Raw genomic sequence first — 63,916 nt, 5'->3', positions numbered from 1 at the left:
CAGACTGTTTAAATTTTGCTACTTTGAATCTTTCCATTATAAGCAGGTGAATAGAAAAAGGTATAATAGAAACACCCACCTACAATTTCAGTCTTTTTATGAATAAGACAAAAGTCTTAGCTCAGAATTTTATGAGAAAATTTGTGCCAGGTTTTGTTTTTCAGGAATATATAACGGATAGTGCCCTGATTTATAACGGATATCTGTAGGGAGCATGCAGGATTACCCTGTCATTTGGAAATGAGTGCATTAGTTCATCTACATTTTAGAATATAAGATGCATATCATTCATTAATTATCTCTAAGCACTTATCCATCTCAGGGTCGTGATGGGTCCGGAGCCTACCCGGAATCACTGGGCACAAGGCAGGATCACACCCTGGAGGGGGTGCCAGTCCTTCACAGGGCGACACACACTCACACATTCTCTCACACCTACGGCCCCTTTTGAGTCACCAATCCACCTACGAATGCAGGTCCATTTTTGGACCACGGGAGGAAACCAGAGCACCCAGAGGAAACCCACACAGACACAGGGAGAACACACCAAACTGCACACAGACAGTCACCCGGAGCAGGACTTGAATCCACAACCTCCAGGTACTGGAGCTGTGTGACTACAACACTACCTGCTGTGCCACCGCACTGCCCTTAAGAAGAATATTTTTTACTAAATAAACCCACATCATGATTATTGACAAAATAAAAACATTTATAGTTTCTAAAAAATAAAAACAGCAAAATGTTTATTCTGTAAAAATGACTGAAATATTTAAAAATGCCCCCTCTACCTTTATTAATGTTTTATTGCTCTCTCGTCCATCCCCTGAACCAATGACTCATCAGAATCTTAACACAGAAACTTAATCTGATGTTTAAATCAGAAAAGAATAATTGTAATTGATTTCATGAAGATATTTTATTAGTTAACTGATTTCATTGTTTATGGTCTGTTTTTGATGAGGGTCTATTTTTCCTGGATTTTTTTGTACTTTATCACTGAAACCAATGGTGCAGATTAGCTAATGCTAATATAATAGTTCTCAACAATGTGCTGTAAATGAGATCTGACTGGTAAAAGAATACAGAAATTGGATTTTGTTATGTTGCTCCCTTATAGTGTAACTAAGTAAACATTATTACTCAACACACAGAGCGAGGAGGACAACTTCTTGCTGGTTCACTCACTTTTTTATTTGAACTACTGCCACTCTGGTTACATTCAGAATCCTTAGATGCCCTAGTGGCAGTCTGCCCTCTGGTGGGTAAGTGTAAATAGGATCTCTAGGTTCATACATCACATATCTCCTCCCCACTAAGATTTGTTGTCAATAACAAAACATTTCTTAGGAAACAAACTCAAGACATTATGTCATGACTTATAATCACTTCAATGTTTCAAAACTCAGAACAATTTAACAACATTCTTCAACAACTTTTTTTTTTTTTTTTTTAAGTTCACTAATCCTCGTAACGTACTGGCGGATGTGTGATCCTCACCGGATATCTTCGTACAGTCTCTGTTGTCTCTGAACGTTCGGTGTGTGTCATTTCTGTGGACTGTGGTGTCGTGGGTGTTTTAGATGGTGCATGTGGTGTGTGTGGAAGTGTATCAGTATCCTCCTTCTGTTGAGGTGTATTTGGGTCAGGTGTGGTACCAGGTGTGATTGTCTGAGGAAGTGACAGCGGACAACTCACAGGAAGACTCACTGCCGTCTCTGATGGGTCTGACTGTGACCGAGTCAGCATCTGGTCCACATGACGCTTCCAGACCCCTTGTGTTCCCACATTTACCTTGTAGGACACTGGTCTGGTCTTCTCGATCACCACAGCTTGCGTCCACTTATCCTCCCCCCTCCTATAATCACGCACGAGCACTGACTCACCTACTTCAAACTGTCTCTGTTTAGAGTGTAGCTGGCGCTGTTGCTGTTGAGCCTCTTGTTACTGGTGCACTGTTCCAGCCACACTTGGTTTCAGGAAATTCAGTCGAGAATGCAGCTTGTGATGTTCTGATGAACAGTATTGCAGGGCTTTCCTTGCATGGGGGGTGTTGCGGTAGTTCAGGAGGAATGTATCTTGACGCTGGTGCACTGGTGTATTTCCTCTGGAAGATTTCAGCGCGTGCTTGAAAGTTTGCACAAATCACTCCACTAAGCCATTGGAGGCAGGGTGGTATGGTGCTGAGCAAATGTTTGACTCCATTGGCTTTCAGAAACATGCTGAATTCTTCAGAGCAGAACTGAGGGTCGTTGTTGCTTACAGGACCATGTGGAATGCCATAGTGACTAAAGAGTCCCCTAAGCACTTGGATGGTTTTGCTGGATGTGGTGCTATCCATGATGTGCACCTCGGGCCATTTGGAGTGTGCGTCCACTACGACCAGGTACATATGTAACCTTGACAGTCCATCAGCGTTGGCATGTAGGGCCCCTTTTCTGTACTCAATGGTGTAATTGTGAGCAAAGAGCAGGAGCATGGATGGTGTGCTTTTCACTGGACTGAAGATGGTTATAAGTAGGCGATGCTCAGTGAGTAGAGTGAATGTATTGCCATACAGGTACTGGTGAAACTTGCGTATTCCAAAGACTTGCGTATCGCTAACGCCTCCCCCTCAATCTGAGCATAGTTGTGTTCTGCTTTGCTGAGAGTGCTGGATGCACTGGCGATGGGTTTTCATCTCCATCCGGCATGACATGAGAGAGAACAGCTCCGACCCCATGGGGTGAAGTGTCGCAGGCAAGGAGGAGAGGCAACTCGGGGTTGTAGTGTGTGAGCTCCTCCTGTAATATCAGAAGTGCTTTAGCTTTCTGGAACGCTAATGCACAGGCTGACGTCCACTGCCATTTCTTTTCTTTGTTCAGCATTTCATTCAACGGCTTTAGCACAGTGGCCCGATCAGGGATGAAGCGTCTATAATAGTTAAGCATTCCTAGGAAAGTTCGAAGTTGACTTAAATCACCTGTTGCTATTGCTTCCACGATGGCATGTACATTCTCTGGTGACTTGTGGAGCCCAGCAGCGTTGATGATGTGGCCCAGGTATTCCACGGACTCCTGGAAGAAGAGACATTTCTCTTTCTTGATGTGCAGATCGTATTCCTCTAGCCTGCTGAGCACTGCATCCAGGGTTTCAGGTGTGTCTGCTCGTCAGGACCACTGACAAGTATGTCATCCAGGTAGCAGTGAGTGTGTGTCAGTCCGAGAAGCACCTGGTCCACTGCCTTCTGGAATAAGGCGGGGGATGACGCTACACCAAACGGCAAGCGGTTGAAGCAGAAGAGTCCTTTCTGTGTGGAGATGGTCAGCAACTTCTTGGAGCTCTCTTCTACTTCCATCTGTAGATATGCATTGGATAGATCCAGCTTACTGAAGCGCTGACCTCCAGCGAGAGAAGCGAACAAGTCCTCAATACGAGGAATTGGGTATTTGTCGATGCAGAGCGCTGGGTTGAGTGCAACTTTGAAGTCTCCGCAGAGTCACACGGTGCAATCCTTCTTGTTCACGGGCACCACTGGCGTAGCCCAGTCACTATGCACCACCGGTGAGATGACGCCAAGTTCAGTGAGGCGTGTCAGTTCAGCTTCCTCTCGCGGCCGAAGAGCATATGGCACATTGCGTGGGGGGCAGAATTTGGGTACACTGTTTGGTCTTAGAGTGAGCCTGGCTTTCACTCCAGTCATGGTGCCCAACTCATCGGAGAAAACAGCGAAATGTCTCTTTAACACTGTCTCTAAGCTGTCTGTCTGTCTATGCTCAATTGCATGTACCGTCTTTAAGTTTCTCCAATTCAGCTGAATGGCTCTCAGCCACTCCCTGCCAAACAATGATGGAGCATCCACCTTCACCACATACAGTGGCAAGACAGCGTGCTGCTTGTTCAGTTTCACTTACACTGTAATGACTCTTTCTGGTACCAAAGGCTCTCCTGTGTATGTCTTTAGCATGACATCAGTGGTTTGCAGAAGAATTTTGTGCAGCTTTCATTTGTACAGTTCCCAAGGAATCAATGACACTGCAGCCCCTGTATCCAATTACATCTCCATTTTCTTTCCGTTGACTGTTGGCACTACTGATATGCGTGAATATTTCCCTTTTTGAGACACTGCATACAGTCCAAAATCTCTGTCACTATCCGCTGTCGTTCCTTCAATTTCACTTTCATTCGCCTCGACGTGATGGATCTTTTCCTTTCTATCTTTCACACTGTGTTTGTGAGCATGGCTTTTCTGTTCAGGCTTTCTAACATTGTGTTTATGTTCTCTTTCGTGACTGCCCTTTGATCTACCCCTACACATTCGAAACGTATGGCCTGTCCTCCCGCACTGGTGACATTCGCGGTCTTTGTACCAGCAGTCATCATCACTGTGATTTCCCTTCCCACAGTGGCGGCATTTTTCACTTTGCGAAAACACTGCATTTACTTTCAGGGAATTACTTAACTGCTGTGCGTTGCATGCTGCTGTCTCTGCTGACACTGCATGTTCCACTGATTTCTTGAACATGAGGTTTTCCTCCGTCAGAAGACGTTTCTGCACAGCTTTGCATTTCAATCCGCAAACAAATCTGTCCCTCAGAGCGTCCTCTAGATAAGACCTGAACTCACAGTGTTCTGATAACTTCTAGAGCACTGCTACATACTTTGATACCGTTTCTCCTTCTCCCGATTTCGCTTGTGGAACCTGAACCTTTCAGCTATAACAAGCAGTTTCAGTGTGAAATGATCTTAAAACACAGTCACAACCTGTTCGTAAGTCTTTGTGCCAGGTGCCATGGGAGCTACTAAGCTACAAAGCAGTCCATATTTTTTAGGTCCAATCACACTGAACAGTACTGGAACTTTCTTAGCCTCGTGAATGTCATTAGCCACCACATAATGCTTAAAAAAGTTCAATATACGTTGCCCACTGCTCACCAGACTCATCGAAAACATCCATATGTCCATATATTCCAGCCATCATATGTCTTTCTGGGATTACTTACACTGTAGATGAACTCAAAGCACTCAATGCCCTTGTATCCGTTGTAGTGGAAATAGTTATGCACACGTTGCATAAGCACTACATAACGGGGTCAATGAAAATTAATTATTATTTTATTAATAATGAATGATTTAATTCATTTTGCTAAACTCCATGTTTGGGAGCCATTAAATAATATGTAGTGTCTTTACCTGTCTAATTTTAGCTTAGACAAGAAGGCCATCTTTACATATTATACAGCAGAATTAGCTAGAATTAGTTATTATTAATGAATTATGCTCATTGACCCGCCGTGGGTTCTTGACTCTGAAATTAAATCTGAACTAGAAGTTATAATTCCATACAAGAACAGTGCACACACAAACAAATAACCAAAGATTGGTTTTATCACACAACTGGTTTATTAATTGTAAAATAGAATAATCAATATTGATTACATATTCATATAATGAATGGGAATACAGCGATACATGAGGGAACAGGGAGATTAATATATGAGGGAATTTCTCTATTATAATTACCCTAAGTTCTAAGAAAGGCTATTGTTTATCCCAGAAAAGTACCAACCCAGAGCCATGAGAGACATGAGACCATGTGACATTACGTATCCGGAGATGGACAGGGAGCATGTCGCTGACGGTGCTTTCCGGCACGACTTCCTGGAGAATTGCAGATGTGGGCATTCCTTTTCTCCCGAAATTTTCAGATATGGCAACCCTCCGTCGGAGCTGGTGGCATTCTGAAGTTGTCTGGGGGATTCTTCATCATCGCTGATCTGCCGCCTTGTGAGAGACAGTCCAAGCAGGTCTCAGGTCAGGGCCTCATCTCAGAAGGTCATACTGAGGGTGCGCGTGGCCATCTTCTTTGTAGTGACTGGTCCAGAAGCTTTGTCAGAGGTCTCCTTCATGCTCTGGGTGTGGTGTTGAATACTTGCTGCAATAAATATAGCCCTGTTTACTATAGTTCTCTGTTAGGGACAAAATTAATATCGGACTTTTGTCTATTTGGACCACGTTTGAGGGGCCCAAGACTGTTTAGGAAAGCCATGAGAGTCTGACGCCTGCAGAGGAGCCTGCAGCGTCATTTCAAAAACCCGAGTCATTTTACTCTTTAGCCTTGAAAAAGGCTAAAAGAGAAAATGCCCAAAGTCTCTGGAGCCTTGAAGTGAAGAGTCGAGCAAAGAGGCAAGGGGGAAGAAGGGGAGAGCATTTGGCGCCACTGGCTTTTAACCAGAGTTTAGAAGACCCACCTTTAATACCGATTGGATAAGATTGGAGCCTCTCCTCCTCCTGATTAGCTGTTTCCTGTACCTTGGTAGTGACATCACATAGAATTTACAAAGACTTGAAGACCATGCCTTTTGAATGAATGTCCCAGGATTCTGAATCATATTTTGCAACATAAAAGATTATATGTTAACACAAAGTTATAACACAAAGGCTTATAGTTGATCAGCACATTAGCTAGCCACGCGGGTGTTCATTTCGGTCCAAAATTTGCACAAAGCTTGTTTAACTTTCACAGCCAATCGATGCAAAGTATTCTGAAACACATGACTCATCGCCAGTTTATGTTATGTTGCTCCCTTATAGTGTAAGTAAGTAATTTCTAAGTTATTACTCGATACACAGAGTGAGAAGGACAACTTCTTGTTGGTTCTCTCACTTTTTTATTTGAACCACTGCCACTCTGGTTACATTCAGAATCCCTAGATGCCCTAGTGGCAGTCTGCCCTCTAGTGGGTAAGTGTAAATAGGACATCTCTAGGTTCGTACATCACAGATTTGTTCTTGAGTGCAGTCGAAGTAAGCAAAGTCTTCCTCAAAAGAATATACGCAGATACTAGCAAAGTGGGAACTACTCCCTGTCAATACCATTTATTTCAGAGGAAGATATTATTCACACTCTACATGCTGCCACTGGGTAGACTAATCCGTAAGCATGGGATTCAATTCCACTGTTACGCTGATGACACACAACTGTATGTATCAGCCAAACCTAATGATGTTGCTTGTCTACGTAAAATAACAGAATGTCTAACTGAAATTAAAGACTGGATGATGCATCATGTTAAATTCTGATAAAACCGAGGTCTTGTTACTAGGCACAGATACTGAGAAACATTCCCTCAGAAACGCTGCTATTAATCTTGATAATTCAACAGAAAAACACAGCACCATCATTAAAAACTTAGGGATAGCCTTTGATTCGACTCTCACATTTGATACTCACACATCCAATACAGTCAAAACCGCCTTCTTCCACCTACACAATATTGCCAAAATTAAGGATAAAATATGCAGAGGAACTAGTGCATGCATTTATAACTTCACGTCTAGACTACTGTAATTTGCTCCTGGCAGGGAGCTCGTGCAAAGCGTTACACAAGCTTCAGTTCAAAATGCAGCAGCCAGAGTGCTTACTAGAGCTAGAAAATTCAACCATATCACCCCAGTTCACTCGTCCCTACACTGGCTACCTGTAAAATTTCGCATTGACTATAAAATACTGCTCTTCGCTTATAAATCTCTAAATGGTTTAGGCCCACAGTATCTTACTGAACTTGTCATACCTTATCGCCGGTCACGCACACTTCGTTTACAGGATGCCTATCTACTCTTAGTTACTCGCATTAAGAAAAACAATGCAGGAGGAAAAGCGTTTTCTCACAACGCTCCTCAACTCTGGAATAGCCTCCGGTTACTGTTCGGGGCTCAGACACACTCTCGATCTTTAAATCTAGATTAAAAACCTACCCTTTCAAACAAGCTTTTGGTTAATCACCCACTTTCAGGTTACTCCTTCTATATTGGTGTTCGAGCTGGTTTTCATATTATCATTGTTCTGTATTAACCCTGTCATACGATCATAGCTACAGCCCTTTTAGTTAGCTTTCTGGTAACTGACAACACGATGTCTGTTTCTGGGTTCTCTTGCCTGACCCGTGGAAGCTTTTTCACAGGACAGTTTTTCCCGTTCTTTACCATGAACCCACTAATCTCTGTATTTTTATTTGTTCCCTTTGTGTGGTTCCCTGTGTGCCCCTGTACAAGATCCTGTCCTTGTCTCATGTACACTATCATGCTTGGCCATGCTGTTTTATCTCAAATTAACTCTGCACCTACTTTTAACTCACACAGAATCACTGACCACCTCCTCCTTCCTCAGACTCATACATCACTATTATACTACATTCACATTACTATAACCCATTCATCTGTCATCACTTCACTTTTACTTCTGTTCTGTTCTCTGTGGTGTCTCCGGTGTCTCCGGTGTCCCTCTTCTGTTCAGTACTGTTCAGTTACTAGCGCTGGATTAACAGTAACCTTAAAATCTCCACACAAGTGAACTGAACCATCTCGTTTTAGGACTGGAACCACAGGGGTGGCCCAGTCGCTGTGGGAAACGTGTACAATCACACCTTGTTCCAGCAGACGGTCAATATCAGCATCGACCTTTGGCTTGAGAGCATATGGAACTCTTCTTGCTTTAAGAATCCTTGGCTGATGAACTGGATTTACTTGGAGTCTCTTCTTGATGTCCTTCATGCACCCCAGTTCATCTTTGAACACCGAGCTGTGTCGCTTTAGCACTGTTGTCAAGGTAGATTTTTCAGTTGATATTGATTGTACTTTTAACCAGTCCAACCGCAATTTCTCTAGCCACAACCTTCCTAAAAGTGCTGGATTGTCCCCCTTGACCACATAGAGCAACAGACTTGCTTCCTGTCCATTTAGCTCTACTTTAACTTGAGCTTTGCCAAGCAGTGGTACTGTCTCACCCGTGTAGGTCTTTAACTGGATATTGGAATGTTTCAGTTTTACATGGTGTAGCTTCTCTGTATAAAGTGTTTCTGATATTAGTGAGACAGCAGCTCCTGTATCCATTTCCATCCTTATGTGATGCCCTTCTATTAGAACTGTGGCACCATAGCCCCACTTTACTGTCAGTATCTTTATGGGCAGCGCATTCTTAGTGTCTCTTTCACTGCTATTTACAGGCGTCTCTCTTACACAGTGCACATTCTTCTTTTTGTAATGAAAATTTGCATGTTTCCCACTCTCAGTTTTATTCCGACGAGTTCCACTCTTGTGCTTAGAACTCATGAATGGCTTATTCAACATGGTCCTTTTTGTCACATTTATGGCAAATGAGCTCTTTTGCCCAGCATCCAGTAGGTAGATGGCCTGTTTTACCACACCAATAACACTGCTTTGTCATCGGCCTATCATGTCCAGCTGTCACTTATGCACTCTGGCTGAAACACCTAGCTGCTGTGCCTCTTTTGCCACCAATTCCATTGACAATGCTATTTCAATAGCTATCTTCAGCGTTAGGCCAGCTTCCATGAGCAACCGCTTCTGTATTGCCTCACTTCTCAACCTACACACTAACGTACACCAGCTCTCCTTCAACCAGTTCCGTCAAGAGACCCCAGACTACATTACCCATCATCCTTCAGTGTCTCTAAACCGCACTATGAATAGCCACAAAGTTCAAAACATTGCCCAATACACTACACACACCACACAAACACAACACACTCCGCTAACACCGCACTCTCCGCTAACACACCACACATTCCACAAACACCGCACACTAACAACACGGCACACAAAAATGCACTCTCCACCAACACACCACACAAAAACACTCTCTATCAATATGCCACACGAACACTGCACACTCCACAAATACACCACACACACAGACACACACACACACACACACAAGAAAGCTCAAGAAATAATTAAAAGGTTGCTTGTTGAGGCGAGTCATGCAAAAACTCACTAGAATGTGGTTCATGTCTCACCTCAGATCAGAACTGATTCTTTCATTGCTGAAATCTGGAGGACGAAACATTGAGTTGTTGCTCTTCAGAGACACACAGCTGGGCTCTGGAGATTCTGCTCTGAATGTCTGCTCTCTGGAAATGTGAAGTGGAGACATAAGGAAGAGTTAAAGCTACGCTAGGCACTGCACACTCCACAAACACACCGCACAGACACTGCACACACCACTAACACACCACAAACACACCGCACAGACACTGCACACTCCACTAACACACCACAAACACACCGCACACTCCACAAACACAACGCACAAACACTGCACACTCCACAAACACACCACACACTCCACAAACACAACGCACAAACACTGCACCCTCCACAAACACACCACACACTCCACAAACACACCACACACTCCACAAACACAACGCACAAACACTGCACACTCCACAAACACACCACACACTCCACAAACACAACGCACAAACACTGCACCCTCCACAAACACACCACATAGACACCGCACACTCCACAAACACACTGCACAAGCACCGCACACTCCACAAACACACCACACACTCCACAAACACACAACATAGACACCGCACACTCCACAAACACACTGCACAAGCACCGCACACTCCACAAACACACCACATAGACACAGCACACTCCACAAACACACCGCACACTCCACTTACACACTACAGACACCGCACACTCCACTAACACTGCACACTCCACTAACACACCACACAGACCCTGCACACTCCACTAACACACCACACAGACACTGCACACTCCACTAACACACCACACAGACACTGCACACTCCACTAACACACCACACAGACACTGCACACTCCACACAAACACTGCACACTCCACTAACACACCACACAAACAAAGCATACTTCAATAACACACCTCACAAACACATCACACTCCACTAAAACACCACACAAAAATAGCACACTCCACAAAAACACTGCACACACACAAAAGAAAAGCCACTCTGATTAAAAGGAGAAATATATCTGTGTTCTTAAATAATTATCAGTAAAAACTTGAAAATTATATCTGCTTTTTATCACTGATTTTGTCAATTAATTTTTGTAGCTTTATATAATCCATCCATCCATTATCTGTAACCGCTTATCCAATTTAGGGTCGCGGGGAGTCCAGAGCCTACCTGGAATCATCGGGCGCAAGGCGGGAATACACCCTGGAGGGGACGCCAGTCCTTCACAGGGCAACACAGACACACACACACATTCACTCACAGCTTTATATAATGAATAGTACAATTATCACTAGAACCCCCTTCAGCCGATCTGCTCCCAGATTTGGAATTCTTTACCACCGGACATAAGGAATATAAACTCACTTTTACAATTCAAGTCCACACTCAAAACCCACCTGTTTAAGACTGACTCAGTTGTGTTGTCTTATTCTAACTTGTTTTAATGTTGCTTACTCTTTTGTTTCTTTATTATTTATTCTACTGTCTACTTTTTTCTGTAAGGTGTCCTTGAGTGACAGATGAAATAAAATGCATTATTATTATCATTATTATTATTATTATTAAACTAAAGAAAACCTAAAAGGCTCGTTGTTACTAGTGATGGGACGTTCCACACGCTCTCGAAGCATTCCCCATTTGTTTGTTTTTTTTTGTATTAGGTTGAATGTGTGTTTTCAAAAGCTGGTGATATCATCAGTAAAAGAAGGAGCAGATTAAGCCACAGTGCAGCAGAACAAGTAATCTTACTGAATAAAAATACTCACGTCTACATCTGCTTAAGACAATGTGTGCTACTTATTTAAACTTAACATTCTTATTTATCCCTCGAATATTCCATAATTAAATGATGCATCGTACGACTGGGTCATAAAAGTGTTCTTGGCGGTTGTAACGCTCTCTTACAAAGTTAAACAAAGCTAGCTGGCTAGCCGACTAATTCTGCTTATATCCACCAAACACAGTCCATCAACACAACAGAAAAACGGGAAAACCTAAACACACCAATAAAATAAACCACTTTGAATCATGAAAATGGTTATAACCCTCATCCTGGTAGCTTTTTTTGTGCCTTATCCACAACAAGACGTGCCTGGGGCAAACTGAAGCAGCCTTCTCCGGTAAAATCCATCTTGTTCGAGTGGGCGGGAGAAAGCAAATGAATGAGAAAATGGCGTCCAATACAAATAACTGAGTTGCCAGAAAATGATTTTTGCTTTTTAGTATAAAGTATATTTAATGGAATATATTGAGTTCTGGTTAGTCAGGAAATTGTGTTGAAACAACACTTATATTATTTATGTTACCAAAACTCAATAAAACACCACATGAATATAAAAACTCTACAAAAATCATTCAATTACATTTTTTATCTTAAAGCAGTGCATATATTTAAGTATTGGCTAAAGGCCACCAGAATGACTTTTTAGAGTGTACGCAGACACACAGAAAGAGGTGCTGCAGTGAGGAATCTTAAAACCAGTGATCTGTTCTCTGATTTTACATAAGAGGGGTTCTATGGCAATACTGTAGAGAAACCCGGACAGAGAACAGCCTTGTCTGATGCCCCTATGTACTTTAAAAGGGATGCACACACCACCATTAACCTTTGGTACACTCTCAATATCACTGTACAACACCTTGATCATGGCCATGAAACCAGGGTTGAACCCAAGGCTCTCCATGACTTTCCACAGACACCAGTGTTCAACCCGGTCAAATGCCTTTTCCTGGTCCAGAAATGAAATAAGAACCCAGTCTTCAAATCCAAAAGTGCCCGAATTAGATGTACATTATCAAAGATAGACCTGCCAGGTACACAGTACGTTTGATCATGATAAATGACCCGCTCCATAACCTTTCCCAGCCTCACAGCTAATGCTTTTGAGAGCAATTTATAGTCAGTGCACAACAGAGAAATCGGCCGCCAGTTCTTGAGGTCAGCTAGGTCTCACTTCTTCTCTGTTCTGTGTGAAGGCTTCTCCAAACATCACACAGGTCAGTGGCCAGCACAATCTCAGTCAGCCGTCTGTGAGAGGCAGGACGTGGTTCTAGGTGGTTCCTGTCTAAACTGTCAGTAGTGCAGTTAAAATCACCCCCCAAAATTTAAAATTGGTGCTCTCTAGTACATCTTGAAGTGCATTTAAAAAGACCACCCTCTCAGGCCCCAGAGTCGGTGCATAAACACAAATAAAAATAAAAACATCATTATCAAAACATGCTCTCACTTTTAAAAGTCTCCCTTTTACAATTTCCTCAACATCATAAGAACAGGAATAAAACTCCTGCAAATAAAAGCCCCACCCCACCACTGAGAGAGGTGTTATGGCTTAAAATGCTGAGCTCATCCCACTCCTTAGTCCAGTCTGCTCCATTGCCCTCATCACTGTGTGTTTCCTGGAGAAGAACCACATTAAGTCTTTTCTGTTTAATTAATTCAAACACTTTGGCTCTTTTCACACAGTCCCTCGCACCATTCACATTCAGAGTCAAGATCTTAAACCCCTCCATTAAGATTATTTTAAAGATAAAAAGAAAACCTGCTCCATAAAAAAAAAAAACCCAATTAACAGTAAACTGAACCTCTGCATCAGACTTCACTGTTACTCTCCCTTTTTGATTTGGTCAGTAACTTTTTTAGACGAAACAGTTCCAGTTCAGTGAAGGCCCCGGCTTTTCTAAAGTGTGTCACATCGTGGAGAAACTGTGGGCCATCTGAGAAATGGTCAGTAACCTGCGCTTCAGTAAATAATTAATGTCATCAACAGAATAAACAGTGGGTAAAGCATCTTCCTGAGAACTGAGGGACCACCCTGAATCAGAGAGTCCGCCATCACTGTCTGAGTCCTCCACAAGTCTGACCTGTTTACTGGCTTTTCTCCCAACGCGCTCCTTCCTCCATTTAATAGGAGCTTTAAAAAACGGGTCTATTTCCATTTCCGCAGTCTCCACTGGCGCTGGAGCCCTTACCTTGTTCGGCAGAAAGTTATCACCGAGTCCCTTCTCAATGCGTCCGTCTCGTTCAAGGGGCTCACTCACGGCCTGCTCCCCCGCATTGCGCTACAGTACCGCGGTCACACCCTGAGCACTTCGCAAATACGCAGTAACACCGTCTACACTAGGATTTCCTGTGCGCGTCTACATCGCGGTTTACGGTAGAAGGTGTGAGAGCGAGAGGGGGGACTCGCAGAAAAGAGCAGATACTGAAAATTCATAAGAAATGGAATTTAAAACATAATTCCACATAATTCACTACAGTTAATATTAAAAACAGACCTGAGTGGCTAAAAGAACGGTTTAAAACCCTTAAAATTCCAGAAATGTCCATAAAATGGAGGGAATTCAGTTCTTAAAATTAAAAATCAAACTGTTACCAGAAAATCCCACTGTTGTATTGAGAAACATGTCCTCAGGTTCACAGAGTGTAATATTTATGTGTATTTACTGTAAGAATTAGGAGTAATAGGCTTGAAAAAACTCAGATATTAAATTCCATCAAATGGTTAAATCAAACTGTTACCAGACCACTCCACTGCAGCCTTGAAGAACATGTTCTCAGGTCCTCAGGGTATAATTTACATTCACTTTTACTGTCGGAATGTGGAGTAATATTATTTCAAATCCCATAAAAATGATGTTTAATTTACATATATGGCCAATTATGAGTGCTATTAAAGGGTTAAATCAAACTGTTACCAGACCACTCGACTGCAGCCTTGAAGAACATGTTCTAGAGCACCCAGATTATAATGTTCATACATTTTTACTGTAGGAATGTGGAGTAATAGCGTTACAAACGTCATAAAAATAACAACACAGTTCCATAAATTGAAGAATGCTGAAGGCCATGAAATGGTTAAATCAAACTGAATAGTAATATTTCAAATTTCCCAAAACATTATGGTTAAAGACAACTGTAGTGTTACGAGGGAGCTTTTTTCTCAGGTACAATGTTCATAGGGTTTCATTATGGTGTAGTTGTGGTGTTTGTGGGTAACAGCAGTTAATAATTAACTCCTGTTAGTGATTCACATTTCCTGAAAATGACAGTTATATTAGAACGTTAAACACTGTAAAAAAACGTTCAATTCAAAAGACACTAGAGATCATGACTGTAGTCTGGAGAACAGTGTTTAAAGTTTGAAAATGATTGTCTTTGGTTTTCACGCTATGATATTTGAGTCATAGAGCGGCACATTTATGAATAATTCTTTTTGAAAAAAACTAATCAATTTAAAGATATAAAAAAGAATAAATAAACATTAATCAGTTTTGTATTTTTATGTTTTAAATTCAGTAAAATGGTTAAATCAGTTTATTACCAGAAAAAATACTGTAGTTTTTAGACCATATCCTGAGATACAGGGGGTGGTTTTGGCTGGTGTCTTTACCACAGCAGTTTTGAACTCTTGTCTTCAGAATTCTTTTAAAAATCCATGTTTTGTGCGTCATTACAGGGTTAAATCAAACTGTGATTTGAAAACCCCACTGAAGTATTCTGGGATGTATCCTTATGTACCCAGGGTATAATTGTCACGTCAGTTCTGTAGGGGTTTGTAGCAGTAGGATATCAAACTGTCGTTTCTGATCAGTAAATAATCACATTTATTAACTCCATAAAACACTAATATCTAAGTTTACCAAATAAAATCAGCCCTATTCTTAACAAACACACACCAGGTAACTGTGGCAGTGACGCTTAGTTATTACACTGTTTAAATGTGGAAACTGGTACTGATTAATTCCTTAAACATGGGCCTTAAATGAAGACGTTAAATCAGATGTTCAAGAGAAATGTTTTAATTGAAAGTACTCATTAAATCCAAGCCAAGCGTTTCAAGTTAAACACCACCCCCACCACCCACCACCAACACCACACTCTGAAATGTAAAGAAGACTCTGAAATGTAGAAGAACAAACTAAATTAAGGACCGTTTGTTTGCCTTTTATCTTTCAAACACTAACCTATGCAGGTTTGTCAGTGCCACTCCTCTGCTGTGGGGTCCAGTGCACACTTAGGGACACTCACACAAGTGGGGGGTGATACCAGGAACTGCATTTGCTGCACTCCACCATCACTTCATTATTATGAGAAGTCCTGCAGACACAGTGAACATATACTTTTACTGCATCCCTCTCTGGCTGTCTTTGTGTTTTTTTGTAAGCACAGTCTGGGACCCTTTTCTCCAATATCCCTCTGTAGAGTCTTTGCCTTAGTGTTTGTTTTTCCTCAATAAGGCACTCCTCTGGTCTAACTCTGTCACACAACACCTTTACAAAGGCCAGGGCAAAAAGTCCACAACTGCTCCCTGACTGCTGAATCTGCACAGTAGTCTTTCTGATAATGAAACAAGGTGCTGACGCTCGAATCATCCGTGACAGCATTTGTTTAGTGTTGTTGTTTACTCCTGAATTTAAGCGGTCATATATGCACACCTCATTTGGCTGACAGAGAATGTTGCTTGTGTAGAGGGTTAGAAAATCGCCTCCATCTACAGTTAATTTAACACAGACAACCCCCTCCTCACATTTATTTTATTATTTTAATCATCAGAACCATTCTAAAAGCTTTTGAAGCCATTTTTATTTGTTTGATATGGTGTTACACCACTCAACCCCTAGATGGCGCTTCATCCCATTGAGTTGCATTGAGAACACACTAAAATTTAGACTCTGAGCATGCGCAGTTCAGAAATAAACTCGCACTGTCTTCGACTAAGCTCTTCACTGCTGTCGTGTTTCTTCACTGATTCACAGATTCACAGATCCATAGACTCTAAGGATACACAGTGCCGCTCGGTCTGTGTGTCCCTTGCTGCTGGCCCAGCCACCCCTAGACCTGGGGCCGGCAACACTCGCAGTAATCCAGTGGTTGTCATTAATATTCAGTACTTGCACAAATGGCTTCACTGGGGCACCAACAATACTGCCACGATGAAGGGCTGAGAACAACAGGCATGACTGAAAGCCATCAATATCATTATACTTCTGTGCCATGTAAAAGCAAGCTAACTCTCTCTCATCACTGCTTAGCCATGTCTGCGGGTCCAGATGCTAATCCACTGATCACGGTGAATAATTACTGGTCTCGACAATCTGGCTGCTGCTGGAATGACTTCTTGCGGTGAATGATTTCCCCAAACTGGCCCAAGGTTTTCTCTCCGTGCTCTTGTTTTCATTCCTTTACCTCTCTGTTACAAATAATATAAAACATATAAATGTTAACGCTGAGAACTGAAAGCTAAGTGCAGTATCAGTAATTTAAATGAAGCTGAATTAAGTCTGAAGTTGCAGTTTTATTTAAATATAGAGCACTACATAAATACGCTTTGGGTATCACTTTAAAATAAGACCACAGTTATAAAGGTTTACAAATGTTTTAAAAACCTGTGTAAAACACCTTATAATAATAATATAATAATTATATAATTCATAATCATTTGTGACCCACAGATAGAAAAAGCAGCAGTGACCTGTGTTTATTGCCTAATGCTGAAAATGTCTGAGCACTTATTGAAAATGTCGACATAAAGAATAAGCTAAGACCTGATGATGTGAATTTGGCTGATTGTGTTGTTATGTCGGGGTACACACCGCATTATAGTTAATGTATAAAAAGCGAGTTTGTTGGTGGTTTATTCATTAAACGTTTGCCATTTTTAAGAAATCTGTGCTGACGCTGATAGGTTTAATGTCGATTGATGGAGAAGACAATGTAAGGTCAGTATCCAGCAAGATCTGAGGTCTAACAGTGCAGATGGATGTGGGTTCACTATTTGGCAAAGAGGCCATTTCTATTTATGTTTTATAACATCATTAATTATTTTTAATATATTAACAACACAATAAATATCATAAATAAACAGATTGTTAAACGTTAATAAAAGTGTATAAGTGTAGTCCTATTCTAAAGTGGTACAGTGTTTTAATGTTTCGTGGCTAAGCCTTTATTACTCTTCTAGAATCACTGGAAGGTACTGAGCTACAGACTGAATAAAATAAACACCTTTAAAGGAACAGTTTCTTTTGTTTCATGAACTTGTTTGTGTCTCGGCTCACGCTCTGAAGTTAGAGGCTCATAAGATGTGGATGGCGTAGATGTCATTGATGTCATGGGATGACTCTGTGGATATTAATCATATAGAAATATGCATTAGTTCACATTCAGATATTTCCTTTGTGAAAACTTATTATAATTCTGAAGACAGACATTGTTTAAAAAACTAAAGAAGTGTCAGTTGTAGAATAATATATTATTAATGTGGTGATATGTGGTTATCTCACTGTCACTGATGCTGTTTCCTGAATGTCAGCTGTAGGCGAGGCACAAGTCAATGGGGATTTAGTGCTCTGTTTTAAACTGGAAAAGTCATGTCAGTAAATAAATAACTACACGTCAGTGCACAAGTCAATAGAGTTTTAACACAAATAGTAGAGTGTTTATTACATTTTGTCCAAATAATATGACCATGAAACTATGAGCTATAAAAAGGCTCCTGTGCTGTACTCGGCCGCTTATAAATGAGGTCCTCATCCCTTTCATCGTCCACTGGTTCTTCTGCTTTCAAATGTGTGCTGTTTGTTCTTGAAGACTTCTTTAAAACATTCAAAATAACTGTTTTTTGGTTCTCACTACATTTTTAACAATTACCTAATAATTTTTAATCATTATCTTGTATCATTTTTATCTAAAACATTGTACATTTAAAAAAAAACGAATAAATAAAACACTATCAGGTGTTAATTCATGAACTCACTGTTGGTTCTTATATTTTTCACTTTGTACAAAAATGTCTACTTCATCGGCGTGACACAGACTCCCCTCTGATTCCCTTCTCTTTGTTTCCACACCTCTTTCTGTATTTTCTGCTCCTAGATAATGACATTAATAGTAATTAAAATACAGATGTTTGGTTTCTCTGTGCTGCACGTGTTTATCTTTTTGCACTAAGTGTGGTGTTAATAATTAATACTTATACAATCATTCATAACGGTTTAAAGATAAAAATATACAATCACTGTTACATATGAATACTGTCTTATTGTAGACGTCCGGAAAGATGAAAAACAGATCTTTAAATAACTCTTAAATGACTGTCTGAGCAGAGTCTGATAAATCCTATTTAATAATTTAATATTTACATTCAATTAATATATATTTATCTTTTATATTATATCATGTGTTTGTGTGTATTTTTATTTCAAACCTTTTCACTTTTTTCCCTCGTGGTTCGTTCTGCATCACCACATTCCCTTAAAAGGGCAACATGGGCGTCCTGATCACTTCTCACAGAGTCATCACGTCTTGTTATTCGTTGTCTATTGAATCGTGTTTTGTTTGAGCTCCCACTGGCTCTTCTCCATGATTCCTTGGGTTCTGTCGTCTTTGGTGAAGTTCTGAAGATCAATGGCGTGTTTCACTGTAATATATCAGATTATTGCCAGCAGCACGACTAGTAAAATACAGACCATACTTTTAAACTGAGAAACACTTGAAGTATATTTCACCTGGAGGGTCTTCATTGAAATTCTGGAACATTTCTTTGAGAACTGCTGATAAACAGCCCCTCACCACGCCTCCCCAGGTCACCGAAAATAACACCATGTTCCTGAAATGTTCCTCGTTGTGAGATATACTTTTTCACAGATGTACATTCTGTGCATGAACTAAGACTGGAATCACCTGAATGAATCACCCACTCAGCGTCAAACCTGTCCACAGAGCTGCCTGGGGCGAGACGTAAGTGACTAAGGAAGAGGTGAATGTCCTAGAGCAGTAAACATTAGGGTCTCCTTCTTGGTCCAGAGGTGCGCTGCTGATGAGATTCTTGAAATGTGTTTGAAATGGTGTTTGACTCACGGTGACCTATAAAATAAATCACATATTTACGGATTGAGGAAAAGGGTAAAGAGAGAAGTTTAATGAAAATCATAATGAGGTTTTTACCTCAAGGTCCTCGGCAACAATGCTGCTGTCATTGACAGGAGATTCTCCAAAGGCCATAAGCAGTGCCTGGAGGTCAGTGAAGTGCTTCTGTACATTTTCAGAACTGCATGGACTTGAGAAAAGTACAGTGCAGCTGAGAAGCACCTCGTCTAATTCTGCCATTGTGCTGATGTCAGGAGGCCAAATATATGCACACACAACTTGTAGTGACTGGGAGCACTGACTGAGGAATAGAAAGTTTAGAGTTGTTATAATGTACATATTACAGGTCAGTTACACAGACTAATACACATTAATAACAAACAAACACAATGTTACTAACTGTTTATTTCCATAGGGTCTTTACATTCTTCATGATGTGGCTCAGACAGCGATGAAGAACAGTGACTGAAGTCTTCTGTGGTGCCTTTTCCAGTTACTATTTTGAAGTATTTCACAAGCAAATGGCTGAGGGTTGTTTGGCAAAAAACGTGTGATATTGTCTGCATGTGGACCATCACCTACAATCATTATTGGGTTTATATTCCTGTGTCCATGAAGTCTGACACGATCCGTTTGAAACACACTGAGAAAATAAAGAACAGAAGCAGTGGTGTGATCACATGACACATCAGTTGCGACAGGGAAAGGAGGACAACCTTTGTTTTGGTTTCTCTCCACGATCTCATACATAAAATGGACCTGGATTGTTTTTTTGTTTTTTTAGAATACTCCCTGTAGCATCTAGATACACTGTGTCCTCTTTTGATCGTCTGTGAAAACTGTCAGTGCTCCTTTTTGACCACAGCATTGCTCCTTTAGGAAGGAGGAGTAGTTTCTGAAGCACATTGTAAGGCGAGTCAGTTTCTGGAGACTCAGAGTTTCATTTTTATGAGGTCTTTTCTTGCCTCTTTGTCTCCAGGAGATGGACTTCAGAACCCCAGGAGTTGGGGCTTCATCTCTGCAACCAGACTCAAATACAGCTTTCTGAAGTTCCTGCAGATTTTGAAGATGAAGAGCCCTTGGAAGCGTTCCTACAAGTTGTTGATCTGTACGAAGTTGTTCTTCTGCTCTCACAGGACGCCTGTTCAGTTCAGTATCGCTGTGTACCGCAGTTTCACCTCTGAAGGACACAAGTACTTTCAGAGTAGCCTCACTGTGCACTACAACATCTACTTCAACTGGACACTCACTAAATGTACTGTACCCTGAGCATTTAAAAAGTGGTGCATTTCTCTTTGATCCAACTTTTGGTGAGAGTAGACAGGGCAGATATTTGTATTTTCTTTTCTCTAAGTTTAGTTGGTGGAATTGGTTTATTTTTAGTCATTGTTTGTTATTTTGGCCTGTGCTCCCCCTGAAGCTTTATCCTGTTTTCTAAGAAGCTTTTAAAGCTGTCATGAGGCAATATTTAACACTAAAAACAATAAATTATTGCCTTCAGTATCTGTTTCTTTGTTTTTGGTGACTTTATTTAAGAGTTACTTTGGTCTGAGGCTGAGTCGGCCAGTTTTTTTTTTTAAATAATTTATTAAACTTTTTATTATGTCCAACCCCTAGTGGACGTAATAGGCACAGAGCTTTTTTTCTTGACAGCCTCTTCCTCCTCACCCTCTACTTCTGGAGTCATAGCCACTACAGCTGTAGAAACACCCCCTGTGTCACGTTTACCTTCAGGCTCATGGTTTTAATCCCAACAATAAAAAATAGTAATAAAAGTTTGTAATTACAGCAAGAATTAAACTGAAGAATTATTAAACACTGCTGCTGTTAACAGTGAGACACTGATTTCTTTTCTGAGTTTGTGTTAAAACGATTAATATTTATTTACACTGTGGTTTATCAAGTGACTAATTTCATAGAATAAAACAGCATTAAAATCACAAAACTACCAGCAAAATCATTAAAGGAGGGAGAGGAGGTAAAGCGCTGCGGGCTCACACTGCCCCCCTGTGGCCCTCGTTGGAAATACCGCTCTTATTTTAAAACACTCATTCTTACACAGATGCAGTTTTCGGTATTTTCTGAAAATAGACAATATGTACCTCAAAGTGATCAAACGTTTAAAATAGTCTGTCACCAAACATAAAGGTTTTATTTGATTGTTCTGCGATAAAACAAGTAAATTTAAAATATTCTAAAATATGTTCCCAGGCGCTCCCTCTCTCTCCCAGACCCAGAGGGAGTGAGTGATCTCGACCCATCGACTCTCTTTGTCTTCATCTGAGTCCCTGCTATTGGTTTACAGAGGTGTCAATCACTTCTGACCCGCCCCCCCAGAGCTGTGAGCGAATCCCTGTGGAGAGCGGCGTCCAGCAGCGCACCCCTCCCCCGGGGAATAGGACCCCGCTCACAGCCGGCAGCCGCTCATTGGTCCACAGCTGCACTGAATCTAAGAAGGAACGCCCTCAACTTTGAATTCACGAAGACTTTGAGTCAAAACTTACCATTGCCTGGGCGCTAGGAGCTCCAGAACAGTGCGTTACCGTTACTCAGGAAATAAAGGCACGTTTACTGTGGCGTGGTGAGTAAGGGATTGTCTTTTGGAGCTTTTCACCGGTGCGGCGCCTCTCTCCTGAGACTGTGTTTTTTTAAAGACAGAATTTGAAGAGATTTTACAGTCTGTTATGGTTTAAATGTCCGAGTTTAAATGTCGTCCTGCTCCAGGTGTAAACAGTCAGTACCGAGCAGGGGGCTGAAAGTCAGTGTGTGTGTGTGTGGAGATGCAGTAGAAGACAGACTTTATTACAGATTCAGTTAAAAATAGATCACACACAGCACTATTTTATGTGACACAATCTCAATGAGGAGTCTGAAAAAAGCCTAAACCCAGCACAGAGGGGTTCAGTGAATGTGGTGGTGAGTGTGTGTAAGTGTGTGAGTGTGTGTGTGTCAGTGGAGACGCTGTAGAGGGACAGAGTGCGGCCGGACAGTCCACATACACTCCTACTCTGTTAGAGCTGGAGGGAGGAGGAGGGAGAGCAGTGATGTTCTTATTGTGAAGGACAGAGTAACTGTGATTAGAGCAGAACAGACTCTAGGACGTTTCATTCTTAACACTTGTGTTTATTTTCTCCACCACAGTGTGTCGTTGTCGGCAGGATATTGAACACTGTCTCGGAGGGGGGATCGTTTCCAGTGGAAAGGGACTGATCACCCCTTGAACCCCATCTCACTGTTTGAGGAACGGGACACGGACCGACCTCCCGTCCCCTGACGTGCTGAAACTCAGGACAGAACCTGGGGGTTGAACTTTTTTATTTTCAAAGTTCCTTGGTGAGTATCTTTCATTTCAGAAGGAGTTTATACGTGTGACGTCTGTAGAACACTGTCTGTGTGAAGGGATTCAGTTATTGGTCGCTCCAAGAATCTCAGAAATGGGTCAAAGTCATTCAAAGAGAGGGAAAGGGAAACCTTCCCCAGCCCCAATAGTGCACTGCAATGACCCTCCTTTTGGTGAATTAATAGAGGCCTGAAACAAAGGGAACCAGACAGCTGCGTTCAATCAGACGAGTGGAAAAATACTGTCACTTTCCCCCCGAGGGGACGTTAAATAGAAATGAACTAGTCGACTTTAAACAACAATCACAAGCTCAACACGACAGGTCTGATAAAGCTGAAGAGCACTGTAATAGTAACACAATAAAACACAAACCAGAGGAGTTCCCATGGAAACCAGAGTGTCATGTGCTTATGGAGAGTGGAGAAAGGCAGCGCAGAAAGAGGCAGATAAGGAAAAGACCCAGGAGCGTAAACACACATCAGACACCTCACATTAAAGAGAAAAGAAACAGTGATCTGTGGTCAGTTTTTGAATTTGCAGAAAGAATCCCTGGATGATTGGCCTCTTCCTCCTCCTCTTCCTCCTCCTCCTCAATAATGACGCAGATGAAACAGCAGAAGAGGGAGAAGAGAACGCTGGCGATGAAGCCGTTATCAACCCTCCTCTAACCTCAGCTACTCCCCAGACACCACAAGCTCAACCCAAAGTGGTAGAAGGGATGAAGACGAGAGGAATCCTCCTCCATCAGCAGAAGGATGAAGAGTTTGAACGTTTGCAGCAACGTGCTAAAGTCCTGGAGGAGCAAATCAGAGCTGGAGGAAAGAAGCAGGAAAAAGAAAGCAGCAAGACCTCCTCCCACTGCAGCACCTCAGGAAAAGCCCAGAGGGACCGAGCACCTCGCTTCAAACGCAGAGTTTCCAGGTGATGGGGCCTAATGGAGCAGACTATGTTTTCAGATTTCAGAGGGAGGACCGAAGTTTGTGACCGGGTGGAGACCTTCTGTGAATGAACTGACAGAAGTATGTGGACACAAGATGAAACTGGAATGGACTAAAGCACAAGGGGATCTTCCTTTTCCCGAAGACGTACAGTAAAGTGGGGGCACCCTGGATCACCCTCTCAAGTCTCAGTGACTGCCCTCTGTACAAGGATCGAAGCAGCGTCTCCAGTTCAGACTGAATCTGGACAAACTGTCTCAGTGCGAGCAGAAAGAAGGACAGACTGTCGCTGATTATCTACATGAACTGGAACAACTCCTCGAAGCTCACTCCGGACTTCAGAGACCCGCCGACTGTCCCGGAAACGACATGAGCCCGTGGGAAAGACACTTAAAAGAACGCTTCATGAGTGGTTTGAAATCCGACATTCAGACGAAGGTGAGAGACGACTGTGTGGAAGTGGACACAGGACGACTACAGACCGTCCTGGCCTTTACACGTCGAAAAAAGACTGAATGAGGAAGTGAAGAGAGGACAACAGAAGAGAGAAAAGGAGCAGCACCAACTGCAGTGTGCGGCGCTGGAGGCGGCAAAAGCTGGTTTCAGAGGAGACAGAGGAAGAGGTGGAGGACGTGGAGGAGGTGGCACTGGCTTCAGAGACTTCTCTCAGTACAAGAGTTACAACTGTAAAGAAGTGGGACACGCTGCTGTTAATCGTCCTGAGAACCAGCAGCGAGAGAGACACAGCTTGAGGGAGAGGAGGCATGAATCACACAGGGATCAGAACACACACCACACACACATCATAAAAACAGGGGCCTTACACCCGACCCACGTTTATCAGGGAGGAAAACATCTGTATTGGGGTCGGGTGGAGCTCCTTTAATGGACTCTTACACTGAGGATCTTTGGTGTCACCGTGCAGGAAGTGACACAGCCCTGAAACATGCTTTCCTTCTATCACCAAACTGCCCTGTGGATCTTTTAGCTCGGGACCTAATGTGTAAATTAGGAACGAAAACGGAACGGAAGGAGGGTGTTGAGATGGACATGTTACATTTGCCACAAACTCCATCCGATCTTACACACGTGTGGATGGGACGGCAGTTAGAAAAATCAAACCTGTGGTTCCCCTTTTTAAATCATTTACGGGCAACATTTAATTACGATAACGTCACAACCTCAGGGGATGTGCACTGCACTGCTAGTGTGGAGACCTGGCCTGTTGATGTGGAACAAATGTGTGTGTCCCAAGGTAGAGACAGTGTGTTAGTCTCTGTAACCACTCTATTTACTGGAGAGCAGTGGACGGACTGTGCAGTAAATTTAACCTCAGATCAGAGTCAGTGGTTTCGAGGGGAGGTACCTCACATTTCCTCAGCAAAGGGAAAAAATAAACAAAGGAAAGACGTGTCAAATTTCATTTTAACTTGTTTAACAATCACTGATTGACAGCCGAGTGAAACTGAACATTGGGAATATTCAAAGACGTCCAAAAACACACAGAACAACAGTAAATGTGTCATTCTCAGCCTGAGCTGAAGGGTCTCTTTTGTCTCAACAAATCAGCGTCAGTAACGAAGCAGATTTTCTAGACGCCATTGAACCTTGGCTGTGGTCCAAAGACAAATATGATGATGGTCTTATGAAAGGAGCTCCAGAATTAATAATCACTCCAGAAAGTGACTACAGGCCGTGCACAGCTCAATATCCTCTGAAAAAGGAGGCCATCGATGGAATAACCCCTGTTTTGAACAGTCTGTTGGAGAGAGGGATTATTATGGGATGTCCGGACTCACCGTGTAGATCTCCAGTTTGGCCTGTAATAAAATCAACGGCTCCAGGAAAAACCAGAGCAGTGGGGCTTTGTTCAAGACTCGCAAGCAGTAAACAAGGCTATTCGTGCTCGAGCACCAGAAGTTCCAAACCCACACACTGTTCTGAGTCAGGACCCAGAAAATTCACAGTGGCTCTCAGTGATAGATTTGGAAAATGCTTTTTTCAGTCTGAAAGTGCACAAAGACTCTCAGTTTTGGTTTGCTTTCTCTTTTCAAGGGAAATCACACACATTCACACGTGTCCCACAAGGATACGCTGAGTCACCATCTTTTTTCAGTACAGCCCTGAGGGGTAACTGAGCTAAGCTCTCTTTCCCAGGTCCTAGTGCACTTCTACAGTACGTAGACGATCTTTTGAGATGTTCTCCTGATCAGAACACATGTGTAACTGACACTGTCTCTCTGCTTCATTTCCGAGCACAGAATGGCCACAGAGTGGAGAGGGACAAGATGCAGCTTGTGCAACCAACAGTCACACATCTGGGACATGATCTGTCAGCAAAGGGAAAGTCACTGTGTGCAGAAAGAGTCTCTGAAATCGCACACAACCAACTACAAAAAATCAGCTCCTCTCTTTTCTAGGTTTGACTGGATACTGCAGAATGTGGATTCCAAATTATGCACAAACCTCTGCTCCACGACACGACACGGCACATAAAAAGAGTCTAACAGCCTCGTCCAAAGAAACCTGGACCCCTGAAGGGGAGGAGCCGTTTGTAAATCTAAAAATAGCCCTTCAGAACGCACCAGTGTTAACTCTGCCTGATCCAGACAAACCTTTTGAACAATTTGTAGATGAAAAACAAGGCTCCATGACTTCTGTTCTCTTACAAGAACACGGTAACAAACTTCAACCAGTGGGCGGCTAGACACCGTAGCTCAGGGCTATCCCTACTGCTTAAGAGCCGTAGCAGCAGCAGAGAAGGCCATCTTAGCTTCTAGAGAGATAGTGGGGTGTGCAGACATCACCCTACACCTTCCACACGCAGTGTCCATGATCTTTCTGGAAAAACAGACATCACACCTCAGTGCAGCCAGGTGCCTCAAATATCACACGTTATTGACAGAAATGCCAAATGTTACAGTAAAAAGGTGTACAGTGTTGAACCCAGCTCCTCTCCTTCCCACAGAACAGGACGGGGAGCCCCATGACCGTCTGCACACACTGGACCTCGTCTGCTCTCCACGACCTGAAAGATGTTCCACTCGATAATCCTGATTTAATCCTCTGTGTAGATGGATCCAGCTACAAAGACTCTAAAGGCGTGACAAAAACAGGGTTTGCTGTTGTTACACTAACAGACACTGTGTTTACAGGCAGCCTACCTTCCAGTTTTTCAGCACAGGCTGCTGGACTAGTTGCACTGACTGAGGCATGAAAACTAGCCAAAGAAAAGGCAGTCTCCATCTCCACAGACTCCAGGTTCAGTTACGGGGCTGTTCACAGCTTTGGGACCTTGTGGAAACAAAGACATTTCCTAACATCATCAGGTAAGGCCCCTGCACATCACATACTAGTGTCAGCACTTCTGGACACCATTCTTTTACCAAAACAGGTGGCAGTAGCACATGTTCGCGCACACACAAGTGATAAAACCCCAGGAGCATTGGGGAACGCGAGAGCAGGTGCTGCATCTAAGAAGGCAGCGTCTGACCCTGGGGTGTTTTTAATACAAGCCCCCATTGTTGAACCTCAGGATGTTACACCTGAGGAAATTCAAAAACCAGAATAGCTAAAGATGTGAAAGATGGGAAACTCAGGGCGTACGTTTAATGGGAAAATCTGGTTGGGACCAAACAACAAACCATGTCTACCCTCCTACTGCTTTCCTTACTTTGTGAAAATGGCCCATGGAGTGGAGCACTGTTCGAGGGGAGGAACGGTAGACGCAGTAAATCAACAGTGGTTTGTAAAAGGCTTCTCAAATTACTCACAACATTTTTCAAAAAAGTGTCTCACCGTCTGAAGGTGAACTCAACAGGAGCCGTTTCATATGAACACACACATGGACATCCAGAACCTGACATGCCTTTTGATCACCTACAAATGGAGTTTATTGAATTAACACCACGTCTGAAAAAGAAATATGAGCTTGTGATCGTTGACGTGTTTTCAAAACGGGTAGAAGCTTTCCCCACTTCTCACCAAGACGCACTAACGGTAGCAAAAATACTGTTGAGGGAAACTGCCCCTAGGTTCGGCGTTCCTAGGAAAACCTCATCTGACAATGGGCCATCGTTTGTTAGCAGCATTTTAACACACATCAGTGAAGTAACTGACATGCCACTACACAAACACTGTGCCTATCACCCTATGAGTGCAGGGGCGGTAGAAAGAGCACATGGCACAATAAAACAACACCTGATCAGAGTGTGTCCAGAAACGAGGCTAAATCGGGTGGAAGCCCTGCCGCTGGTGTGTGCACGAGTCTGAGACAAAGAGTGTGGTCCAGGACCAAACTCTCCTCTTTCCAGATAATGTTTGGCCGTCCGCCAAATACAGGATGTGCTCCAAAAGAGAAACACTGGCCTTGGAAGACGATCACATGCAAAAATACCGTGCAACATTGTGTTCTGTTTTGTCTGATGTGCACATGAGGGTGAGAGAGTCTCTACCGAGCAGTTACAGGACACACGGTGAAGCCTGGGGATTGGATCCTGACTGAAGTCTACAGGAGGGCGAACTGGAAAGTGGATCGCTGTCAAGGACCGTTCCAGGTGCTCCTGACTACTCACACCGCAGTGAAGATTGCTGAGAGGGACACGTGGGTCCACATCTCACACTGTAAAAGAGCCCCAGCCCCAGAACAGACACCACAGATTCACCATGGCAGGACAATTTCACGTCTTGTTCAACCTCTGCAAGGTGACAGCACTCATCTTCATCTGCATCGTCCTGACAGCGTCCATCTGGATGACAGTGAAAATACGCAGGGAAGAAAACCTGAGACTACAGAGAGGTTCATAGACTGCAGTCAAAATGTTTACTGGCGATATGTGAACTTCACAGTGAAGACAACTGGTAATGACCATGACACATGCACTGTGTGTTCACTAACGCCACATTCCAGCACTGATCCTTTTGAATCTTCAGTTTCTGAAAATACATTTGATGAAGTAAATAAAGCGTGGATGGGTTTAGACACAAATTAGTTATAATCTCACCAGCAAATTCATTCAGGAACATTTTAATCCCCATTCTCCATTCTCAGTCCATCTTCTTCACTTCACTAAGAGGTTCCTCTATGAGACAGAACTCTTTAAAACCACCTCCTGTATCGAAACTGAACAAACAAATCACTCAGTTTAAATGTGATGACTGTTACAATGTTTTACTACTGTTTTTAATGAGAATTTATGAAACTGGTGCAGAAAGTCTAACATGTAACAGCTGATGTTCAGTTCTTGTATTAAACGTTTATACATTATTTTCTCCTCTTTTAACCTCTGTGTGCAGTAATGTGAGTTTCCTTGTGCAGATCCTAGAGTTTCTGTATGTTCTCAGTGTCCTTAGAGACAAGGGGGGGATTGTAGTGGAAGTGTTTATGTCTCTGTTAAAGACCCTGTGCTTGTTTTGTCTCTATATTCATTTCTAATCGTCAACAGAACTCAGAAACTAAGTGAATGTCGGGTTAGTCTCGAGGTCAGTGCTTTATCAGAAACAAAACATTCTGTCCTCCATCTTGTTTATCAAACTGGGACGTCTCTAAGGAAACGAAGCTTGCAGAGACTTAGAGTGATGATCTCATGCTTATGACGTATAAACTACCTTCATAAACCCTCTGTGAAAACATCCTCTCTGTCCTCATTCACATAGTGCTCTGTGCTACTGTGTGTGGACCACCTTAAGGTTAATAAACTACTCTCTGATTGTAAATGCTCTGTTAGAGTTCAGTTCTTAACACTTGTGTTTATTTTCTCCACCACAGGAGCAGGCTGAGGAAATGGAGCCAAGCGTGTTTGTTCTTAGAGGTGCCAAGTGGTTTAAAATATGTGACAGTGTCTCGTCGTCGTGGGTCACTAGCAAATCAGGATCTGAACAATCAGGTACCGGACTCTGACTGAGCATCTCCATAACAGCAGGAGGACTGATGTTTTTAAGGCTCTGGAATGTAAACTGGCGTTGATTGACGCTGCCCTCGCTGTTGACGTGAGAGTGGAAAATCAAAGAACACAGCTTTATGGTCAGATACACACAGATCACGATAGATGAGCAGAACCAACACAGGTTTAAAACAGCAGAGACCAACAGTGTCAAACACTCAGACGATGACATCATCACTGGGCGTAACTGTCACGAGTATCAAAGGGTTAAATTTTATGAACCAACTTTTGAAGTTTCTCACAAACCGTGTTCAAAATCTTCATCATAGTCTTCACAGCTCGAGACATGAGAACGTATGAACACAGTTATTTATCGTGATTAAGACCAGCTCTCAATAGTTATGGTCAAAAATGTCTTTTAAATAAACCTCCTCTCATTTTTCTTACTCTGTAAATAGACACAAAGTCAGTTAGTCCTTGTGAAGCCTCACTGGCCCAAACTCCCTCAGACTCAGTGTGTACTTACACCCACCCCCTATTAACTAATGTTACATGTGTACATTCTCCTCTTGGTACTTTGACTGTGTGGGATGTAATGTCTATCCACACATGGGCTTGGCCTTTAGACCTTGTACTTGAAAGCTTTGCCTTGTTGAGCCTCATGGGTCCAGCTGCCCAGTTTTTTCTGTGCTTTTTTACACATTGTTATTCATATTTAAGGCTCTCTTTTATGTTAAAATGTTGCCAGGCAACCAGACTAATTAAATGGCATAACATTATGTTATAAAATGGCATAATAATAAGAATATAATAATATTGGGAATGACCAGGCATCGTGAATATACACATTGACATTCAGTGTTTAAACACACACACCTTTATGAATTAAACTCTACACTTTGGGATGTTATATTTGTACGACACCTTCTGTAAAATCAATATCAGATTCTTGATAATCTGACAATTAAAAAATAACAATGCCATAGGACATTTACTCCACAGTTCATGTTTCTACATATTCATCATGTCATGTGCTATATTCACAGGACCATGACAAAGCAGTTCCACAGTGACATTTCTTCATCTTTAGGATTCTGAGAGTCTTTTACACTGTGTCTTCAATAAGACTTTCAGATGTTTGAGACACTTAAAAAGTAAAAAATAATGTCCAATGAATTAAGCCAAATGCGCAATTTCTCCACACATTCTATCATCTCCAATGCTGTTTATAGGGCAATTATAAAAAAATTCTACAATTAAATTTCTTCATCTTCAGGACATTAATAGTGTGTTATATTGTGTCTTCAGTGAAACTTTCAGATTTTTGAGACTCTTTGAAAATAAATAGATAATATCCACGGAATTAAGCTAAACGTGTAATTTTCCATGTTATGGAAGGTGTGTTCGTACTTTGCCATCTAGCGGCGACAGAATGCAACTACTGCACCATTAAAAGTGGAACAGAGTCCGAATAAGAAACTGGCGAATAAGTAACGAACTGAGTATGTACCTCAAAGTACCCAAACTATAGTAATACTTTGTCTCTCACCAAACATAAAGGTTTTATTTGGTTGTTCTGCGATAACAAGTAAATTTAAGTTCATTCGAAAATATGTTCCCAGGCGCTCCTTCTCTCTCCCAGACCCAGAGAGAGTGAGTGATCTCGACACATCGACTCTCTTTGTCTTCGTCTGAGTCCCTGCTATTGGTTTAAAGAGGTGTCAATCACTTCTGACCCGCCCCCTCAGAGCTGTGAGCGAATCCCTGTGGAGAGCGGCGTCCAGCAGCGCACCCCTCCCCCAGGGAATAGGACCCCGCTCACAGCCGGCAGCCGCTCATTGGTCCACAGCTGCACTGAATCTAAGAAGGAACGCCCTCAACTTTAAATTCACGAAGACTTTACGTCAAAACTTACCATTGCCTGGGCGCTAGGAGCTCCAGAACAGTGCGTTACCGTTACTCAGGAAATAAAGGCACGTTTACTGTGGCGTGGTGAGTAAGGGATTATCTTTTGGAGCTTTTCACCGGTGCGGCGCCTCTCTCCTGAGACTGTGTTTTTTTTAAAGACAGAGTTTGAAGAGATTTTACAGTCTGTTGTGGTTTAAATGTCCGAGTTTAAATGTCGTCCTGCTCCAGGTGTAAACAGTCAGTACCGAGCAGGGGGCTGAAAGTCAGTGTGTGTGTAGTGGTGTTACTACTGAGACATATGAGGTGGTGTTGAGGGCTTTTTGATCAAATAATTTGACGCTATTAACTAATTAATGTTGATTAGCAATAGAGGGCGTTTCTGTACAAAGGGTTTAATGGAAACTTTTACATCTGAACATTAAACTGTGCACTAATGTGACAAATGTTGTCTTCAAAAAAAACCCTAAATAAAATAAAGAGCAATTATTAACGATTCCTAGTGAAAACAAGTGCACAAGTGTAGTACAATAGGAAACAACGCTTAAACAGTGAGTGTGGGGCTGTGTTTGCGCTGCTGCTGCTGCCCTCGTGTGGTGCACATGTGTAAATGCGACCGGCACAAATCTGTGTGGAGACACTGACCGGTCGATCACGATAAAAACCGGCCTTTTCCGGTCACGGACGATCAGTCTGTGCATCTCTACTGTTGGTAAATGATTATATAAACTGATTATATAAATAAAGCTCTTAATAGCTGTGGAGTTAGTCATGGGAACATTGGGTCTTTTTCTTTCTTTTTTACCAGAGAAATCACTGAGGATCTTTTGTGTTTACATTCTCTTATAGTCTTTACTCTCATACATTCAGCTTGTTGTTGCAGTGAAACACAACAGAATATTCTTCTTCAGTAACAGGGTGTGACCTCCACATTCTCACTGCTTTAAAATGTGAGAAAATGTTGAATTTTATTCAGAATCCGTTACTAGACCCTGAATAGAGGGCTTCAGTGTGTGTGTGTGTGTGTGTGGAGATGCAGTAGAAAGACAGACTTCTGTTGTTTAAGAGATTTATTAAATGTTCATAATATTAAACTTTAATAAAAGTATATTTCAGAATTCTTCTTTTCCACCAACAAACATCACTCTTTCATTTCCCCCCACAACAAACCCCCAGAATCCAATCTCACAGAAAGGAGAAGAGTTTCTTAGAGAAGCCCCATCTTTTCCTTCTGTTCCTATGTTTGTGTTTCCTTTCAGCTTTAAGACACATCTCTTAACCCCCGTCCACTCAGCATCAACACACTGTCTGTGCTCAGTTTACACCATTAACCAGATTAACAAGAACAAAGACAGTTCAGTGTTAGCCCACACTTACATTGTGTTTGGCGTCATTTGAAAACTAAATATTTAATATTTACAAATATCTGAAGAGTTCTGGAGGTGGAAGTGCACTATGACGAGGGTCTGTGTTTACACTGACGACACAGATGAACACAACCCACCCGTTACACCCTGATCCCCTCTGTCCTCTTTCCTCCTACAGGAAACACCTTCACTCACTCACACCCTCACTCCTTCATTACAGAGTAACAATAGAAACCTCTCCCATGTTCTGGGCTAAGGCTGGTTCTCTCTGTTTGAAGCTATATTTCCTGCTGTAGAGAAGAGGCGCTCAGATGGTGTTGAGGAGCCTGGGATACAGATGTAGGACCGAGCTGGACGCGTCAGAGACAGAGAATCCACTGTTTTGTAACTGACTCCCCATAGATTTGATGTGAGAGACGATGGAGACAGCGCTTTATAACGAGAGAAATCAAATAAACAGCTGAAAAATCCTGTTTACATCAGGGATATAAAAGAGAGAGAAGTGCAGGGGTGTAGTGTTCACTCAGATCCAGGTTTTATCACTGTTTTGTCCCTGAAGAGTCTCTCTGCTCGCTTTCTTTTACAAACTGAGCTTCATTTCTGTTTCATCGTCTTTTGTGATTCTCCTCACATTTTAAAGCAGCAGCTCGTTTGACAGAAAAGACCAATCAAAACAATAGATCACACACAGCACTATTTTATCTGACACAAACTCACTGAGGAGTATGAATAATAAAGACAAAACCCAGCACAGAGGGGTTCAGTGAATGTGGTGGTGAATGTGTGTAAGTGTGTGAGTGTGTGTGTGTCAGTGGAGACGCTGTAGAAGGACAGAGTGCCGGCCGGACAGTCCACATACACTCCTACTCTGTTAGAGCTGGAGGGAGGAGGAGGGAGAGCAGTTCTGTTATTATTGTGATAGACAGAGTAACTGTTATTAGAACAGAACAGACTCCAGGACTTTTCATTCGCTCCAAACCCACAGTCATCACTGCCTCCTTTTCTCCTGATTGATTTATACGCCACTGAAATATCAATCCCTCCCCCACTCCACTCAGTTTCCCAGTAACAGCGTCCAGTCAGACTCTCTCTGCACAGAACCTGCTCATAGACACTGAATCTCTCTGAATGATCAGGATACGACTGTTCCTCCTTCACACGCTTCACCTTCCTGTTCCCCTCAGACAGAGAGAGGTGTGTGTTCACTGTGTTTGGGTCCAGTGTGAGCTCACAGGCATCTGCACACAACAAGATACACAACACACAATCAGACACACACCACACAATCAGACACACGACGCACACACACTCACAACACACACAATCAGACATAAAATGGTACCACATTAAAATAAGAATACACTAATGAAGGTTTATAAATGGTTTAAAAGCATATTTAGTTATTACATGGTTATTAATTACACAGTGAACACTTTAAAAGTGATTAATAATCCTTTGTAACACAGAGAAAGGAAGTGTGACAGTGAACTCTTTTGTGTCTAATACTGAAAGTGTGAGAGAACTTAGTGAAAATGTGGAGGTAAAGAATAAGCTCAGACCTGAGAATGTGAGTTTAGTCATTTCACATGTTAAGGTTCACCACATTATCATTAAAGTAGAAAAAGACACTCTGGTGGTGGGTAATTCATTAAAGGGTTAAACTCATTAACAAATATGTGCTGGAGCTGACGGGGTTAATGTCGACTGATGGAGGAGACACAGTGAGGTCAGTATTCGGCAAGATCTGAGGTTTAACTGTAGACGGATGTGGGTTCACTATTTGGCAAACAACAGGTCACTGTTTCCCTTTATATCTGTGTTATAACTGATTATTAATGTGTTAACAACATAACTATTAATAAACAGACTTTAATCCATTTTAAAAACCTTTATAAGTGAAGTCTTATTCTGAAGTGGTACCTACACAACACACAAACAACACAAAATGAGACACAACGAATGTAAAGAGAAAGAGCAGGACAGAAAAGGAAAAGTATGAAGGAGAGAGAGAGAGAGAAAACCTACATTTTCTTGGTCCTGGTTTTATCCTGATCTCTCCTCCATGCTCCAACCTACAACACACACACACACACACACAGTTGTGAGTTGATGGTTGTGTTTGTGTGGTGTGTGTTCTCACTGTTCTCTCTGAGCCCCACATTCAGCTTCATTACAGCGTCATTCATTGATGTCATTTTTGGAAACAGAAGAAAGATCATCATCTGTGGCGTTTCATCCTCTCTGTCTTTTTATCACAGAGAAATATTCTGTTTCTCTTTCTCTGTGTTTCATTTCCTCCATTTCCCTCTGTTCCTCTCAGCCTTCAACACAGAATAATGCAGCAGAGTCGCTCTTCTACCACTGCTCCATTAAACCCTTTCTAGATCCTACACTCAGCTGCTCATTTATTAGGTTCTTCTGCCTTGTACCTGCTCTCACTGACCGTTTCATCACAGACCCCTACACTGCCCGACCAACACAACACACACACTCTAATATTTCACTGGACCACCTTTAGCTTTGATTACGCTCCACATTCACCACGGCTCTGTTTCTACAACCTTCTACAACACCACAACATTTTTTTCCTCCAGAGCTGCCTTCATTTTTGGTGGAGATCTTGTATTGACGATGGGAGAGTCGGACCACTCCGTAAAGTCTTCTCCAACACGTCCCAAAGACTCTCGGTGGGTTCAGGTCAGGACTCTGGGGTGGTCAGTTCATGTGTGAAAATGATTCCTCACTCTTTCACAATCTGAGCCTGATGAATCTTGGTGTCGTCCTGGAACAATCCACTGCTGGAACGACCTGGCCATTCAGTCCATTCAAGTCCTCAGTGGACTTCATTTCACTGCCACACACCACTGCTGAGTCTAGACCTGACCCACTGAAGAACCCCAGATCATAACACTGCTGAGTCTAGACCTGACCCACTGAAGACCCCCAGATCATAACACTGCTGAGTCTAGACCTGACCCACTGAAGACCCCCAGATCATAACACCGCTGAGTCTAGACCTGACCCACTGAAGACCCCCAGATCATAACACCGCTGAGTCTAGACCTGACCCACTGAAGACCCCCAGATCATAACACTGCTGAGTCTAGACCTGACCCACTGAAGGCCCCCAGATCATAACACCGCTGAGTCTAGACCTGACCCACTGAAGAACCCCAGATCATAACACTGTTGAGTCTAGACCTGACCCACTGAAGACCCCCAGATCATAACACCGCTGAGTCTAGACCTGACCCACTGAAGACCCCCAGATCATAACACCGCTGAGTCTTGACCTGACCCACTGAAGACCCCCAGATCATAACACTGCTGAGTCTAGACCTGACCCCCTGAATACGGTGCATGATGGGGGAATCACTGTATCCACTTCCCTTCTGACCCTGACTCCCCCATCGCTCTGGAATAGGGTCAGTCTGGACTCATCAGATCACATGACCTTTCTCCACTGCTCCAGAGTCCAGTCTTTATGCTCCACAGTGAACTGAAGCCTCGTTTTCTGATTAATCTCTAACACTGAGCAGTGGTTTTCTAAAGACCACACAGCTGTTTAGTCCCAGTCCTGTGAGAAATGCTCTTAATTTCACTGTTAAACACAGCAGTGAGTTCTACTGTCCATTTTATACCATTCTACTTCACCAAGTGTTTGTGTGACCTCTGATCAGGATCATTCAGAAAAAACTAAACACACAGTTGAAGAGAACTGATGGTCTGCAGCGTCACAGATAAACACAAAAACTCTTAGAGAATCTAAACTGAAACACCCTGAATAACAGAATAACTTTAGGAAGAACACAGATTCAACTAAACTTTTACATTACACTCCCCAGACTCTCTGTAGACGACATTAAAATATTAATAACCAAAGAGTCAATGGCTGCATATCACTATAATAAATAAAGCTCTGCTCTGGTTTGTAGCCTGTATGACTGATAACACCACTCTGTGTATTAAAGTCTGCTCTTCAATCTGATGACCATGGATCCAGATTCATTTAGACTCCCCGAAATGATAGGAATAGAGATAATGATGGACTAGTCGACTCATTAGTCGACTCATTTCAGGATGCAGCAGTTGTGCAGGATCTTTCAGTCTGAAGTGTTTCAGCATTGAGGTCGTAGAACTGTTGTACCAGAGTACTCCTGTACTTCTCTAAACACTGAATGTACATTTCTGAAGACTGTTCTAGAAACATAAAGAGACTGTTATATGGGGCTTAGTTTTACTTCAGTGTCTCACAAGCCTTCAGCCTGACAACAGTTACACACTGAACAGTGGAGACAGAGCGGTGAAGGGTGATACTCTAACCATTAAATACTACTAGAGCAGAGCAGAGGCTAAATGAAGAAGGAACAATGAGCTGTAGCGCTTTATAGAAATACAGTAACAGCAGATGACATCAGTAGCTGAACACACACAAATACAGAAAGCTGTCCGTACCCGAGTGTGTCCAGTCTGCAGTGTGGATCCTCCAGTTTAACAGAGAGCAGCTTCACTCCTGTGTCTCCTGGGTGATTGTAGCTCAGATCCAGTTCTTTCAGGTGTGAGGGGTTTGAGCTCAAAGCTGAAGCCAGAAAAGCACAGCCTTCCTCAGTAACTAAACAAAAAGACAACCTACAGAGAGAGAGAGAGAGAGAGAGAGAGAGAGGGGTAAATTGAGACATGTGGTATTCACTCAGAGCAAATCAAGGTGCTGTTTAGAATCAAATCAACAAGCACCAAATTCAGTTTAATTTACAAAAACGCTTGAATATCAAACAGGTTAAAATCTAAAGGTAAAAGTTATATATATATATATATATATATATATATATATATATATATATATATATATATATATAAAGAAGTTTAAAAACCTTAACATAATAAATAAAAAGACCTGGATGTTTGTTTTCATAAATCTAAGACATTTTAGATTCTGTTCAAATCCTCACTCAATAGAAATGAAATCAAATCACAGCACAACATTATCACAACATTGTCCCACAGAAGGGTTATTACTAGAAGTAAATATACAGACATTAATCCAGTAAATGTTTCTATACCATGACCTCCCTGTTTAAGTTATGATCCTAATTTTATTTTTTTATAAATGTTTTGAAATGGGAGGTTTGTGACAGTTTGGGGGCGGAGTCAGGGCAGTTTCTCTCAGTGAATGTTATTGGCTGATGTCTCCTGGTTCTGTGACTGTGTCATAAACTGTATATGAGTGGGAGAACTGGGAAAAGCAGAGCTGCTGTCGAGATATGGTCATATTCCACTGTCTACAGTGGGTTCAGATCATAGTAATATGTGATAAACATGTGGAAATGATGTTCACTGCAGGAAGGCGTTAGAAAACTGAGACTGAGTGGACAGTGAGGTTGATTCCTTGAATCATTTGCCAAGACTCAACCCCTACTTCCAGATGCTCAAAGAATTGATTAGTTCGTGAGTCGACTCCTGTTCACTAGCTACATTTACTTTGTGTTCCACCCGCTCTCACTGCACAGAGACACTGAGGGATGGCCTTGGAACCATGCTCTCAAAATAATTTTGGATACTGAGTAGTCTCCTATTTTACATTTTCCCAGTTTCAAAACGAAACACAAATAACCACGGTACATATCCTCCATGTTTGTTTTTCTGTAGAAGGCTTCTCCCAGTAGGAGGGACATATACAGTGTATGAGGCAGTCACAGAAGCAGGAGACATCAACCAATAGCATTCACTGAGAGAAACTGCCCTGACTCCGCCCCCAAACTGTCACAAACCTCCCATTTCAAAACCTTTAAAATGAACCATTTGACCACTAACCATTTGAGAACTAAAATACAGACAGTTTGAGAGTGAGATGATGATCTGTGTGTGAGCGCAATTCCTCTCTCTCTCTCTCTCTCTCTCTCTCTCTCTCTCTGCTCATGGGTTTCACATTTGCGATTAACTAACACAATTTTAAAAAGGTACAGATTTAAATGTTCCACCTGGTGTTACTGCGTCCTCTATTTTTGACAGTGATGTGATGCCATATGTTTCCTTTTACAGACACACATTAAAAAGTACTTGTGTTGTGTTTTAATCCCAATGGAGTGTAGCCTTGGCTAATGGCTAGAGACCAGGCTTGGTACCGGAAGGTTGCTGGTTCAATCCCCAGGTCCAGCAGGAACATCCACGGCTGAAGTGTCCTTGAGCAAGGCACTGGACCCCAAACGCTCTGGTTGTGTGTTCACAGCTCCTAGTGCACTAGTGTGTGTGTGTGTGTGTGTGTTCACTGCCACAGATGGGTTAAATGCGGAGGACACATTTCATTGTTATTTATACAATGACAAATAATTGCACATCATACATTATATATTACATTACGTAAATTATAATCTAGTAATCCAGTCTTTCCCTTAATATTTTATACTAGAGCTTTAAAATATATATTTTTTAAATGTATAAGGTCATGCTGAGGAGTAGAAAATGAAGAATAAAATCCCAGAACTCTGACCTGAGTGTCTCCAGTTTACAGAGTGAACTCTTCAGTGCAGCAGAGAGCTTCTCCACTCCTGAATCCTGCAGGTCATTGTTACTGAGGTCCAGTTCTTTCAGGGAGGAGTTCACCAGTAAAACTGATCCCAGATCTTCACAAGACTTTTCCCCAAGTTTACACCCAGTTAGTCTGTAAAGAGAGAGGACATTACTCACTGAATAGTTACAGGAACATTTCTGAAAGGATTAAGAAAGACATGTTGATTTCATTTAGAGGAGAAACAAACAAATAACAACAAAAACAAACTAAAAAATCCCACTGCGACTCATCTGTCCTCTAGTGGGGGGAGAAAATGCTTCATTTAAACATTAAAACACACAGTTTAACAGAACAGAACTGAAGCTTCACAGAAACCTCTTAGAGCAGCTAAAGAGAAATGCCTCAAATAACAAGATAACTTTAGGAATAACAGAGTTCAGTCTGATCTTTTACATTACACTGATCAGACTCTGTGTAGAACACATTAAAAGATAAAAACCAAAGAGTCAGTGTCTGTATATCACTATAATAATAAACCTCTGCTCTGGTTCATAGCCTGTATGACTGATGATATCACCATGGGGAGAGTCTGCTGTTGACTGTTACTCCAGCAGTGGAAACACTTTACAGAAGTCCTGAAGTGTTCAGAGAGCAGAGATAATGTAGGAGAAGATGATCTGATTTTTGTGAATTGTGAATTATAATCTAGGAATCCAGCACCTGACTTCATCTTAATATTTCATATTGTATCCTCTAAATAAACATGCTAAGATCTATAAAACTAATGTTGGTGAAGCATTAAAAATCAAGTCAGAACTGACCTGAGTGTCTCCAGTTTACAGAGTGAACTCTTCAGTGCAGCAGAGAGCTTCTCCACTCCTGAATCCTGCAGGTCATTGTTACTGAAGTCCAGTTCTTTCAGGGAGGAGTTCACCAGTAAAACTGAGCCCAGATCTTCACAAGACTTTTCCCCAAGTTTACACCCAGTTAGTCTGTAAAGAGACAGGACATTACTCACTGAATAGTTACAGGAACATTTCTGAAAGGATTAAGAAAGACATGTTGATTTCATTTAGAGGAGAAACAAACAAACAAACAACAAAAACAAACTAAAAAATCCCACTGCGACTCATCTGTCCTCTAGTGGGGGGAGAAAATGCTTCATTTAAACATTAAAACACACAGTTTAACAGAACAGAACTAAAGCTTCACAGAAACCTCTTAGAGCAGCTGAAGAGAAATGCCTCAAATAACAAGATAACTTTAGGAATAACAGAGTTCAGTCTGATCTTTTACATTACACTGATCAGACTCTGTGTAGAACACATTAAAAGATAAAAACCAAAGAGTCAGTGTCTGTATATCACTATAATAATAAACCTCTGCTCTGGTTCATAGCCTGTATGACTGATAATATCACCATGGGGAGAGTCTGCTGTTGACTGTTACTCCAGCAGTGGAAACACTTTACAGAAGTCCTGAAGTGTTCAGAGAGCAGAGATAATGTAGGAGAAGATGATCTGATTTTTGTGAGTAGTGAATTATAATCTAGGAATCCAGCACCTGACTTCATCTTAATATTTCATATTGTATCCTCTAAATAAACATGTTAAGATCTATAAAACTAATGTTGGTGAAGCATTAAAAATCAAGTCTGAACTGACAGAACTGACCTGAGTGTCTCCAGTTTACAGAGTGAACTCTTCAGTGCAGCAGAGAGCTTCTCCACTCCTGAATCCTGCAGGCCATTGTTACTGAGGTCCAGTTCTTTCAGGGAGGAGTTCACCAGTAAAACTGAGCCCAGATCTTCACAAGACTTTTCCCCAAGTTTACACACAGTTAGTCTGTAAAGAAAGAGGACATTACACACTGAATAGTTACAGGAACATTTCATGAACAGGTTCTCCTTCATATATTGACCTGGCTAGGAACATCACGCTCAGTGAAAGAAGGAGAAACGTCACTGTGTTTCTTTTCTCATAAACTGCCTCATTTCTCTAACGTCATTCAGAAAAGTGAGGTCAGAATCAGCTACAGTTTGTGACGGTGTGTGAATGTGGTACAGAACCTGAACGACTCACTAATCTTTACTGAACCTGTGTGAGTTCTGAATGTGTCAGTTCTGAGTTGTGTGTGGTGTTTGATTTCAGTAAAACACTCCCCTGAGAAAAATCAGCTGATGATGTGTAGGTGCAGACATCAACATTTACAGTGCCCCCTCCAGGGTGTGTTCCTGCCTTGTGCCCAGTGATTTCATGTAGGTTCCGGACTGAAAGAAACTATATGGTCTTTTCGTATCTTTGTGTGACCTTTTGTTATCCCTCCCATAGTCCCATCCCCCATTCCCACCAGTCATTCCCCCACTTACATCATACCCCTCCTTTCACACCTCTTCCTTCCTCTATCTTATCTCTTTCTTTCTTTGATCATCTTCATCATCCCTTTTACCCCTCCTCAAACTCCTCTTCTTCCTCTAATCCCCATCCCCCACTACTCCAATGTATATAATGTGTATAATGTGTATATAAGGCCCTTCTAAAATATTTTGTGTTAGTTTGGATTGTGAATAGACTGGACTGGCAACAGTCACAGACTGGACTAAGAACAGACTGGATTGGGTACAGAATGAACTGGTTATAGACTGAACTGGTGACAAACTGATGATGAAACTGTGCCCGTGCTTTTCTGCATGCACATGCGGAAACCTCCAAACCTCCAGTTTCCAAACCTCAGATCCTCCTGAGATAGAACACTATCACCCAGCTGCACTCATACATGATCCTGTGTGTGTGTAAATAAACTCCAGTCAACGGCGAACTCCAGTCTCCTGACTCTTCAATGCCGAATTTCTAACAGGACCCACCACAACCCTGAACTGGATGAGCGCTTACAGAGAATGAAAGAATGAATGAATGATAATAATAATAATACATTTTATATGTAATGCACTTTATATTTCAAGGAATGAATGAATGAACTTTATTTTAGCAAAAGTGAACACAGAAGAAACATGTCTTAATGAGACCAGTCTCTCTCTCTGTCTCTCATTGAAGTTTATTCATTCATTCATTCATTCATTATCTGTAACCCTTATCCAGTTCAGGGTCGCGGTGGGTCCAGAGCCTACCTGGAATCATTGGGCGCAAGGCGGGAATACACCCTGGAGGGGGCGCCAGTCCTTCACAGGGCAACACAGACACACATTCATACCTACGAACACTTTTGAGTCGCCAATCCACCTACCAACGTGTGTTTTTGGACTGTGGGAGGAAACCGGAGCACCCGGAGGAAACCCACGTGGACACGGGGAGAACACACCACACTCCTCACGGACAGTCACCCGGAGTGGGAATCGAACCCACAACCTCCAGGCCCCTGGAGCTGTGTGACTGCGACACTACCTGCTGCGCCACCACAACAAACTTGTTCCCACCTCCACCCTTTTCTTTTGTGTGTGTGTGTGTGTGTGTGTCTGTGTGTGTTTCTGTGTGTGGGGGGTGGGTCTGGTTTCATACGCAGTCATAAGCCACCCTCAACTCCTCCCCAAAGACCTCTGAGTTCACCTCCCTGTTTCAGTCTTTGTGGGCGTGGTCTGGATTAACAAACGTGTACTAAGTGCTACTTCGTGCATGTTTTGAGAATTTGATCAGACTGGAGATTAGACTGAACAGATAAACACCTCCGTCTGGGTCCATGTACCTTCTGTTCATTCTTTTTTTTATTTTAAGTCAGATATTAAACAATGAAAAACAGATGGTTATTTGATTTTCATCTCATTCTCCAAATCCATAAAATGTAAAAATGAATAATAATTATTTTTTATTTTAAATCAAAACATAAATTCACAAAGAATAAGAAACAGAAAAATGGTCAGTTTTTTTATTTTTCTCAAACCGTCGTCAAGGAAACTCAAGGCACGTAAATACAAAGCGCTCACTTTCATGTTTTTACACTTGCTCTTGTAAGGTCACTGTTGTCAGAGCTGTTAGTTTCAGAGCAGGACGGGTTTAGAACCACACTCTGAAACAATTGAACACACGGCAAGAAGGGGACTATATTCTACAGCTGTCTCTGAGGCTATTCCTCATTGTTATGGAGGAGAAAAGGGTTTTCCCTTAGGTGATTCACTGGGGTCAAGCTTTTTGCGCTTTGGAAATTGATGGTAAATCCATCAGCGCTTTAAATCCGAATGCACGTTTAGGCACAACATTGTTTTTTATTACGGAGAAATGAAATAATATATTGGACTAAAATTAACAAGTTATTATGATAATGTTTCATTTCAGATCACTTTAATGAGGCAAAACACACACTGCTCATCTTATACATTTACGTATATTTATGATTATTTATATGCATTTTAGCAAAATCATACAGTTGCACACTGACACATGGTGACGATACAAACCTGTTTCTGAGAGAGAGCACGTTTTAAAAATGAGAAAACTTTATGTATATAATACCATTATACAAAATATAATAATTATATATTAAATTATACCGTTATTTAATAAACCAAATGAAAATATGAATAAATAAAGTTTTACACACAAATGATAAAATACAGAACTGATACTTTACATGGACCGTGAATCTATAATTGGAATGAATTTAATCGCACTGGAGAAAATCTTAGCCATTCCCTCGCCATCAACATTTTACTACACACAACACACTAGAAGGAGAGATACACATATGAAGTATTTGTGATTAGAGCTGTTGCATATCGTATCCATAACAGGTGCTGCTGCCACTGTTCTGAAGTATTCACGTCCCAGTACAGTTCCCTAAACCCGTTCAGACAGCACTGCAAGCTTCATTAGCTAACGCTGTGCCTTACGAAAAGAAAAGTATAAAGTGGCGTGGTGTTACTAAAGCGGTAGTTTACTACAGAGCAAAAGGGTCTGCTCCCCTTCTCAACAGTAGAGAAAAAGGGCTCCAAAAGGCTGATTAAAACTCCTGACCCACGATAACAATTGTCCAGTCGCAGTTGCACGAGAAGCGCTGCCTTTCAATGTACAATTATGGGGAAGAGTTAATGAAAACCTTTGTCTTAAACACACACAGACATTTGATTTTCATTTGAATATTGAGAGACGAGGTGGAGCTAACACACAAAGCTGAATGTTCTCTTTATAAAAGGTTCATAAATCATTTGTTCACATTATTTTTCACAACATATATCGTATATCACTATTCAACTAAAATATATCGAGATATGATTTTCTGTCCATTTCGCCCAGCCCTACTGATGACTGAAGGATGGATTTATTTTTATTTCATTCAGTCCGGTTACATGATTTGTTATTTACACAAAGTACTAGACGTACAGGAGCACACACAGGAGGAAGCACTTTGGTGAAGTCTGCTTCACAGGAAACTCACTTTTAAAGAACAAATGAACTTTCTGCTATTGTTGCTCTGTATGTTTTCTGTTTACAGTTTAACAGCACAGCTATGAGTCTTTTGTTACGCAGGAAAATAACATTATTTTATTTAAGGAGCATTATTATTTAATATGTGCCAATGGTTTATTTTTGAGCAATGTCTCATGGACAGCTACAGCTGAATGTTAATAAAAGTTCCTGTGTGACATTTGGGACCTGTAGCTTTGACTCAGAAGAGCCTTTTTGTTATTATCTCATGAGAAGAAAAATATTGAGATATATATCGTATATCGCCACTCAGCTAAAAAATATAGAGATATTATTTTTGGTCCATATCGCCCAGCTCTATTAAATATATATTACTGAATATAATTCATATTAATATAACATTTATTTACGTATTTTTAGTGTTTTATTCATATCACCAAGAATATTGTTATTGCCAAAATTAGGGCCATATCCCCCACCCCTAGTTGTGTTAATAATCCCAGTGGTGTTTATTATAATCTAGTAACACAGTCTTTTCTTTATATTTTATACTAGAGCTTAGAAAAAAATAAATGTCTTTTTAATGTATAAATGGAGTGTAACCTTGGCTAATGGTTAGAGACCGGGCTTGGTACCGGAAGGTTTCTGGTTCAATCCCCAGGTCCAGCAGGAACATCAACGGCTGAAGTGTCCTTGAGCAAGGCACTGGACCCCAAACACTCTGGATGTGTGTTCACAGCCCCTAGTGCACTATGTGTGTGTGTGTGTGTGTGTTCACTGCCACAGATGGGTTAAATGCGGAGGACACATTTCATTGTTATTTATACAATGACAAATAATTGCACATCATACATTATATATTACATTACGTAAATTATAATCTAGTAATCCAGTCTTTCCCTTAATATTTTATACTAGAGTGTATAACGAGTAGAAAATGAAGAATAAAATCCCAGAACTCTGACCTGAGTGTCTCCAGTTTACAGAGTGAACTCTTCAGTGCAGCAGAGAGCTTCTCCACTCCTGAATCCTGCAGGTCATTGTTACTGAGGTCCAGTTCTTTCAGGGAGGAGTTCACCAGTAAAACTGAGCCCAGATCTTCACAAGACTTTTCCCCAAGTTTACACCCAGTTAGTCTGTAAAGAGAGAGGACATTACTCACTGAATAATTACAGGAACATTTCTGAAAGGATTAAGAAAGACATGCTGATTTCATTTAGAGGAGAAACACACAAACAACAACAAAAACAAACTAAAACATCCCACTGCAACTCATCTTTCCTCCAGTGGGGGGAGAAAATGCTTCATTTAAACATTAAAACACACAGTTTAACAGAACAGAACTGAAGCTTCACAGAAACCTCTTAGAGCAGCTAAAGAGAAATGCCTCAAATAACAAGATAACTTTAGGAATAACAGGGTTCAGTGTGATCTTTTACATTACACTGATCAGACTCTGTGTAGAACACATTAAAAGATAAAAACCAAAGAGTCAGTGTCTGTATATCACTATAATAATAAACCTCTGCTCTGGTTCATAGCCTGTATGACTGATAATGTCATCATGGGGAGAGTCTGCTGTTGACTGTTACTCCAGCAGTGGAAACACTTTACAGAAGTCCTGAAGTGTTCAGAGAGCAGAGATAATGTAGGAGAAGATGATCTGATTTTTGTGAGTAGTGAATTATGATCTAGAAATCCAGCACCTGACTTCATCTTAATATTTCACACTGTATCCTCTAAATAAACATGCTAAGATCTATAAAACTAATGTTGGCGAAGCATTAAAAATCAAGTGTGAACTGACATGACAGTTTTACAAGTCATGTTTGTGAGTAGAAAATGAAGAATAAAATCCCAGAACTCTGACCTGAGTGTCTCCAGTTTACAGAGTGAACTCTTCAGTGCAGCAGAGAGCTTCTCCACTCCAACAAAAACAATAACAGAGTTCAGTCTGATCTTTTACATTACACTGATCATAACTGGATTGTATGTGTATTAACAATCACTTCAGGGGTCGGGTCAGGACAACAATTATATACGTTCAGGTGAGTTGAGATAAAAGGAGATAATATTCAGGTCCAGGATTTAAATTGAAATTGTCTTTAATTTGTCTTGTCCATTAATATTAATCTGGTACAGGTCACCACATGTAAGTAGAAGTGGGTGTGGTGTTCTACAAAGAGATAATAAACAAATACAACTAGAAATACTGGTCTATGAGTAATCCCCTTATTACAAATACAACTTAAAATGTCCATAATAAATAAACACCATTAAAGGCTTGTCACGAGGCTAAGACCTGACTATAAATGAACTGAAGATACAATATAAATGCACATACATTACTTATCACAGCTAAAAGTAATCTACTCAACACAAGGTACACATCACACAAACATTTTATGAATGCATTTAATTAGGAAAAACATAAACTACGGACATGTACTGCGTCACACACAGGCTTACACACCTCAATTAGGTAAAACTAGTAGCTAGCAGCTGACTTCCCCAAATTACTTAAAAACACTCGACAAAACAAAACACAGTGAAAATATATATATTTCGGTCTTATACAACCAAAGATAAAGCACAAATAAGGTTACACACATTCAATGGAGGCACACTGTTAATGAGACCGATTAAATGAAGACCGTTTCATGCCAATACCTCTCTGAACCACGTGTGTTAGCAGGATTATGCATCGGTGCATTCGGGTAGCCGCCTAGTGGCGGAAATTAGAACTACATACAAAGTACTAAACTACAGGCATACTAGACTTGAAGGATGAAAACAGGTAAATGAACAGTCTTTTGTACATGCTGCAGTGAAGGGCAATGAAACTCCGCCACTGAACTGATTTAGTCTGGAGAAATTCTTATGAAAAGACTTTTCTTTCCTAACATTTACTTCTGTAAAACTTGTTTATCTTCGTGTAATGTTTCAGAAAACAGCTCTGAATTTTTTTGACAGAAATGTACAGCATTTGAAAAACACTGTGTTTCTGAGTTTTCATTATGTTTCTGTAAACAATGGGAGAGCATTTACACAACACTTCATTTATTTACTATTTTCAGGCACTAAATTAACTCCCAGATCCATGTGGAAGACCTCAGTAAATTGTGTTGATGAGAACATTCAGTAAAATGCCCCATTTGATAAAAATAATATAAGAACATAGTGAACATGTGCTGTGTGTAAAATATAAAGTGAATCATGAAGCTGAAGCAGCAGAGCCACGCCGTCAGACCTCCACAATCTGATATTTCAAACACTTTCACACATTTCTGTCAGAAATTAAAAGATAAAAAGTGTGTCTTACCTGAGTATCTCCACTTTACTGTTTGAACTCTTCAGTCCGTCAGAGATCAGCTTCACTTCTGATTCCTGCAGCTCAGTGTCACTGAGGTCCAGCTCTTTCAGGGAGGAGTTTGGTGATTTCAGAGCAGAGAAGTGAACTTCACAGGAATTCATGGTGAGTTTATACACATTCAGTCTGCAAAGCAAAGTAAATACAGCACAGTTCAAACAGAATGTGGATTTCAGACTCAGAATCAGTTTAATGAGATTAATGAGTAAAATAATACTTTCCATTATTTACATTATTCAGAGGGGCATTAATAACAGATTCAGAACATTTTTTCTGAATATTGTTCTGAATATTTTCAGCACTGTTTGTATTCTCTTCTCCACATGAACTTTCACCCCCAAAATTAAACTCTCTTTAAACTCCCTCTCACTTCAGGAGGCAGAAACGGGGGAAGAGAGAGTTACAGTCAGATGAAGACAGTGTTGAGGACTAGTCTCAATGGACAATAACTACAGTCTGCTCTAAATGTCACAAAATAACCAGTAAATGAAGAAATAAATTCATTTGTTAAATGTCAGTTACAGCTTCATCCTGATCAGGGTCACGATGGGACCGGAGTCTTAATAAAAATATCACTGGGAGCAAGGCAGGAATATCACACTCTCTCTCATTCACTTACACACACACACACACACACAAAGTGCACTAGGGGCAGTCATCTTCGGAGCCTGAGGAGCAGTTGGGGGTTGGTGCCTTGCTCAAGGGCCCCTCACCCGTGGACTGAAGGACGACAGTGTTTTTCCTTCACTCCCCCCACCCCCAATTACTCCTGTGGGTCGTGGGGATTGAATCAGAGACCTTCCAGTCCCAAACCCTCTTCTCTGACCACTTCACCACAGCCACCATTTATAACACCTGAAATATTAAAACTAAGACTTTACCTCAAAGATGAACCACCAAATGTTCCTGATAAACACACTGAGGTGACTGGTTTAAAACCTTGTAACATAAACAATCTCAGAGCCATCCTCTACACCATTAAATGGAAAACTATGTGAGCTTTGAATGTTGAATATCAGAAACATTTAGATCAATTCTGTCCAAATCACAGACCAACTTTTATTAAATGTTCTGTGTAAAACTAGAGCACATCTTACTGTTTCTACAAACCTTTTCTATTCAGGAACACACAGAAATCTCACCTGATTATCTCCAGTGTACAGTGTGAACTCCTCCATCCCTCAGAGACCAGCTTCACTCCTGAATCCTGCAGGTCAGTCTGACTGAGGTCCGGCTCTTTCAGGGGTGAGTTTGGTGAGTTCAGAGCAGAGCAGAGACTTTCATAGGAATTCAGGGTGAATTTACAGTCTGTGAGGCTGCAAGGTAAAGTAAATACAGGAGAAAGTGAAGTTAAAATAGAGAATGTGAAATTCAGACTCATGTGAATCAGGAATTATGAGATTTTCATACATCAGTCTTTCTCCAATATTAATTATTCAGGGGTGTGTACATTATGAGCTCAATCTGAACATTTGTTCTGAATGTTATTCTGAATATTTTAGTGCTATTTACATTCTATTTCCACATGGAATTTCACTCCAAACTAAACACTCTTCACTCTTCTTTCACAAACAGAAACAGAGCGAGAGTAAACTACATTCGGCTGGAGCAGGAGAATACACACATAAGAGCAGGGGAGTGAGTGACTGGTCTTAGTCTCACTTTAGCCCAGGGTCTAGTCTCTAATGCTTCCTTGAAATGATCGTCTTCTGTCGTGTCTTATGTAGTCGTAGTAGTCCCTCTGTTCACAACAGCATTAATATCATTACTTTACTAACTCTGTTAACGTCTTCAGTGGGTTGTAGCACATTTCCATTTTCCTTTCATAGATAAACTATGGTGTGAATGAATGAATGAATTAAAACCGTGCCTTTCTTTTTCCTTTTCTCAGTGCATTTAAGGAATGTAGCACATGTCACATGTTTAGCATCATCATAGATTTTCTGAAATGCAGCAAGTATTATTATTATTATTATTATCACCGGTAAAACGCTGTTACTCTGATTTCTGCTCTGCAGGAATGGTTCTCTGTCTCTGTGCCTGAGAATAATGTTTTCTTTTGGGAATAAATGTCAGTTTACAAATAGAATATAGTACAAACACAAAAAGTAAAATCACTGAATGCTTTTTTTTTTGGCAGACTACAGCCAATCGGAGCAGGAGAATACACTCATTATCCACATGGACATTCATCCAAAATCTCACCTGAGAGTCTCCAGTTTACAGTTTGAACTCTTCAGTGCCTCAGAGATTAGCTTCACTCCTGAATCCTGCAGCTCAGTCTCACTGAACTCCAGCTCTTTCAGGGGTGAGTTTGGTGATTTCAGAACAGAGCAGAGAATTTCACATGAATTCATAGTCAGCTTACAGCCAGACAATCTGCAACACAATGTAAACACAGTGCATAATACAGTAAAAAACGTGAAGGTGAGGAACTGTCTGTTAGTTTGGTTTGTTAGAGCAAATGTGAACGCTTCCTTTTGACACTGTTGCTCACCAAACAACCAGCAACTCCTTTTTTATTCTGTGCAGTGGAGGAATTTCAGGTGCTGTTTTGACTCCATTTTTGAATCCATTTGACCACGTCTTGTTGTGTTTCCAGTTGAAAAAATACCACCAGGTGCACAGCCCCGAGAAGTGCATTAAGCTCAGTGTGGGGCATTGTTCAGACGACAAAACTAATGTCATACATGCGTCGCTTACATACGTCATACATCATCGCTTTTTTAAAATACATATTTGGTTCAGGACCAAACCAGGACTAAAATATAACAATGTATGAATTTACATATTTGGTCCAACCCAAAGAAACTGAACTACAAGTCTGAACACTCCTTGAAATTCAGCCTCACAGGAATAAAAATGATCAGACTTGAGGAAAATACTGCTTTTATAAACTTGGGGGATTTGTGTGAGAGAGAGAAAACAAGAGAAAGACAGTCTTATCCATGTTCATCAAACTCCACCTGTTCTGTAATGTCTCATTCATTTTATTTATCACATCCTAATTATACACAGAGTGAAGAGCTTCTACTGACCGTAAATCATCTGGAAACTTGTCTCAGTCAACAACAACCTGAAATATATAAAAAAAAAAAAACATGTAGAAACGACACTCACACAGCCTTTCTGCAGTTGCTCACAGCTGGAATCAGTCTCCAATAACCCTGCTCAGTGGTGTTGTACTTCCTCAAGTCCAGTTCATCCAGCACCTCGTCTGAGTTCACGAGCATATAGGCTAACGCTAAACACTCATCAGCAGACAGTCTCTTATTTGACTGATCCTTGGATTTGAGATACTCCTGGATTTTACTGGATAAAGAGGAGTCGTTCATTTCAGTGAGACAGAGGAACAGGTTGATAGATCTGTCAGAAGGAAAATCCTCTGATGTTATTATGCATTTGATGTACTGAACTGTTTTCTTGATGCTCTCAGAGCTGCGCACTGTGTGTGTCAGTAGGTCCTGCAGGAGTTGTTGATTGGACTCCAGTGAGATGCCCAACAGAAAACGGAGAAACAGATCCAGGTGTCCAGTCTTACTCTCTAAAGCTGTACGCACAGCTCCCTTCAGCAGCTCGTCCAGTGAAACCCTATAAGACCACTTCCTGGTTTTCAACTTCAGAAACTTCAGTTCCTTTCTGTTGTTGCTCACACAGCAGTGAAACACATAGAAAGCAGCCAGGAACTCCTGAAAGCTCAGATGCACAAAGCAGTAAACCTTCCTCTGGTAAAGCACAGACTCCTCCCTAAAGATCTCAGTGCAAATCCCAGAGTACACTGAGGCCTCAGTGACATCAATCCCACACTCTCTCAGGTCGTCTTCATAGAACATCACATTGCCCTTCATCAGCTGTTTGAAAGCCAGTTCAGACAGTTTCAGAACCATGTTCCTGGTGGATCTCAGGAGTTCCTGTAGAGTTCCTCTCTCATCTTCCTCCTCATACTTCTCCTTCCTCATGACTGTCTGAGTGCACAGGAAGTGTGAGTACATTGCAGTCAGAGTTTTAGGGATTTCTGTGGTCCCTTGTTTCATGATTCGCTGAAGCACAGTTGCTGAGATCCAGCAGAAGACTGGAATGTGGCACATGATGTGGAGACTCCTCGTTGTCTGAATGTGGGAGATGACACTGTCGGCTTGGTGTCGGTCACAAATCCTCTTCCTGAAGTACTCCTCCTTCTGTGGATCATTGAATCCCTGAATTTCTGTCACACGGATGATGTACTGCAAGGGGATCTGATTGGCTGCTGCTGGTCTGGAGGTTATCCAGATGTGAGCAGAGGGAAGCAGGTCTCCTTTGATGAGGTTTGTCATCAACACGTCCACTGAAGACACCTTGGTCACGTCTGACACTTTCTCACACTCTGAGAACTTCAGTGGAATTCTGCTTTCATCGAGGCCGTCAAATATGAACACAGTTTTACACACGTCATATTCCTTTGTGTCCAGACCTCGGAGCTCAGGATGGAGGTCACACAGAAGTTCATGAAGACTGTACTGTTTGTCTTTAATCAGGTTCAGCTCTCGGAATGGAAGCACAAACATGAGCTCTATATCTTGATTGGCTTTTCCTTCAGCCCAGTCCAGAATGAACTTCTGCACAGAGACAGTTTTTCCAATGCCAGCAATGCCTTTAGTCAGTACGCTTTTAAGTTTTTCCACTTGTGGATCGTTATTTTCTTCTCCTTCTTCACGTCTCACATCTACATCCATCACAGCTCTGGTGTCGTCTTCTTCCATTTCTCCCACCGTACACTTTACAGGATTAAATATGTCTAAACAGTTTATTGGTGTATCTGGCAGGTTTTGTTTCCAGGGTTTGTTCTCAATCTGTAAAACTTCATGTTCTTCATTCACTCCTTCCCTCTCTCCCTCGATGATGTAGAGCTGAGTGTAAACCCTGTTCAGGAGGATTTTATTCTCTTGTGTTTTGAATCCCTCAAATAAGCTCTCGTACTTGTTCTTCAGGCTGATTTTGTTTCTCTCTGAGACACTGAGCAGGACGTCATCCACTGGTTTGTATTCATCCAGCTCCATGGACTCCTCCGTCTGTGGAAACTGAACAGAGCCTGTTTTAAACCCCCTTCTGCAGCAGGGACAGGTCAAGTCTCCTGAGTGGACAGACTGGTCCCTAAGGCTCCTGATGCACTGTCTACAAAAAGAGTGTCCACAGGTGATAGAGACTGGATCTGTCTGAATCTGCTCACACACTCCACACCTGGAACCATCCTGGAGCAGCACATCTGTCCCAGAGCTAGAGGAGAAATAAAAGAGTTATTTCATTGCTGAATACTGGAGGATCAAACATTGAGTTGTTGCTCTTCAGAGACACACAGCTGGGCTCTGGAGATTCTGCTCTGAATGTCTGCTCTCTGGAAATGTGAAGTGGAGACATAAGGAAGAGTTAAAGCTACACTAGGCACTTTACACTCCACAAACACACCACACAGAGACTACACGCTCCACTAACACACCACACACTCCACAAACACACCACACAAACACTGCACATTCCATTAACACGCCACACAAACACTGCTCACTCCACACAAACAACACACTCTCCACAAACACGCCACACAAACACCACACACTCCAATAACACACATCAAACTCCACAATCACACAACAGAAACGCATCACACTCAAACACAACACGTAAACACCGCATACTCCAATAACACACCACACTGCACACCACACACTCCACAAACACAGCACACTGTACTAAAACACCACACAAACACCACACACTCTGCAAAAACACTGCATATTTAAAAAAAAAAACTGCACACTCCACAAACACACGCACACAAACACAAAAGAAAACTCAAGAAAAAATTAAAAGGCTGCTTGTTGAGGCGAGTCATGCTAAAACTCACTAGAATGTGGTTCATGTCTCACCTCAGATCAGAACTGATTCTTTCATTGCTGAATTGTGGAGGATCAAACATTGAGTTGTTGCTCTTCAAAGACACACAGCTGGGCTCTGGAGATTCTGCTCTGAATGTCTGCTCTCTGGAAATGTGAAGTGGAGACATAAGGAAGAGTTAAAGCCACACTCTGATATATTTAATTCTTACTAAAGAATTATCAATAAAAACCTGAAAATGAAATCTGCTGCCAATTATTTTTATCACTGATTTTTATAAATTTTGTCAATTAATTTTTGTAGCCTTATATGATGAATAATTATCACTAGAACCCCCTCCATTCACATCACTCCTGTCTTGCAACAGCCCCATTGGCTCCTTGTCAAGTGCCACATAGGGCTGTCATGATCATGAAATTAACTGACGATTATTTGTCATACAAGTAATTGCGATTAATGTAATATACACACAATATTATGGTAAAGAATGTCAGTTTACTGAACAGTTTATTCATAAATATATGTAAAGATATTTGCTCCTTCTCCTGTTTTTAATTAAAATTGTATGTTTGAAAATGATATTTGCAAATTCTCAAAATAAGCAAAACAAATCAAATGTACTATGGCTTAAACATCTGTTATTTATTGGCTTGTCATATTCTGGGCAAGGAATACTAAGGCTATGTTCACACAGCAGGTAAAGAGTCATATGTGACACGGATGTGTCATTCATGTGGCTGTGTGAACAGCACAAATTGCATTGAATCTGACAATTCATATCAGATTTGGGCCACTTTCATATGATCCATGTCCATCTGTGGAAATTTGACTCTGTCTGAAAGGCCAGGTCGGAATTCATGTGACATTTACGTCACTAGGGCTGCTGAGAATAATCTCTGGACTACGGTCCAAAGCATTTTTTTTATTGAGGTGTTTAGGAGGTGGAAATGGCCGGGTTATATTGTTTGTAAACAATACTGGGAAATGAAAAACCCCTGAAACTCCTGAAACCAGGTTCCTATCTCTCATTTATGAGAAAATATATCACGTGGAAATTTGTATAAAGGTGGATTTAAAAAAAACAAAAAAAAACAAGACAAGACCTTTTTGTAGTTCTATATCAGTTTGATATTATTTATGTCGGTATGAAGCTGTATAAATGTGGGTCCTGGAAATATTAAACTCATTATGTCTGTGCTCATCTTATTCTCTTTTGAGACTTGTGTTCATGAGGGATCCGGGAAATTTGAGCTTAGAGTGAAAGAAAAATCAGTTCACGTTTTAATATTCAATAGAGTCTTTAATTAATCATCTGTTTTTAACATAGAACTCATTTGGAGTAAAGAAAATGGAGGTTCTTTGACACAGCACTGCAGTACAACACCAGTCCGGTCCCATTCCCTCAATTAAAAAACAAAAGTGCTTTGCATGAAACAGACGAATATTTCCTTCTGGTCAGCACCTGAAGCATCATTCTTTGTGCGTGTGGCTCAGTTTAAAAAATCTGATAAGGTCACAAAATCAGATTTGGTCACTTTTACCTGTTGTGTGAATGTAGCCTAAGATACCCGCCTTCTGGAATGGCCAGCTGCCGGGACGAATCTGTTGATGTCATTGTCTTCCCAAGTTCAGCGAACTGCGGTGGTGGATCCACAGATGATTTCTCAGGTTTGTTTTATTGGCACTTTTTACAGCCATCATTTAATAGCACAATTTGTTTAGAAATACACATTACTGATATTTTGTTTGTTGGGATTGAAATAAAATAAGATCACGGTCAGCGCAAATAATTGCGTAATTTATGTGATTATGTAATAATCGTGACAGGTCTAGTGCCACATTGATTACAAAATCCTTCTGCTCACATTCAAGGCCATCCACAATTTTTCTCCTCCGTATCTTTCCAATCTTCTCCATGTTGCTACTCCCTCTCACACCCTCAGATTATCTCTCTCCATTCATCTGTCTGTCCCTTCCGTCTGTCTCACTACCATGGGGAGTAGAGCCTTCAGCCGATCTGCTCCCCAGATTTGGAATTCTTTACCACCGGACATAAGGAATATAAGCTCACTTTTACAATTCAAGTCCACACTCAAAACCCACCTGTTTAAGACTGACTCAGTTGTGTTGTCTTATTCTAACTTGTTTTAATGTTGCTTACTCTTTTGTTTCTTTATTATTTATTCTATTGTCCACTTTTTTCTGTAAGGTGTCCCTGAGTTACAGATTAAAGAAAATATATAATAATAATTATAATAATTATAATAATAAATATTATTATTATTATTATTATTATTATTATTATTATTATTATTATTATTATTAAAACACACACACACACACACACAAAGAAAAAGTTTTTTTTGTATTAGGTTGAATGTGTGTTTTCAAAAGCTGGTGATATCATCAGTAAAAGAAGGAGCAGATTAAGCCACAGTGCAGCAGAACAAGTAATCTTACTGAATAAAAATACTTACTTCTATATCTGCTTAAGACAATGTGTGCTACTTTTTAAACTTAACATTCTTCTTTATCCCTCGAATATTCCATAATTAAATGCTGCATCGTACGACTGGGAACTCTGGGATTCAACATCACTGACAAGTGAGTAGCAGGAGTCAATAAAACTGGAAAAATTAATGATGTATAAAATCAGTAATAGAAAGTAACGCACTTTGAGTCTGAGGTTCTTTTTCCGCTGCTGAAGTTATGAGTCTCCATCATGAAGTTTCTATACTTTATAGATAAAGCTGGACACTGGACATTCTTCTCAGCTTCCTGTGGAAAGATATTCTCATTAAAGGCTGGACGATACGGACCAAAATTTATATCACAATACATTTCTTAATTTTTTCTCATGTCTCACGGAAACGTGGGTTAGACCAAATGAATATTCAGCACTAAATGAAGCCACCCCCCTAGGCTATAATTATGTACACAGCCCAAGAATATCAGGCAAAGGAGGTGGATTATGTGTAATTTACCAAAATACCCTAGAAATTAGTCTTAAACAATGTGACACCTTCACTTCTTTCGAGGTTCTCTTCACTATTATTACAAATCCGGTGACAAAAAAGGATGCATATTTATTATGCAACATTTACAGACCACCAGGGCCTTACTTAGAATTTCTGAAATAAGTCAGCGATTTTGCTACAAACCTAGCGGTGTGCAATCATAAAGTTATAATTGTAGGAGATTTCAATATCCATTTTGAGAAGGAAATTGACCCACTAAAAAAGGCATTTACCTCAATCTTAGACTCTATTGTTATTACTCAAAATGTAATAGGGTCTACACACTACTGCAGTCACACTTTAGACTTAGTTCTGACACTAGGTCTTAACATTGACAAAATTAATATCTTACCGCAATCCTCAGCAATCTCCGACCATTACCTAATTTCATATGTAAGAACCCTCGCTATTCTACAAGGCGTATAATAAAACCATCTACCACCCTACAATTTATAGAAAACCTCCCAGAAATATCAACACCAGTTCCCACTCCATCAGACCCAATGGACCTAGACGTACTAACTGATTACCTAGAAAATACCTGTCGATCTACTTTAGAAAAGGTAGCACCACTTAAACATAAAAGTATAAGACAGAAAAAGCTTGCACCATGGTATAATGATAAAACCCGTACTTTAAAACAAATATTACGGAAACTAGAGCGGAAATGGCGATCAACCAAGCTGGAAGTGTTCCATTCTGCCTGGAAGGACAGCCTTATAGAGTATAGAAATGCCCTCACTAAAGCTCGCTCAGCATATCTGGCCTCGCTGATCTCCAATAATAAAAATAATCCGAGAGCACTGTTTAGTGTGTTTTCTAGAATTACAAATAATTAAGCAGGTTCTGAACAACTAATTCCAGCAACTCTCACCAGTAAAGAATTTATGGACTTTTTTAATAATAAAATTGAGAATATTAGACAACAAACTCAAGCCACAGGATTAAATCCGTCCTGGCTGCCACCCGATGTGAATGATATAAAACATAATGTAATTGTAAAAGAAAGACTTGAAACCTTTTATCCACTCCCACAATTAGAACTAGAAAAATTATCACCTCCCCAAACTGTACAATTTGCACACTTGATGCAATTCCCACAAAATTGCTCAAAGACGTACTACCAGCTATTATCGATCCTCTTTTAACTATAGTAAACTCATCCCTTAGCCTGGGCCATGTACCCAAAGCTTTTAAACTAGCAGTTATTAAACCTATGATCAAGAAACCAAATCTTGATGCTAGTACACTGTCTAATTACAGGCCCATTTCAAATTTGCCATTTCTGTCCAAGATCTTAGAAAAAGCCGTGGCCCAACAACTTAGTTCATATCTACATAAGAATCATATATATGAAAAAATCCAATCTGGATTCAGGCCACATCATAGTACAAAGACAGCTCTAGTCAAGATAACAAATGATCTTCTTCTTGCCTCTGATCAAGGCCACGTATCCCTGTTGGTGCTTCTTGACCTAAGCACAGCCTTCGATACAATAGACCACAATATTCTCATAGAAAGGTTAGAAAACATGGTTGGAATCACAGGGACAGCCCTATTATGGTTCAAATCGTACTTAACGAAAATTATCAATTCGTAAAAGTAAACAATCTAAATTCAAATTATTCTAAAGTAAGATTTGGAATTCCACAAGGCTCTATTTTAGGACCATTATTATTTACATTATACATGTTACTGCTAGGCACAGTTATAAGAAACCATGACATTAACTTACACTGTTACGCAGACAACACCCAATTGTATATTTCAGCCAAGCCCGATGACAAACACAGATTAAAGAAAATAGAGGACTGTGTAAAAGACGTGAAAAGCTGGATGTTGTGTAACTTCCTCCTTCTAAACAGCAACAAAACAGAGGTCCTGCTTTTGGGTCCAAAGGTGGCAAGAAATAAATTATCAGATTTAATTTTAAATCTCGCTGACTTTCCAGTTAAACCTGGTTCAGCAGCAAAAAATCTTGGTGTCATAATTGACCCGGATTTATCATTTGATCAACACATAGGCAGTATCACTAGGACAGCTTTTTTACATCTTCGCAATACAAAATTCTGTTATTAACATATAAAGCTCTACATGGGCTTGCTCCTGAATATCTTCAAGATACAATTTCCTATTATGAGCCTCCACGTTTACTCAGATCACAGAATACTGGATTTTTAATTGTTCCCAGAATTCAGAAGGCCTCAGCTGGGGGAAGAGCATTTTCTTATAGAGCCCCCAAACTCTGGGATGATCTTCCAGAACATGTTCAGGACTCAGACACAGTCGCAATCTTCAAATCTAGGCTACGAACTCATTTGTTTAGTTTATCATTTGGTAGTTAATGCTCCCCCATAGATAAAGGCGGCAGATCCGGGGGGTCCATGGACACAGGGAATTATAGTAAACTGAGACGCCGGTGCTGTCGTCCCGCCGCTTCTCGCGATCACTCAGGTTTGTTGACGGTGGAGCGGAGGGATGCCAGTGTTTCAGGATGCTCCCGTGTCTGTGTGTCCTTCTGGTTCTCTCCTTTTAGTTAAAGCTGTTGTAGTGTAGTAAGGTACACCACAAATACATATACATATAATTTTATAATTTGTTTTATAGCCTTGACCTTATTCAAACTCCTCCAATCTCTGATATTTGACTTGATGAAATTAACTAAGATTTATAATTGTCTTAAGCAATTAAAACATTAATAATTAGTTTGAGAATGAATAATAATCATGCTAAATGAGTACTTCAGGATTTTCAGGAAATAACGAACAAATTGTAAACACTGTGATTTCAAATAATGAGAGTTTTATTAATAAAGAGAAGTATTTAATTACATAGCACAACCTTGTAATCTCACGGTGTCCGGCAGGGGGAACTGATTCGAGCTTAAAGGTGAGCTAGGCGCTTCTGACTTGTGACTAAAGTTACTAGCTAAGGTTTAATTGATACAGAATTTATCAAGAACTTAATTCGGTGTTCAGCTCTGGAAATGCATAAGTTTAGCTTACTTTTCGTCGATTCTCACCACTCGTTGCGTACAAAGGCTCTCTGAGGTCCTGGGAGTTATGGCGTCTTGCTTGATTTCGCGGTCTCAAAAGTTTCCAGGCTGAGTCCGCATGGAGGCTTTTCTTCGTCGGTTGAGTCGCCTTGGCGTACTCGGAGCGTGATGACGCCGGCGGCAGAATCCTCTGGCTCAGTGTCGTGAGTGGGAGCGTCCAACTATATGGACGTTTGGACAAAATTTCCGCTGGTTGCTGCAGTTCCAGAACTGAAACCGCTTCAATAAACTCACTTATTCTAAGACTTCCTGGTGTATCGGCAGTGTTTCCTTACTCTGGCCACGAATAAGTTCACCTGCTTCGATCAGTCGTGAGATTAAACTTAGATTGGGTTATAAGCCATAAACACGATTAAAAGAAAAGAAAGATATTCAAATTACTCGACGTATTAGTAAAACTTCGTACTCTTAGCTAATTTCGAGACGTCTCTCGTAAGCTTTTTGGATGAAGTCTGAGAGGGTTCCTTTGTTTCGTTGTCGGCGTGGAAGAGAAAGCGTTTCTTTATCGTTCAAGGTTTCTCGTCGGCGTCCTCTCTTTCCAGCTTTCTTTCGTGGTCCGTTACTTCTGTAGAGTCCTCGCAACTCTTCAGAACTTCGAACTGAATGTGAGCAGTCGAGCTGCTGTTTTTTCAAGGCTGGCGCGGTCACGCCCTAATGGAAGGCGTCCTCTTTTTGATTGGACGCGAGTTCAGGCTCACGTGACTGACTCCATGAGACAGAAAAGTGGGAAGGCTGGATCAAAGATCTCTTAAACAATAAGTAATAAGATATACATTTCCCGTATCGAAATTTCCTATTCGTATTAGTAACATACAATGATGAGTATACTGGGTTATTAATATCAAACAGTTACATAAGGTTTCATCTTTATGTCCCATTCATGACGATACGCTAGAAAAGTATATTAGTTCGTTTAATCCTATTCAGAGGTAGGATTTCTCTTCATGATAGAAACAGTCCACAATATACACATTTCATTAGGAGGTAGGCATTCATCTGAGGGTACAGAAAGTGACATCAATACATTTGTTTAATACACAAATAATTCAGAGTTCGACTATTTTCCGTCATGGTTTCCGGCGACTCCGAGCGAGGCGTAGTTTCACCAGTGTCCATTTGATGTCGCTGTTGATCCATGCTTCGGTTGGTGATTCACGGGAGTTCACTCGAGGTCACTTTGGTTTGAACATTTGTTGATCCCCGTGAAAGATAACGAGACATTGAGGTGCCATTTCGTCATAAACGGGATTATAACCCTTCCTTGTGTTTGAGGTTCCTGTCTCTTAAAAGCATCATAAAATCGGTTATCTTCGACAGTTCCTGTTAGTTAAAAGAGAGACGGGGGTTGTTGGGGCCATGTGTTACTTTTAAAGTGTCTCTCTCTAGTCTTTGATGTTAGATCTTATGTGTGTGCGTGTTTGTGGGGCTTTGCACCCCCGCGGGCACAGACAGTCCTCTGGAATGTGACTTGGTCGCAGAGGAAAGGTCCTATTCAGACTGGAGAAGTTTTAATTCAAAACTTTTCATTTCTTCATTTCAATCTGTCCAAATCTGTCTTTGGTATTCATATTTGTCCATACTCCACTACATTCCCCCCTTTCTTTTCAGTTTTATGGTTCGGCAGGGATCATGGAGCTGAAAAGAACTTTCGCTGTGGAGGAAGGTGAGATCAGCAAGCATATTCAAACACATTTCCAGAGCTGATGTATTCCTATTAGTGTATGGGTGTGGATGGAATGTGTATGTTTGCATGCTGAAGGGATTCTAATTATTTAGGGGCAGGTCTTGTTCAAACGCAACCTCGAGAGCTGATTCTTCGACATGGCCTTCGGCTTCATATCTAAAACTTGGGGGTTCACCTCTCTGGGCTCTTTTATGTCTAACGAATTTGACCATTTTATTAGACCAAGTTTCTAACCTGCTCTGGAGGGCTCGAGTGCGTTTGAAATAGAACCAAGCTATACCAAAGGTCAAAAGATATCCTAATCCTACCAGGGTAACTAGTAAGGTGTCCGGGGTGGACCATGCATAGGTGACAGGCTGAACTGGCCATAGGGGTTGAGACGACAGTTCTCTAAGAGTGTTATCTATGGGGGTTAGATCAATGACTTGGGTTCCCTCATATTCTAGGCGAGTTAGTGTTTTAGTATCTAGCTCGATGGTGTGTTTGGAGAAGAACTCTGAGATTTCTATGTCGCTCTCATATTGGTCAGGGTTTAGGTGATACAGGGCCAGGTCTCCTACATGTAAGATTGCGTTTACGGGGACGTCTACCCAGAAGGTTTGGCTAGGAAGGAGTACCCTTTCTGAGGTGTCATGTTGATCATAGGTTAGTAGGGCCTCTCTAAAGGGGGTGTTAACCAACCAACGATTTCCAACAATCTCAGCTTGAGTACTGGTTACCAAACGTCGGGGCGTAACGACTACCGGGCATTGAGTATTACTCATCATAGGCTTGAGGCCACAGATCCCATTTGCGCTGTCACGAATGAAAGGTTTGCTAGGGCACAAGTAGTGAATGTCTTTAGTGAGTGTGCACATAAGCAAATTGGGTACCAGGTATAGGTCAGGGTTATCGTCTTGGTATGCTACAAGAGATGTTGTTTTCACACGAACGTAGGCAGAATCTTGCCAGAAGCCAACGTTGACAACATCTTTCAAACGGTATATGTTTTCAGGCGCCATTATGGGAAGGTTAATAATGAATGCTAATTCTCGGTCTTGAGGATTAACATAAATTGGGATGGCGCTACCTAAGGTATAGGCTAGGTGGGCCTGGAGGTCGGTAACTACTTCTCGAGTTGCTGTGGTGAAAATCTCCTGTACTAAGGATAGAGGCACCAGGTAGGGGGGAATTCTCCCCATGGCTAGGCTATCTACCGAGGAGCTGATTTCTTGTAGCATATCAGACAATAACATATTCACAAGCTGGATGTGGGCAAGGTCAAGTTGTACTACTGAAAGCATGGAGTTAACCGTCTGGAGCGTTTTGTTCAAGGCGACACTGTGAGCGTTGAGCACTACGACGATGCCACGTAGGGTTTGCCCAATGGTTTGCAGGTGCTGCTGCTGTTCGTCTAATTGGGTTTTAATGTTCGGAATTTCCGCTTGCAATTCCCCTACTTGACGTTTAACAGTGGCTACATTGACGGCATTGACGGCGGACGTTCCGAGACTCAGTAGTGATCCCACAGTTGCAGCTGCCATTAGCAATCCGCCTATGAAGTGTTTAGGTCGTTTATTAAAACCATTTAGTTCCGATTGCGTCACGGTAAACTTTTGTAGCTGGCGGAGCATGTGAGTTACGTCGGCTTCAGCATGGCTGATAGCTTCCTCAGTCCATCTAACTCCATTCCGGCCAGTCTGCAGAGTGGTTATCGGTAGGTTTTTGCTACATGCTTCGGCGGGATTCAACCGTACAAATACTCTCTGGGTGTGGAGGCGGCAATTAGTGATTAGCAGTCCCGGCTGGTCTTTCAGTATTATTCCTGAGTCAGGACCTGGTTTGATCACTTCAGGGAGCACGGCGGTTCCTAGGGAGCCGACGATCAGGAGAATGAGCAGCGGGGCCATCCTACCGGAAGAGATGCTCATGGTTAGATTTAGGGTATTTACGGC

At 41.3% G+C, this 63,916-nt stretch overlaps 1 pseudogene; it reads right to left on the bottom strand.

Annotated features, from left to right (window-relative positions):
* Positions 1-26,157: 26,157 nt before the first annotated feature.
* LOC136678116 (NACHT, LRR and PYD domains-containing protein 12-like) lies at positions 26,158-55,841 on the bottom strand (annotated as a pseudogene).
* Between the last annotated feature and the right edge of the window lie 8,075 nt (positions 55,842-63,916).

Source organism: Hoplias malabaricus, chromosome 2 (genome assembly GCF_029633855.1).
Source record: "Hoplias malabaricus isolate fHopMal1 chromosome 2, fHopMal1.hap1, whole genome shotgun sequence".
In the NCBI taxonomy this organism is placed as follows: domain Eukaryota; kingdom Metazoa; phylum Chordata; class Actinopteri; order Characiformes; family Erythrinidae; genus Hoplias; species Hoplias malabaricus.
This window is presented reverse-complemented; position numbering and strand designations above follow the sequence as displayed.